The sequence below is a fragment of the Pezoporus flaviventris genome, unplaced genomic scaffold (assembly GCF_033815535.1).
Source record: "Pezoporus flaviventris isolate CSIRO_AGI_PZ_B2104156 unplaced genomic scaffold, CSIRO_AGI_Pfla_v1 ptg000002l, whole genome shotgun sequence".
Lineage (NCBI taxonomy): Eukaryota > Metazoa > Chordata > Aves > Psittaciformes > Psittacidae > Pezoporus > Pezoporus flaviventris.
The window spans coordinates 73360077-73432165 of record NW_026892550.1 but is presented as its reverse complement, the minus strand read 5'-3'; the positions used below and the strand labels follow the sequence as shown (position 1 = coordinate 73432165).

The following is a 72089-nucleotide window of genomic DNA, read 5'->3' as shown; positions in this document are numbered from 1 at the left end:
ACATGAGAAGCATACACATACTTAGTAAAACACCATCCCCCAATCTCAAGCCCAACAGTCATCAATATACAAGGCTTCATCTGTAAGTTTTTCCTGATAAACAAGCTGCTTTCATTGGTAAAGAGGTACAAGTCACTTTGGAATTGTTCTGCCAATTCGTTTTGGGATTGTTTCTGGTAATAAAACAGCCCAGACTTTTACACAAAAAACTGGTGTGTCAGGAGTGAGGTTTTCTGAGAGTAAATTTAAGCCTGCTAATAGATTGCAATTTATAAAAAAACAACACTGAAGTGGCAGGATCTGAGGACAACTCTAGCAGTTAATCTCAGATTCAGGCAGTTTTTCTATTAATGTGCTTGTTTAACACACTAGTAATTTAGCTCATATGTTTAATAAGAGTCGAAATATCATAATGAATACCTTATTTAGATGTTTAGAAACAATGTCAGCTTGGTCTAGTGTTAACCCACATCATCACAAACACATTGCCTTTTTTCTGTATCAGCAAAAACAACAGTAATGATGTGTTCATGAATTAGCTGTCCTAGGAACAGAAACTGTACAAGGTAACAGGGTATGTACAACCCTGTGCCCCATGTCTTACGGGAAGGAATCTTTTTTGTAAGCCACTGTGCTGTTCACTTTGTGGATTGTAGTAGTGAAGGAACGAAGACGAACCTCTTCTGAATTGGCTATGAATTGTGGTCCTGACTCTTCCCACTTTTCGGGCACTGCCAAATCTTTATCTGTATATATCAGCAAGTCAAAGGCACCTGTAAATAAGTGGGAACAAATTAACTCTCATGCATAAGAAGATGGAACATCTAGAGTTGAGACGTGTACCAAGGTTTGCAGAAATTACACTGATACTAATTCTGGGAAAAGGAATAGTTGAAACATGAAAAATTAAGTCCTGGTTATATTCGTATGTAGCCATTTTAGTTTTCTCAAGTGTGATGCAAGGTTTTGTTTTTTTTTAAATGTTAAAATGTTGTGGAGCACTTCATATGAATTCAAGAGTTACTTAAACAAGCGTGTCCACAGCTAGCCACAAAATAATTATTTATGAAAGCTTACATTCCTCAGAGTACATATACTAGTTTAACTTAGTTAAGCTACTCTTGAGTTCTGTCCTCGTCTCAGTCTAACAAAATGTGGTCCCAGAAATGTGGTGGTATATGACATGTAATATCTAAAAAGCCTCAAAGTTAGCAGAAAATATTTTCTAAAGTAGGAAGGTTGAGGTTTCTAAAAGAAGTAACCGATTTCTTTAGTGAAGTCAATACTCACAAGCAGCTTCCAACAGTGGCAGAAAAGTTACTGTGGCAGTGATTTGTCTGATAACAGATCGAATTTCATCCTGAATAACTTTCTGAGATTTTTCTCGCAGTTCACTGGAAAAATAGGAAAACTCTGCTAAGAAAGAAAGTTTCTACCATCCTGACAGTTTTCTTCAAATATAATTCTCCTAGTTCAGCCCTGTTGGTCTGTTTGTTACAGAATTTTTATAGTAGTGACTAAGGCCTAGGATAAGTAGGCTTAGAAAAGTTAAGTGATGGTTTACTGTTGTGAAGCTTAACAGTATTTGTAAGGAACTGTGACATTTATTCTCAGTCCAGAATGGATAAAAACATTTTGATGTAACAACAGCAAAGTAGTAGTACTTAAGGGCATATATACCCGGTACAGGATTTTATATACTTTGTTGAAGATTAAAAATCAAGTTCTGATCTGATGCTTTACAGAAGAAAAAAAAAAAAAAAATCACATGTGAGAATTATGTTTGCTTCATGTAGTTTACACTTTATAAGGTGTGATCATAAGGATGAGCAGTAAGAAGTAAGGAAGGCTTTGTAAGGTTTGAAGACACACCTCCCATGCTCAGTGAGCAATAGCTATCTCAAGTGCTCTGAGCCAGAGCAGCACAGATGCACATGGCATGTATCATCTTATATCTGCATAGCTACTAGATATAGGGAAGAGCAGATAGAGGAACACCATTACTCACTTATCATCTTTTGCAGTTTTGTCACACTCGATATCAAACTGCCACCTCTCCAGAACCTCATTGTTTTCAATACTCGAGATCACCACCACCAGGCGCTGCACAATGCACTTGTACAACCACTCTGAAAGAACATACAGCAGTTACTTGCAGCGTGCAAAAGATGAGAAGCACTGGCTGAAACACGTAAGAAGGGCAGAGCAGCCTTCCGCCAGCAGTACTAGCTTGGCAGCCTGAAGAACCCCCCTCAGCTCCCCGGCCCGGCCGAAGCCTCCGGCACCTTTCATCTGCTCCACCACGTTGTTAAGGTAGTTCTTCAGCTCGGGGTCGGTGGTGATGAGGAGAGTGAGCCCATACTTCTGGACGCGGGTGAAAGTCTCGGGGGGGTAGATGCCCCGCTGATAAAGGATGCTGTTGATTCCATAGGCTGCAACAAGGAGAAGGAGAAGGTAAAGGGTGTGTGTGCGAGGCAGCCACAGTCCCCCTTCCCTGCCGGAAGCCATGTCACCCCACAAGAGGCTTATTTGCCGCGTCCATTCTTTTTCCCAGACTGGTCCTGGAGCCCCCTTCCAGTCCCTTCTGGCAGCCCCTTACAGAAAAACTCGGCGACGATCTCGGCGCTGCCCCGCAAGGTGATGCCCTGCTGGTCCCGACCCACTTGCTTAGCCATGGCAGCTGAGCGGATGCTGCTTCCCCGCCGTGCCGTTCAAACCGCGCCGCGCCCCGCCCCACCCCGCCTCTTTCCGGCTTCTCAGGCGGCCTAAGCGCACGCGCAAACCCGCACCTCCCTCCTCCCAGCTTGCGCACGGCCGTTGGGGAGCGGGCTCTTAAGGCTTGGGCGCATGCGCGGATGGTGCTATGAGCGAGAGCGGCGCGAGGCGGCGTGAAGGGACGTGAGGGAAAGTTCTTAAACGTTTTGGGGTGTGGGGCTGTGGCGCTGTGGCGCTGTTGGGCGCTGTTTCGGCAGCGATCTGTTAGGGAAATAAGGGTCTTCTGGTGTTAAACTTTGCATCAGGTCGTGGTGTTGTTGTGTAGAGCTGCGTTCGTCCCTGTGAAGGCACTTCGGAACTTAAAAAATGGTACTCCCAGGTACAAATGAAATTAAGCGAGTACCTCTTTTAAGGGTGATTTTTGGTAGCACTCAGTGTGTAAACTGGGCAGTAGCTATCGAAAATAGAAGTGCTCTGTTCTGCGAATGCTGTCAAAAGGCAGGCAGAAAGAACCTCGGAAAGCCGGATGGAACACACTTTTCCTTCCCTTAAATCTGTAGGTTAGCAGGTAACATGAAAAGAAAGGGTTTAAGAGGCATTTGGAAATGCAGGGAACCCACAAGCTCATTACTCAGTGCACATCCGACCTTGTGGTGAGGCTGCCACAGGGCCGTTGCTGGTTGTTAAAAGCACCTCAATCGTGTTATTACAGGGACAGCAAGGAAGACACTGCAGCTAGCCTTAACTATCACACGGAGGAGACTGTCGGAGGTTAGCAGGTAAGAGACAGAGTAAAACAGCAAGTACATGTGAAATGTTGAAATATTTAAATAGAATCACGAAGAGGGGAAGCTGTAATGTGCTGGGATACTAAGTATGTATCAATCAATAGGCAAATAAGTGAAAAATGAATGGATTTGTTGGGAAGGGAAGAGCTGCAAATGAAATCCTTCAGTGAATACAATTTTCTGAAGGTTCTGGAATGAGTAGACATTATCATCTGCGACATATCTGTATTAGATGGCCTTATTGACCTCAAAGCAAAGGCATCAGAACAGGCTTCAAATGAAAATGACATTCAAAACTGATACTTAAGCCTAGGATAAAAACTGCATGGTCATTACATAGTTCAGTAGACCAGCTGCTAAAGACTGAGTCAGTGCCACAGTTGTTTATTTTGTCATAATAAATGGTAAAAACAAACCAAAAAGGTTTTTTTTTTTTTTGTCTCTAAGAGGAATTACAGTTTGTTTCAGTGTTCGCTGTGCTGTTATTAAAACCAGTAGTATATCCTGAAATCATGCTGAAGTCTGAATAATTTAGTTTGGTAACCTAGAGGACCTTTATCCTGGGTCTTGATCATTAGTGGTTGTGTTATATGTTAGTCTTCTGAATAAAATATTTTGATTGTTGTATTTCAAAGCCTTATGGTAGTAAAAGCATTTTTCATCTGAGTCCCAGCTTTTAGAAGCTAGATATAGCTGTATCAGCTGTTTTGCTTCAGACCTTATGTACTAGCATACTACTCTTCATCTGTTCCAAAATGGTCTCATCCTTCCACCCCCGCTTTTTTTTTCTTTTTTTTTTTTCCCCCACACTTGAATTTTCATTCATTTTGCTTCCTCTTGAGTGTTTTGGAGAGTGCTCATTTTTGATTAATTATCGCACATTTCTCATCTAGCTGTTTTACTGTTAAAACCAAATGGAAGAAAAAAGTCAAAATACTTCTTGATTTACTAGATGTATTTTGCCACATCTCAGTGTAGATGGCTTAAAGATCTGTTGTTGATGTGACTGTGTAAGGAAGTCTTACTTTGGCCAACAGAGTCTTAGTGCTTCTCTTTTTCTGGTAGATCTCAAGCTCTTCTGAGTAATTTCTTTCTACATTTTAGGAGGCGACTCTGTGCCTTTAAGCCCATAGAAGTAGCTAGCCCTTTTGCCTTCTTCCCTATTTTCTGTGCATCACTTTAATTCTCCTTACTCTGTAAGAATGCTGTCTATCCCTGTTCTTGCCAGCACTCAAAAATCAGAGTGGGTGTTGAGTTCATTCTTTTTTCTGCAGGTTGGATGCTCTGCTCCCTTGCTTCCTCAGCCCAGCTTGTGAAGTTTGTAGGTCATATACTGGGTGCCGCAGTTGTCAGTTTGCAGAACTGCCATGATTTTTTTGTCAAACATATTTTTCTCTATTAGCTGTTTAGGTTCGGTGCTATACAGGTTTTGACATTTGGGTGGTTTGCAGGAAAAGCTTTACCTGAGCATAGGGTAGGCCACCAGCACAGCCAAGTACCATCACTGTTCCTTTATGTTGATTCGGAGAAAACTCCAGGAACAAACTCACCAACAGAGTTTCAAGTTGACAAGCAGGTATTCTTTATTGCGGCGCCGGGAGACGCGGGGGATAGCTCCTCCTAACGTGTGTCCCCGAATTGCTATACAGGTCATCCTTATATGGTTACTGAGCATATTACATCATTTTCCAAAAGGTTTCTGGCATGCATACAAAAATGTGGTGGTCTTTAAGGGTCCTTTACTTTTCCCAACAAGCTTAATTAACATTACAGGCATAGCATCATCCTGGCCTTCTACTTATCAGTTAGTTTAACTGCTCTCATCCTGGACATCTGCTAGTCTGGGATACTCCCCATCCCAGGTCCTGTCCTTCTATTCTGCTTTTCTCACACCTTTTGTATTGAGGTCCTGAAAGTATGTCAACTACCTCCAAGCACTGCAGGTATTTTCCATTACAAAGCCATCAAACTTAACATTACTTAGAACTGATTACATTTTGTACTTTTGTGCCTCCTTGTCTCAATGTAAGAGTTATTTTTAAATCTTCCAAGTCTTTAAATCACTTACCTATCTTTAAACCACTTTGCTGTGCATGAGCTTCTTTACTGCCTTCCACTGCATCTTCACAGCTCTCATCCAAACATTCTTTTGGTGATTTATTATTATCTGGAATTAATTCTAGAATGAATGTAAAATACTGCACTTTTTGGTAGGCATTGTATTACAAAACTAATTTCTTTGTCGTTGTTGTTGTTGTTCAAATTTGTTTCCAACAGTCAGTAGTATTGAAGTTTGCAGGGTAGGTACAGGTACTTTGTGTCAACTGTCAAAATAACTATAACATTTCAAGTTGGCTGGTGCTATTTTTTAAAACATGAGCCATGGAATATTATTACAAATAGCATACTGAATTCTTTCACCAACAGCAGCTTTTGAGCGGTGCAACTAGGAAGGCTTGTCTTGAATTTTAAGTCTTAATTCAAAGAATTTTTTTTTTAAGTAAGTGTGGGCTAATAAGCTGCACTATAACTTCTAATACGATGAGTAGACTTCGCAAAGCGACCTGACGTATTTCTAAAGTGTATGTATGAAAAAAGGTTTAGCAAGGTATTTGTGATGGTTTTACCTCTAAACTACCGGGAGATGGCACCAAACACGTTATCTGTACCCTTTCAGTCTGGTCTTGAACTAGAGTGAATTCATTTTACTGTTGCATGCTTTAGTTTAGACAAATTTATTTAGATGCATTTATTTTTGCTAGTTCTAAAAGCATTGTTCTAGAATGAAGGAAATAACGTGATGCCAGGTTTTGATGTTTACCTTGGTAAACATTTAATGCAACCTTGCCGTTGCACTAAAGACAATTTAACTGTTGAACACTTATTTTTCATACGTGTTCATTTTCAAATGAAGACAGCAATCCTATTTCAGAATCAGAAAGAGCAGATACTGATGAGTTTTTCAAGCCTTGAGAACTGTGTAGGGCTGGATGATGTCATGTTACAGTGTTAACAGCTAAGAATCCAGCTCTTTATGACTTAATCTCCAATCTGAAGGATGATAATTTTAAAAGACAAATATTAACCCAGTTCATTAACTCCTGTCACAGCTGAAGTTTTTCTGTTAATAAGTTAATGGAAAACTTAGGAGTTCTCACATAGTTTAGACTTACTAAGCCAGTATACCACCCTTTAGCTTTAAATTCAGAATGGGTTTTCTAAAGAACAGTTGAACAGATTTATCAGTGGAGACTTAGACTGTCAACAGGTCATCAGGTACTGGGAAGCAAAAGGGTCCAGAAGATTGATAGCATAGTAAATATATTTAGATAAGGATTATTGATTGTTGCACAATCACAACGTGTTAGATGACAATTGTTATTTCATGATTGCTTTCTAATCATGTCAGTTCTGATATATAACCATGATGGACTTGTTCAGTTAATTGTGTTGCAAGGAATACAGTACAGCTTACATAATGCCTAAGACGTATAATGGCTGAAGAGGTAAATATATTGTGACAAGTATATTATTAGCATTAGAAATATTTTAAGCAAAATATGAAGAATTCCTTAATTTCATCTTGAAAATTAGAGTGTTTATAAATATTTCTCAACAGTTAGTTCACCAGGCAAGTTAGGTGCCCTGTTGTCAGAATGATACTCATTACTGAAAGCAGGCATGCCAAATATTCAGATTCTTTCTCCCAAGTATTGGACAGCTTAAAATGGTGAAGGATGACTTTGTAAATAAGGTATCTATTCCCATATGGAAGAAGGAATTCTTCAAAGAACGCAATTTATTTCAAGAAAAACATCCTTTTTCATGTGTTTTGAGAGATTTGTGCATGCCTTTCTTCAAAAAAAAAGGAAGACCGAATGGCCACCAATGTGTCATGACAATTTGATGAGCTAAAATATTGTATGAGGCACCCAGGCCACCTCAGGACTATGCCATGAGCCATTCCTCCCCTCTCCTCTGCACTACCTGCACTTCTCACTACACACTGCTGCTTTAGGAAGTCCAGTCCTGTAGCATAGAGACAAATGCCTGACTTCTGAACTTTCTGTGATGTCTTCATCAGAACTCCTCTGCTCTACTGGTTAACAGCAGAAGAAACATGCACAGTCTAGGAGTAGCATGCATTGTTAAAAATTGAGAGCTTTAAAGCAATTAAGATGCCTGCACAAGAACAGCATTGAGCTAGGCATGGGATGTATCGGGTACAAAACCAAGCTTATAGAATTCCACTATAAATGTAAAGAAGCTCCTCTCAATCCGTCATATAGATCACATGTAAGGTGAAAAGTCCTACTTAATTATTTTTTATATCACTCATCAAATAAGTACCTAAGTGTTTCTTAGAGTTTAGTAATTGTTTCAGCCACATAAGAAACCAGGGAAAACTATTTTGTGTTCCATTGGCCTTTAAAAAATCGCTTATGGGCAGACAGTAGGAACATCTGCAAAATAGCTAGGAAAACAAGTGAAGAAAGGATTTGTTAGTACAATTTAAATAAAATCCCTTTATTTTCTGTGTCATTATTGAGCCCAGAAGGACTGCTTGTTGTGTTAGGCAGCACTGGCTGTTTTTTTTTAGGAGAAAAATTAGAGAAGAGCAGAACAATACTTGAAAGCTCATGCCAGTTATCTGTATCTCCTGCACGATGGATGGCCTCATCCAAAACTCATGATCTGATGTTGCTTGGTGCATAAAAATGTAAACCAGATGGCTTGGTAATTGGAATAGCAGCTTGATGCTAATTATTCCTTACAGTCTCCCTTTCTTGAAATCTGATTTGAGGGAAAACACGGCTTTATTGCTCAAGCTAAGCTACTCCTTGGTTGTAATCTGTCAGCTGGTGGACAGGTAGACCAGGAATAGATAATTAAAGGTTAATGGCACTCTTGCCACCAAGGAAAATTCACTGAGCTAAATAAAGCACATCTTTGATCTGATTATGTTCATTTAAGCCTTTGAAGATGTTAGTGAAGAAGTCCATAGACTTACATGTAATGAAGCAGCAACCTAAGCAATTATCTACCATTGTCTGAGAAAATAAAAGAAAAATATAATAAATATAGACTCATAGAATGGTTAGGGTTGGAAAGGACCCTAAGATCATCTAGTTCCAACCCCCTGGCATGGGCAGGGATGCCTCGCACTAGCCCATGTTGTTGGACGGACCAGGGTTCTGTCCAATGTGGCCTTGAACACTGCCAGGGATAGACCATTTACCACTGCTTTGGGCAACCTGTTCCAGTGCTTCTTCACCCTCCCAGTAAAGAACTTCTTCCTCATGTCTAACCTGAACTTCCCTTGTTTAGGTTTAAACCCATCACCTCTTGTCCTATTACTATAATTGCTGATGAAGCGTCCTTCTCCATCATCCTTGTAGGCCCCCCTTCATATACTATAAGGCTGCTATGAGGTCTACACACACCTTCTGTTCTCCAGGCTGAACAGCCTCAACTTGCTCAGCCTGACTTTGTACAGGAGGTGGTCCAGCCCCTTATAATTCCGGTGGCCTCCTCTGGATCTGCTCCAGCAGCTCCATGTCCTTCTTAGTTTAAGGTCAGCAGAACTGCACGCAGTACTCCAAGTGGGGTCTCACGAGAACAGAGTGTAGATAGGTACTTTTTGTTAAATGCAGCATTACTGCAGTTTTTGCAGAAATGCAATATAATCCATTAAAACAGGAGAGAAAGGTGGAGAGAAAGACCTGCTGCATGGGAAGAAGTCACTGGGTGGTAACTGATTACATGGTTACTTTGAGGGATCCTGTCATTGGCTTGCTGTGCATTTTGCTTAAGCTACATGTTGGCCCAGGGTTTCTTTTTTTTGTTACAAGCTTGCTGCAGGCACCATGCAGGGTGACTGTGAGATGTTTTGCAAGGTGATCCTGTTTCTTGTGGCTACTGGACTTGGGAGTTGGCCCTGTTTCATTTCCATCCTTGCTTGCCAGGGACTTTGTATTAAATTGGGCTAATCAGCTTGGATCTAAGTTTCCAACAAAGGATTTGTAAGTCCTTCAGCTTAGGTACATTGTATTTCTGCAACTTCTACCTTGGAGATGGCTTGCTCACTGGCATCCTTTTATTTTAAAGAACAGGGAGCTTTTACTTTTCTTTTTCTAGAGATGTGATGGTGATGATGCCCACACTCACTTATTTAATACTGTGATATGAGAACAGTCATCTAGCATTGAAAAAATTGAGGTTCAGTAACTTCTGCGTCCAGAAGACACCCAAAACCTTTTCTCCCATGCCCAGAGAAGTCTTCTACTCATCAAGCTTTAGGCTAATTTGGCTGGGCAACATTCTTTAGCCCATCTGTTGAAACTGTGCCACAGAACAAAAAGGAATTGAAAATGCATTTGAAGACAGAAGGGAAAGGAAGAGTTTGAGTTAATGGTCAGATCAGAGTGTCCCAGAATTACAGTCCAGCTGTCAAATTATTTTGTGTTTCACATACTTTATTTTCTGTATAATTTCACTTTGCATAAACTTTTCGGTAGTGGTAAAATTTAAACTTACTGAGATCTCCTGCTCTGAATTAAACTTGTAATAGAAAAGTCCTTTTAATACTTCTTTTTAATGAGTGATGCATTTGTTTATATGACCTTTTCATTGTAAGCAATGTCAAAACCCCCACAAAACAATATTTGTGGGAAACAATAATAGAGACATGCTCCCCTAGTGATCACAGTAAACTGCAGGCGTACCTGTCCCCTGTTGTTATTACCTAAATAATCTTGTAAAATGCTGCAGGATGATTCATCGTAACTGCTTGCTGCCTGTGCTAATTTGCCAGGTAAAATGCCCTGCAACTTTCTGTGTTCACTTCAACATGCCCAGAGTTGCGTGTAGCTCTTTTCCACTGAACAGCAAGACCAGATTGCTGAACTCTGCCAAAAGTTTTATCTCACTGTGAATGGCTGTCTCCAATTACTGCCACACATGCGTTTTGCATTATACCAGTGATACTTAGATTTAATCTCTGTAGCAGCCTTAACCTTGCTCTGTCCTTAGGCACATTTTGGCCAACCAGGTTGCACATGAATTTAGAAGTGGTAGTAATCTGTGCTGACCTGCAGGCTTTTACACATTACCCTGGCTGATTTTGCATTACATTTACCAAGAAAATGGCACTGTTATTTATAAAGAGGGGAAAAAGAATCTGCCAAAGTTCTCTGCAGACAGTAGAGGACATGTACATGATTACTCCCTCTCCAGTGACAGCTGTGCTGATATGTTGTGGAAAATATATATAAAAAAAAAAAACACAAAAACACCAAAACAAAAAACCACTGATAGTAACAAAACTGGACCTACATTAAATCAAAAACTTGGAGGAAAGTATCAGTATCAGACATGTTACACAGATATTCTCCAACATTACAGAATCACAGAATCCTAAGGGTTGGAAGGGACCTCAAATATCATCTAGTCCAACCCTCCTGCAAGAGCAGGGTAACCTAGAGTACATCACACAGGAACTTATCCAGGCGGGCCTTGAATATCTCCAACGCAGGAAACTCCACAACCCCCCTGGGCAACCTGTTCCAGTGATCTGTCACTCTCACAGTAAAGAAATTTTTCCTGATGTTCACATGGAACCTCCTATGCTCCAGTTTACACCCCTTGTCCTATCACTGGACATCACTGAAAAAAACCTAGCTCCATCATCCTGACACTCACCCTTTACATATTTGTAAACATTGATGAGGTCACCCCTCAGTCTCCTCTTCTCCAAGCTAAAGAGTCCCAGCTCCCTCAGCCTCTCCTCTTAAAAGAGATGTTCCATTCCCTTAATCATCTTTGTAGCTCTGCGCTGGACTCTTTCAAGCAATTCCCTGTCCTTCTTGAACTGTGGGGCCCAAAACTGGACACAATATTCCAGATGTGGCCTCACCAAGGCAGAGTAGAGGGGGAGGAGAACCTCTCTTGACCTACTAACCACACCCTTTCTAATGCACCCTAGGATGCCATTGGCCTTCTTGGCCACAAGGGCACATTGCTGGCTCATGGTCATCCTCCTATCCACCAGGACCCCCAGGTCCCTTTCCCCCTTCACTACTGTCCAGCAGGTCAGCCCCCAACCTGTACTGGTACTTGGGGTTGTTCTTCCCCAGATGCAAGACTCTACACTTGTTGAATTTCATCAAGTTCCTCTCCACCCAACTCTCCAGCCTGTCCAGGTCTCGCTGAATGGCAACACAGCCCTCTGGTGTGTCAGCCACTCCTCCCAGTTTAGTATCATCAGCAAACTTGCTGAGGGTACATTCAGTTCCCTCATCCAGATCGTTGATGAAAATATTAAACAACACTGGTCCCAGCACCGACCCCTGAGAGACTCCACTAGTCACAGACCTCCAGCTAGATTCTGCCCCATTGACCACAACTCTCTGCCTTCTTCCTTCCAACCGGTTCTTGATCCACCTCACTACCTGATCATCAAGCCCACACTTCCTTAGCTTATCTATGAGGACGCTGTGGGAGACAGTATCAAATGCCTTACTGAAATCAAGAAAAAACACATCTACCGCACTACCGTCATCCATCCACCTAGTTACTTGCTCATAGAAGGCTATAAGGTTGGTCAAACATGACATCCCCTTGGTAAAGCCATGTTGGCTGCTCTTAATGACCCCCTCATCCTTGATATGTCTAGAGAAACATTAAACAGGATGCTGTAGAGTCAAAGGACATGCCTAACTGTGTAAGCATTGTAAACAGCTTTGTATAACACTTTAAAACATGAAGTTAACAAAAATAGTTTGGCAGAGATGACCTCTATATGGATGCATTCTTAGGAGTAAGCAAGAACTAGAGCTCAGGAAGGACAGGATTTACTTTCATGTTTTCATTTGCCCATGACTTGCTGTGTCATGTTGCCTCTTTTTTACCCCTGATTCCATTCTTCAATTTCACATACTTCAAGATGAGGTTGCAGTAGTCATGGTACTATAGATAATGTAGATTTGTAAACGATTCCATGATGTTTGTATGGGCACCACTCATCAGCCATCTCTGCTTGAGAGAGTTGTTCTGATATGTGTTGTTAGTATAAACTGAACTTTACAGCTGCTGGGGATAGCCTGAACTGGAAAATGATTTGGTCTAAACTTGTATAGAAACATCACAAATGAGAGACTCCTGGCTGCACAGTATTTTGAGACTTACTGAAAATGTAGGCAAACAATTTAGAGGGCCCCATTTCCTGAGATGATTAATTAAGATGGTGAATCATCCTTATTAAGGATTCACCTTATTAAGGTGAATCATCCTTATTAAGGATGATTTAGCCAACTTTCGGTATATTAAAAGCTCATAAAAATCATCTGTACCTATTTACAGAGTAGCTCAAGTCAGAGCTGTTGTGACAAGGGAATAGCTTGTGTTTGTGTGCAGATGACAGAGCAGACCTTCTGAGAAGGTATTGACACACTTCTCAAATTTAAAATTCAATTCTTGGGATTTTAGAAGCATTTTGGAAAACTTAAGTTCTAATTCACAAACAGCTCCTGACCCATGTAGTAGTGAATAATGACCAAAAGTTATAAGCTACCGTGTATTGGTCTGAAAAAAAATACTGACTTATCTACTGTGAATTCAGCTTTTCTTTACGCAGAGTATTTCTGTTGTGTTAAATGACTCTTGGTGTTCCTTAAAACAGGCAGTATCAGTCTCCACTCAACCCTGTCATGACCTTTTTTTAACCCCCTTTCTTTTTCTTGTTCTTTCTCATTGAGTGGAGGAGAAGGACATGGTCTGCGAATGTGGCATTAGAACTGCATGTCTCTCTTATTTCCTCTTGAGATTTGTAGTGTGAAATTGCCAGTATCTCTAATGGCATTAAGGTGAGATTTTATAGATCTAGTCTTTTCTTGTGTTGGGTAAAAGTGCTGCTACTTACTTATATGCTTGAGAATGTATTTTCTTGTATTTGGTTTATTGTATTATTAAGTGGAAAACTAGAAACCATGCTTATGTTGGAAGAGGGCTGCCTTCTATAACTGGACTCTGTTTTGTGAAGCAAAATAATTGCTCCTAGAAAAACATACTCCTTCCCCATCAATCCTCCATTCTATTTGACACACTGGCTGTTCATTCTCTGTGAATCTAAAAATAATTTTTAGTGATTTATGGGCTACTTTTGGTAATATTTCAGTGATTCTGTTAGAAGTTTTTCCTCCGTGCCCAGTTTTTGTGTTTTAAAAAAGCAAACTGTCAATTAAACTAAAACCAGGTCTAAATCATGTATATAGTGAAATTGGCAACAGCTTGCTGTCAGAATTTATAAATCATCTGAATCTGTCTATATCTGAGGAAAGTGAAAAATAAAGTTTTGAATAATGTGAGGAACCAGGGAAGGTGTAAATTTACATGGTGTGTGGCAGTGAAATATTCACAAGTAAGTCAAGTTTCAGATATTCCTCATTTGTATTTACTGTGTTTTATGCTTTTGTATTACTCTATCTCAAACATGGTTTTATATATGTATACTTGCTCTTGTGGATTTGGTTTTCTTTTCTGTAATTATTTTTTTCAGGTAATAGAAGTGAAAAGCTGATACATGCAATTCAACATGTAATGATTCATAACACATGTTATTTCTAGCACTTTGAAGGAGATACAGAACCACAGAATGGTTGAGTTTGTAAGGGAGGTCATCTTGTACAATCCCCTGCTTGGTTGGAGAGGTCATCTTGTCCAGCTCCTCTGCCCAAGCAGGATCACCTAGAGCAAATTTCCTAGGACTACGTCCAGATGACTTTTGAATATCTCCAAGTATAGAGATCTTCTCTGGGCTGAACAGTCCCAAGTCTTTCAGCCTTTCCTCATAAGAGGATTCAGTCCCTTCATAATCTCAGTGACCTTTCTCTGAACTCTTTCCAGTAGCTCCGTGTTTCTGTTGCTGGGGAGCTTGGAACTGGTCCCTGCACTCCAGGCGCAGCCTCATTAGTGCCAAGTAGAGGTAAAAGATCATCTCCCTCAGCTTGCTGTAACACTCCTAGTGCAGCCCGGGATACTGTTAGCCTTCTTTGTGTCAAGGACACATTGCTGCCTCATGTTCAACCTGGTGTCCAGATCATTTTGCAAGCTGCTTTCTAGCTAGATGGCCAACCCCACATCAAAATACCTTTAAGAATGATGCTTAGTAACTCATTTGTGCCCTATGGGAATGTTCAGCAAGGCAAGCTCAGTTAAACAATGAAACCAGTATAGTTACACCTTCTTTATATTCATGAAAATGGGAACAGGCTTTGGCACAATACCTATGAAGCCAGATGTCTCTCAGTAACTCACAAGAAGCAACAAGAATACAGGATATGTGTAACATGATACTTCTCTTACTTTTTAATGTTACCCACACTGGATGCCTCAGTAAATTTATTTATTTTTCATTAAATCATTCTGGTGCTCGTGTAAAAGTTTCTGTTTACAAATGATTGAAACAGCAGCTTTTTTTCAGTAATCAACCTTAGCACATAAGCCTGCTTTTTTACAGTGAATGCTATAAAAGCTGTATTCAGTATTTCCTGCAGATATTTTTCTTGTCCCTTTATGTTCATCTTATCTCAGTGCATTTTATCCTAGAGGGCTAGAGGGGATAGGCTCATTGGTAAATCTATTAAACTGTTAGTGCTGAAAGGCGGAACAAGAATAGAGGCATTCAGGTAGGAAGAGCCTCAAGCTTAGTTTTTAAAAGACCACAGTCTTTTGGGCTGTTTTTATTGAAGAAGGGGAAAAAAGGAGGTAAACCTTTACATTCAGCTTATTGTTCAGTGTTAAAATTAGTTAGAAGTCTTTGCTGCCCTTGCAGAGCCTATTACTGTCGTAGCATGGTACAAAGCCTCTGCTAAAGTGGGGTAAATGAAGGAGTCCAAGTGCAAGGTATCTGTAGTGCCAGGTAGTCCCAGCTCAGCACTACTCTTGTTCTGTGGAGTCCTACTTCCTGCCAGTGTTACTCTAGTCTTATTCTTAGCCCCATCCTAGATGCCCAAAGTATGCACAGCTTCTTTTCCCTGAATGTCAATAGCTGGTTTACAAACCAACAGATACTTGTCCTAAAACAGACATAGGGATCTGGTCTGGATCAAAGTGCTGTATTGTTTGGAAACTAGTTCTGTCATTTAGTTGGTGACTGCTATGTAATTTCTGCCCCTTCTAGTTCAGTTGTTGAGTTAATCTTCTGAATTATGTGTATTTGTCTTTGGAGGGAGGCTGTTGCTGGTCCTTTGCTGTGGGTGTGCTTCAGGAGGGCATTGTAACAAGGGTCTTTTTCACACATGTTATGAAGCAGTGTACTCCACAAAGGTGGTCTCCTTTCCCTGTGTGAATGATTTTTTTGTTAAATGTTAGCAAGTTCTGTAGTTATGTTGTGTCCATGTGTTCAGTATATCTTTCTTACGCTGTTTGTTTAATCCCCTGTGCCTTTGCAAGTTTTACACAAGGTATAAGTTTGCTTGAAGAAAATTGAATTTCAGCAAGTTGGGATTCTTTCACTGTTTACTCACTTTTAATGTCCATTTTGTTGTTTTGCTATGAGAAACTGAATTCTAATAGTAACCATATAAAACAAATCTGAATTACAATCAGTTGAATTCCTGTTAACTCTGACTGGCTTTTTTAACTCAGTATGAAAACCAGATTAAAGTACTCCTTTTGACAAAAAGGCTATCCCAGGGGACTCTTGATAGACCTCCCTGTTGAGCTTTCTTACAGATTCCTGCATTCAGAAATGTAGTAGATGATTGGTGTAAAGCCACACCATTTGTTGCTGTGATACTTCCCTTAAATGTGTTTTCATAACAATGCCACCAAATGAGTCATGCACTCAAGTCTAGAGTATAGTTTGGACCACAGGAGGAATACAGAATTAGTATTTCTGGTACAGTTCACAAGATACAGCAAACAGTCAAGAACATCTTCCCTTTCCAACCCTGATACTCAAGCCATTGTTTTTCCATTACTTACTGTACCTCAGTCATGCAGCTGGTACCAGTGAAATCTTCTGCATGTTATTTGTGTTCTCTTATTTGGCGTGAAACAAAGCAGAAACGTGCAGATGATACTGCTCAGCACTTCTTTACAAACAGATTGTTTGCATCATTTCTTTTTCAGTTTCAGTAATAGAGATAATTTTTAGTTGGATGCATCTTAACTCTCTTGAATCTGCGTCTGTTCACTTTTGTAGAGATGAATGTTTTGTTTCCCATGGAAGATTTTTCTATAAGTAAACACAATGTATTTGTTTACATGGGGGATAGACTATATGATTCTAATGCTTTTTGTATCTTAAGAAGACAAAAATGTCAGATTTTATGTATTTTCTTATGTATGTTTTTCTTCTGATTCCTTCTTTTTGTCCTGTGAAAGGCTGTGTTTCAGTAGAAAGCTATTTGAAAAATATAGGTAAAAGAAAATTGATCTTAAACTAATCCTTTGAGTCAATTAAATAATACTGATCTCAGTAGAACATCTATTAGTGTACATGTGATGTTACTACTGATACAGCATGAATTTATTACAGCCAGGGGTAGCCCAATAAATTCCAGATGAATTCACAATAGCTGGATTCTTAAAATGCTACCAGATTTACTTCAGGTTTTCTGTTTCCGTGTGTATGTAATTAATGCCAGAACACAGCACTGCTACCTGCTCCCGTTTGAAAAAAAAAATAAAAAGAGAATAATCATGTATGAAATCAAATTGGAAACTTGAAAAGGTGTACCTGACTCTTGGTGTTGTTAATCTCAAATAACAGTTTTGGAGTACCTGAAGACACTGATTTTACAGAATCAAAAGTCGTTATTTGTGTATCTCCTTCAGCACAAATCCAAACAGCCCAAATACTCCATAAACTATTTTACTGTAACTAGCCAGATTAGTAGCTTACTTGAAAAAATGATTCATATCATATTTAGAGATACTTATGTGTAAAAGTGGCTACAAAGTTATGCTTCAAGGATATCTGTGAAAATGTATTTTCAAAGATTTGTTTGTCAGACAAGCTAATCCCACATAGAAACCTAGCAGCTTCTCTTCATAATAGTGGCAAAATCCATTTGAATTGATACTTCTTGTAAAAAGATGCTGGAAACTTGCACAGTTTCACACTGTTGGTTGGTAAGTTAGTGGGTTTTTTTTTTTTTTTTTTTTTTTTTTGAGTGTCAGATGATTGGCTGAAGCTTTACCTAATGAAGTTCAGCATTTCATTTGGAATGTTGTTTCACACTGGAATCTTCTGTTATGTTTAGCCCTATGTAACATCACATATTTTTAATTACATTATTCCAGCTTGGTACTGGCAATTACCAGAATCAGACCCCCAACTTTGGCAAATGTATTTAGGTTTGAAGATTTCACTGGTCTCTTTTTTTCATCAGCCCTTACCATATATAATGTTTCCATAGCTTAATAGACCAAATGTGTTTTGTGCACACTTTGTTAGTAATAGGTGAAATTGTGTGTTGAAACAATAATACAAAGAGAAAAGATGATTATATTTGAAAATCTGTTAATCAGTAGAGGGTTTCTTTTGTATTAAGAACAAGTTGAAATTCTGCTATTGTGTATCTTAGTTACTTTATAACTAAATATTACAATGGTAGCTATAATGATAAGCAATTAACATAGCCATATATGGGGAAGGGTATATGGGTGGATCCAGGGGAGTATTGTGAAACTACCGAAGCAGAACTCACAAAGGTACCAGGAGTAGTCAAGTGAAAATAAGAGAATGCTGGCGTCCACATAATGACTGGGACATGTCCAAGGAACAGAAAAGTGAACAGGATGACCTGAGGAAGACTTCTTACTTCATCCGAGGAAGACTCCTTACTTCATCAGGACGACCACCAGAGGGGGGGCTGCGCAAGCGCAGAAGAGGCTGATGTCGTAATAGTCTGATATGGCAATCCTTGATGCATATGTATTAGTCAATGATGTAATCTGTGTTGAGTATGTATTAGTGACGACATTTTTAGCGTATAAATTGCGAGTGCAATGTAACGGGGTTGAAGCCAGATTTGGGTGTGTGCCCCTGGTTTCCCAGCGCTGCAATAAAGCACCTCATATAACCATTCCGGTGGTTATGTGTCAGTTCTTACGCTAACAACTTCATCCAAAAGCAGTGCACCAAGGACTCCAGTAACTGCTTAATGTATTAGTTACATGATGGTGTAAATCAAATCATGGACCCATGAGGCTGTTTCTTTTTTTATAATGTAGAGGACATGCACTATGAGACAAGGAGGCACAAAAGCACTAAATAGAATATAAACTTTTGTAAATAAGTGGAATCAGTTTTAAGTAACGTTAAGTTTGATGGGTAACAGTACCAATGGGAAATAACTGAGGTGCATGAAGATAAACCCTTGTAGTTGACATAGTTTTAGGTCCTTATGACCTTAGTACAAAAAGTGTAAGAAAAACAGGATAGAAAAACAGGACCTAGGGATGGGGAGTATCTGGGACTAGCAGATGTCCAGGATGGGCACAGTTAAACTAACTGATAAGTAGAAGAATGGGATTATTGCTGTGTCTGTAGTGTTAACAAACCCATTAAGCCGGTGGAAACATCTACTGGGGAGTATCTGGGACTAGCAGAAGTCCAGGATGGGAGCAGTTAAACTAACTGATAAGTAGAAGGACAGGATGATTGCTATGTCTGTAATGTTAATTAAGCTGATGTGAACATCTACTGGGAGTGCTTCAAAGGCTGCCAGAAGTGATGGAGATCGTTGGAAGAAGTAAAGGACCGTCAGAGACCACCACCACATTTTTGTATGCATGCAGGAAACTTTCTGGAAAATGATGTAATTCATATACAGCCTCATGAATATTCATATATGCCCAGTGACTATATAAAGGACAGCTTGTGTAACAATACGAGGACACTTGTTAAGAGGAGCTATCCCCTGTGACTGCCGGCGCCGCAATAAAGAGTACCTGCTTGTTAACTTTGTTGGCGAGTTTGTTCCTCGAGTTTTCTCCGAATCAACTGATAATGGAGAGTGCCAGAGCAAGTTAGGACAGTTTTTTTGTTGCTCTCTGTATATGTTAGGAGAAGGATACTTGTAATCTTAGTTGTGAAACTAGCCATTTTTTACTTCCAGCTCTCATTCCAATACTTCAGAGCGCTGTAGCACTAAAGTCAGATGTCTGTTCACAACAGTACTGTGTTTTCAAAGTATGCTTAAGTCTGACAGTGAGAAAAATTTACCAAGGTCCCCCCAGCTTTGAGATTCATAGTCTGATGACAGCTTAGGGAAGGAAATGACAAAGATGTATGTAAGTTATCAACAGATTGACAACAGTCCCTGTTATAAAAACCTAATATCTCCAATCTGTTTTAATTGATTTTTATTATAATTAATATCGAGAGGCAATAAACAAGCAGCGCTGGGTGCGCCAGGGAGCCTCTGCTCTGCCCGAGACGCATGAGGGGAACTTCTGGGGATAGTCTCTTATACTTTTCAATCTTGGGTTTCAGCCAATCCTGTTGTCTTCTTTTCCCAGGCTTCTTGGGTTTCAGCCAATCCTGTTGTCTTCTTTTCCCAGGCTTCTCCTCCTGTTGCTGGGGTCTTGTCTCCGGGTGAAGAAATATCTTAGGTTTACTAAACGTCTTGGTAATGCATTAACAGGAAGATGTCTATCACAAGTCTGACCGCCATCTTAGCCCCCATAAATTCCACTCCTTATACGTTTATTTGTGAGCACAGATTTCACAATGTTCTATAACAGGACATATCTCTAAGTTACCTACCCCACCCCCCCCCACCCCCCCCACCCCTTTTAAGAACATTCATGCAATTAAACAAAGAACAAAACATTTCCTTGCACAATATTGCGGTTGACCCAGGGGAATTATTCCCTTGTTTCTTCTTCCTCCTCACTGTGATATTGACAGGGACACATATCATACCCTTTACACAGAGCACAATGATCACAAGGGATTCCATCTCCACACAAAGTGAAATGATCACTAGGATCCCTGAGTTGCTGACACGAATCACTCTGATGTAGCTCACAGTCCCGCACTGCTGAATAAGAGCACATTTGCCACAAACATTTAACAGTTTGCAACTCACAAGTAGGGGAAGCACAACACACTTTTTCCTTACGCAACCATAGTGTGACAAGAAAGGGCACATCAAGGTATGTGAAATAGTGCTGACTGACAAAGATTTTGTATTAGCATTTGTATCTCTGGGAATTCCAAATGTGCATGAAAACAGAGGTCTTAGCTTTTCCTCCACTCTTGGTTAGATTCAACCACCTCCTGTGTGAAAGCTCAGGACAGAGCTGGGTGAGAGGCTGATACAGGGCTTTCAAACATAAAGAACATTGCACTAGGATGTGATGCTCACAGGCCCCTGTCTGTAACCATGGTGTTCTGTTACTTTCTCTCTTGAGAAAAAGGCAATGCATTGACAGGTTTAGAAGAAATTTTTGTGACTGTGTTTTGGTGCAGACAGAACAGATATTCCATCATATTCTCCCATGGGGCCATGCACTTTATACCTTCTTCATCAAGAGTGCTATGGTCTCCGCTTTCAGAGCCAAAGGACCTTTTCAGACTGGTAAAGCAGTAAACTCTTTTTTAAAAGAAAAAAAAAATCAACAAAACCACCTGAAACCTTTTCTAGATACAGTCTGGTTTCTTTCAAAGTATGGTGTTCATCATGGGGTTCGGTCCTACATTTCTGGTTTTAACATGCTTAAAATAATCTTTGAAGGGGCAATGAAGAAGGACTGAGTGAAGATAGAAACGCAAAAAAATGTAAAAGGAGAGCATGAAGGAGGCAAAGAGAGAAGTGAATGAAGATGGGAGATGAAATTAAAAAAGAGAATCCACACAACTACTTCAAAAGGCAAGACTGAAATTAGGTTTTTATACATTCAGATTTTACATGTGGTTGCTGAAACTTAGACCTGATATTACTGGAAGTAAGTCCAATTGGACTAGTGCATTTGTACCTCATTACAACAGGGCAAAAAAAAAGTAGCGCTTTTTTTTTTTTTTCTTTAGACAAAATGCTCAGTGATTTATGAGCTAGTCTGTTTTCAGAAAGGAGTTGGGAGTATCAGGGTTTCACTGAGACTTTGGTTCCTGAGTGACTATAGCATTTTAAGAATTAAGCTTAGGCTAAGTTTTAGAGGTGTTTGTCAATGAGGAGCTCAAGTTCAGTGAAACATATGAACATTAATGCTTTTGAGAACAGTATCCATTAAATTTTCTAGGGACAGTGAAACAACCAGAAAGAATAATAATTGTTGGCTTGAACAAGAGGAACTTTTGCTTACCACGCCTGGCTGGGATGCTGTAGATGGAGAATGTATCCACATTTTTGTTTAGTACCACTATTTAGCAAGGTCATTCTTATTCTACAGATTTGTAAGGATGTTCTTTGCTGTGTTCTGCAAAGAATAATTTCATCACCTTTACAATAGCAGTACAGTTGGAAGGGATCTTACTAAGCTGTCTCATTCAGGACAGTATATACAGGTCTTCTATAAAAGGCCTCATGAATAATTTAATGTAAAAGACTACACAATATCTTTTCCTCAAGATAAAGCAGTCTGACAGTGCTCCTCCTGTAAAGGAGTTTGTGGCTTTCTCTGTATAGGTGTTCCAGAGTGTCCATTTGCAAGAAAAGAAAAACATTCATAGTTTCAGGCTGCCCAACATATTCCTTCACAATACTGTTAAAAATGTTTCTCATTTTAATGTATAGCCCCCTCAGAATTAACTACTGAATGTATCACTTGAAAATGTGGGCTCATGACATTCTGGGTTGGGAGTTTTTCAGTCAAAACCACATGCATATTAAATTTTTGTGTCAATGTTGGGCTGCAGAGAGGATTAAACACTCAACAAAAATCGCTCCAGCAAACATGAAGATAGAAGAAAGCAAAGGCATCTAGGTTTCGTGCCTTTAATCTGTCATGCTGGAGGAATGAGCTACAGCCTGTTGATTTAATTGTGCTAAGCCCTGTGGGCCTTTAGCTATGTTAATCATGCTCAGCTGTTCTGTGCAGAGCAGCTGCATGATGCTGGGCACGCCGGCTGTGAAGCAAGCCCTGCTGGATCCTCCTCCTGCTTCTGGGGCTGTGGGGGTCAAGCTAGAGGGCATTTCAAAGCAGAGACCTTTGTTGCCTAAGAAAACGGCCTTATTTTCTTTAATTTTATACCTGCTGTAAAATCAGTTCCAAATAATAGGATCTAACCTATTATTGACACTTTATCCTGTGGGTAATAGCTGGTTTTGACTATTACAACCAACCACTGATTTTCCCCTGGCCCTTTGGGCCTTCTGTTTCCACTGAGGCAAATGTTGCTGATAAACACCTCCTTCAAAGTGACTTTTCCAGCTGAATTGGAGGGATACCAGTCACCCATTTGATGGAGCTTTAACCAGAAACGTGTTGAACAAATTAAATATGGGTTAGCCTCTTGCTCTGGACTGTATCAAAGGCCTATAAATGCAAAATGTTTGAGTCGCAGAAAATCGTGCTTAGTAATTAACTATTGTAACTCTCTTTGCAAATCAAAAGCAGCTTAACCTGTGGAGTTCAGGATGTCAGGACACGGGCACTGAAATGGTTTAGAGAAGGAAGAGGAAACAATAGGAGGGGGAAAGGTAAACAAGATTTTCCATACATGTATATTACTGTTAGCTAATATCAGGAACCTTGAACTTCTCACCTTGTAATGGACAGCAAACAGCTAAAGTGCTTCAATGTGTGGACTCACATTTGAGTTCATATATAATTTTTCTCACTGGGAAAAAAATAAAGATCTTCAGACTTCCGCACTTGGAAAATAATGATGATCTGGAAATGTTGTGCAAACTAGATACACTGATGTTTCTTTCCTTTGGGCTGCTCCTGGAATATTTTCAATTTAGTTGAAAATAGATAGTCAGAGGGCCGTGTGACAAGTTCAAAATGGCAAGGCTGATGTCAGCAAGTATGACAGGGTAAAATAGGCAGAGGTTGACTCTTTTCAGATTTCAGTGCAGAAGGAAAGATTTTTTTGTTGTGGACATCAAGTGGCTTTTTTTCTGTCTTTAGTCAGGAGGTTAATGTTTCGAAACATGGGCTCTTAAGTGATATAAAGAGAGAAAAATGATTTGATGAACAAATACTGAATCTTACGCTTTTATCTGGGTCAAAATATCATTTTATTCCAAGTACAACAAAATATTAATAAACATGTTTATTGAAGAACTTCTGTCAAGTTCCGTCTCAACATTAATTGTAAATGTGCTATAATTCTCCATGCCTCTTACCAGCCATCTTCTGGCAAACATTTGATGTTGATCTTAAGTAAATCTTAAATCTTCAGTTGTCACCAGGTTTCCTGGAAAACTTGTGAAAATGCAGTTTTCAGTGGTGCTCATGCATGCGTATTTCATCAGCAATCAGTATGAAAGAAATAAGACTTAAATTCAAGCTGATATGTTATGATACTGTTTGTGCAGAAAAAGCTGTTTACCAAAGATGATACCTCTTTGCTTATCTGTCTTAATTTTCAAATACAAGTAGCAGTCAAAATAGTACAAAGATAATCTTTTTGCATAAATATGCTTTGTAAGCTAACTTCTACGTCCTTCATTAGAATATCTATGACAACATTGTATTGTGTCCAGTAAGAAATTAAGAACTGCTTGATTACTTCTGGTTCATACATAGTTATATTTCTAAATAGAATAAATAATTTTTGTCTCTCTCACTTTGGTGTAGTGGTTATATCAGATACTCGTCTGTGATTGCGTAAGACCTTGTATAATGTGGTGGTTCATGACTGGAGCTCCAAAATGTGATTACCTTATCAAGAGCAATAATATCTTTACCATTTCTATCATGTGGTCTATTAGTCTTAAGACCTTTTCACTTCCTAAACAAAGTTTAGGTTTATGATTTTTCATTTGGGAATACATCTAGAAGTGATAAATATAAAGCCAGGCTGGTTTTACCTAAGCTGGGTTGCAAGGCAGAACTTCATCTGAAAACACTATTGTCAGCTCCCTACCCTCATGGTTTTTAGACGTTATCTTTGTCAGCATCGGTATCTTCAGTGAACAGAGCTGGGAGAGCTGAGGAAAGACAATTACTGTGGCAGACTTACCTGAATCTTTCTAAATCTTCATGGAAAGAGACTGGGACCTTGATAATAGATTGTGTATTGTACTGGTAGCTCTTGGAGGGCAGGGAGCAATGAAGTCCTATGTTCTTCCATCTGCCCTCTTCACATCATAAGCTCACAGCTAATTAATCAGTTGTAATTTCCAGATGGCCTTTCAGATCAGCCTAAGGCAATGCAGGCTTCATCAAGGAAGCATGACAGAGCTCCATTATCAAAGTTTCTGGTGAAAGAAACACAATATAGTGTTTTCTACTGTATTTAGAAGGCTGAAAAACTAGGAGCTAGAGAGAACACATTGTTCAAACTTAAGTAAGCCAAGGCTTTCAGCAGTGATACTTGGAATGAAACACCATTTACTGTGATATGCATGCTTTCATAAATAAGCTCTTCTAAAAGACTTGGAACAGAGGAAAAGGAACTTTCAATTTCATAATCATACTGGAAACTTTTCATCTATATTTTTATTTCCCTACACTGTGCCATACTATGGATAATTTTGAAAGAGCAAGCTACTCATAGTTCCCAGATTACCTTGGTAATCAATTACTTCGTTTGGATCATGAGTGTGATAGATTGTTGCTAACAAGTAAAAATGCTAAACCCTAAGCTTCGGTAGTTACAATTAACTGAAAACTGATCCTTAGCACCTATAAACTTTGGCTTCATTCAAGTATTTGAAGATTATCTACTGCTGTAAGAAAACCTGTCAAATGTGTCAGAGTACCAGTGGATGGACATTGCAGATAAATTTGGTTTAATGTAAATTGTCCAGAAACAAGAATTTGTTCATGGAAACAAAGGATTTTTGAACATTCTGTTGTGTTTTACAATAACTATGCTATTTGATGTTACACATAGAAGACACTAGTGTGAACAGTGTTTGTTTTTTTTTAATCCTTTGCAAAAGGATGGGTTTATATGCTGGAATCACTCAGATAATCTTCGTGTTATCTTTTTTTTAGAACTGTTGTCATGCAGAGTATCGTAAGACACCAAATTCTGTGCCTCTCAGTGCAGGTGAAAAAAGGATTCTTTCTCAGAAACCTTTTAACAAGTCTTGTCTAAATAATGGTGCTAAATCCAGCTTTTATTAAACTCAGCACCATGAAAAATTTAGGTGAGATGTAGCTGAGAATGTTTATAATAAGAATAAGGATTTGTGTGAGTTTGTTTCTGAAAATTAGATGTGCAGGATGCAAGCTCCCACAGATACAAAATTAAACAGAATGTTTGCACAAGCTCTTTGTAAAGGAAAGCCACCAAGTCTGAACAGCTCTGTTGTAGCCTGAATATTTCTATGATCTTCCTATGTTTGCTATTTTATTCATGCCAGGACAGTTAGGGGCCTTCATTCCTTGCATAATATAACTATGAGAAGACAGGAAACTGGAGAGGTTCTGGAAAATAGCTTTTTCTTCATCCATGACCTCGTGAGTGGAAATAAGCATTTTAAATTGAATTTTATCTGGTTGGAAACCCAAAACTCTTTATAAAGTCTTGCTTTTCAGAGCAAAAGTACCCAGCACTTCTGAAATTATTTTTTTAAGGCGTTTGAAGTCATACATAATAAAACTGAGCTTCTCTAAACCATTTTTAAACATTTTAAATCTGTAATGTTAAACAAGCACAGCAGCGTCATTCAGGGAAGTGAGCATTTAGGCTCACTTAATATATAATATTATGTGATCTTTTTGGTCTTTATATAGTAACAAGGATTTACCACATTAATAAGTGTCAATACTGACATGGATCCCTAAAGAAGCATATTTGTGCTGATGCTTTAATTGTGGCATAGTGGTAAAAGTTGAAGGAAAAATAGAGGACCTATCTTTGTGTCCTAGATTTTACGTTAGGAAATCAGTGCATGATTGATAGATAATGTGAAATTGCAGAGTTGATGACGCTTTATAACCTATTGCAGTAACACATAGGGATCTCACAAAACTAAATTGGCAAAAAGTGGCAGAAAATTCTTAGTGTAAATTACTGGAAGATTATGCATCTAGAAAGAAGTAAATTGTACTTAGATAATCCTGGATTCAGAACTGGAGGTTATAATTCAGAAACGAGAGATCTTTCCATCATTGGCAGCTCCACTAAACCATTGGTTTAATGTGCTGTGGCAACAGAACCAATCAGCAATGTGTCAGGTGTCCCTGAGAGAATATTGATGACAAGACAAAAGATGTGATCGTGTTACTGTACAAATGGGCCCACATCTTCACACAAAGGCACACAGATAACCACACAGTTGATATATCGGATGGATTTGCTGCCATTCAGAGGGACCTTGACAGGTTGGAGAATGAGGCAGAGAGAAATCTTGTGGAGTTCAACAAAGGGAAGTACAAAGAAATCATCCCAGACACTGGTACAAGCTGCAGGCCAGCTGGTTGGAAAGCAGGTCTGCAGAGAAGGGCCTGGGCATTCTGGTGGACAGTAAACTTCACAGCAAAGAAGGTGAACAGCCTCCTGGGCTGTGTTAGGCAGAGTATTCTCAGCCGGTGAGGTCCCTTGTATTCAGTGCTGGTGAAACACATGTGGAGTGCTAGGTCCTGTTCTGGGTTCCCCAGTTTATGTGTCTATGTGGACTTGCTGGAGCAAGTCCAGTGGAGGGCTACAAAGATTAAAGGGCTGGAGCCTTTCTCAAATACAGAGAGGATGAGAGATCTGCAACTCTTTAGCCTGGAGAAGAAAAGGATCAGGGGTCTTAAAACCTCGCCAGGTTTACCTGCTGTCTTGTTCAGGTTAGCATATTGGACAGTGTGGGCCCTTTGCTCTGAGTCAGTACGGCAGTCCTTATATCCTTCTGTGGATTCCATACATTGAAACCCACCTTGTTTTTTGCATTTTGTGCTGAATTTCAGTTCTGATCTGTTTCTGCTGTTATGTATCTCTGTGCCACATCGAGCCTTGTTTCCTTTTGTCTTCCCCTGGACTCTGCTTATCCATAAGCCATTTTCTCCATCTGGCATAAATTGCCCTTTAGTCTTACAAACTGTCATTATTGTATGATTTCTGAAGTACTGTAGAGCAAGATGAAATCTGGCCTGTGGCAACGAGCACCAGCAGCATGAAGGGTATGAAGATTTACGTTTGTTTACTGTTGCTCAGCTTTTATCCAAGTCTGAACTTTCTCCCCCTATGGACTGGTAAGTAGACTTTGCCTAACTGGAACAACTTTGCTCACTTTGAGTTAATCTTCTGCTTGGTAAGAATGCCATGTTGTGAAGTCACTCAGAACTAGACACTCATCTGGTGAAGTCAGCTGACTAGTTTAATTTCACAAATTAAATTGGTAAATTGATTTACTTCATTTGCACTGGGCCTATGTGTCTTTTAACAGTTGTTTCCTTTTAGGACAAGATGCCCAGAATTAACTCTCTGGGCTACTCTACAAAACCATTTAATTTAATAGAGAAATTTACTTTTTCCTTATGGTATATGGTTTCTGAAATAGCTGTCTATTTTGGAACTAAATAACATGTTTCATGAAAGCTTTTGAGGAAGAAAAGTTTTGTTCCTTATAGTCTTGCAGCTGTCTAAGGAACTATTACAGATTATGAACTGTTTATGCATTTTGTGACAGCTGGCAACATTGCTCCTTGCTCAACTGTGTATGGAAAAATAGACATTAAAAAAAACCCAAAAAAAGTACGTTTTCCATGAGAATGCCGGGTGTGGTAACGCTGCACAAAACTGCCCTTGGATGCAGTGTGAGTGAAGGGGTTTGACGTGGAAGCAGAATTTTTTGTTGCTTGTTCTTCTATGAGTAGAAAACAACAGAATTTGAATGTCTTTATCTCCCTACTCTTTGTTCAGTAACTCATAGCTCAACATAACTGAGATAGGAAGAATGTAAGTATAGAGCAGTGAAACATACAGTGAGATTTGCCTATCCTAAAGAATCAGAACAATGTAGTGAATATATAATCACCCAGGATATTTAGTATGCATAATGAGAGAACATTACTGTTACCATTTATAAAATGTTGTAACATCTTTCTAAGTTCTTCATATATGGATGGATTTGATGTATGGCTGAGAATGAAATGTTTTAGGAATGAAACTTCCCCATTGGGTTTCTTCCCCCGCCCCGTTACTGATAACTGTTCTCTTTTATTTTTTTTTACAAATAATATATGTACAGTAATTTCTAGAAGGAAGGATAGCAACTACCAAGGAAGCAGCCTGATTAAGAGACTAAGGAAATATTTTGGGCCTAAGGAAATATTTTGGGCCATGACATGAAGAATAAACATGACAAATCAAATCTGTGGTAAATAGTTAACTCTGATCTGCAGAAAAGGAAGGAAGAAAACAATGTCTGGCTTGCTCATGGATTTACCTGTGGCACAAGCAGTGGTGTGAACACCTGTTTATTTCCAGGCATCAGTGCTTGGCTGGAGTGAAAAAAAATTACTAAACTATGTTCAAAGATTTTTTGTTTAACCCATGTTTCTTTTGCAAGCCAGGGTCCTACTGTTCAACCATAAAGTTGTTCAGTACTCAGTCCTTATATCCAAGAACAACAAGAAAAATGGATGATTTTCCTGTACAGTTGATTTTGTTCCAGTGAGTTCCAGTAAATAAATATGGTGCTTATGTGACCCAAGTCTTTGCTAGTGGTTATGCAGCTGCCTCATAACTTATCATGACTGAAGCTCTGTTCAGAGTTAGCCACGTCTCTGATCAGTGTCCCTGCTTATCCCCTTTGACCCATCCAACTGCATTTGCTTGCTTGAGGTCATGTCTGCTCTGGCTGCTGTGCCTCTGTCTTCTCCTGATTTCTCTTCTACCTCCCTATTTATTCCTCTCCAGCTCCTTCCTCCTTTTCTGTGAGGGTTTTGTGCCTCTGATTTCTTCCTCTTGTGTGTTTTTCTAACTTGTTCTCGATGTTTAGAAGGATCTCCACGTAAGTTAGCAAAGGCACTTCAGAACTCTTCTTCAGCCTCTGGTACTTCTATTTTGGCAGGAAGTCTACAGAAATATTGAAAGCAAGTAAGTATACGGATAATGTGCTGAAATGATTGATCATATTATTGACTAATCATCTTAGTTTTTGGTTTGGTTTTAGTATTATCTATTTGTCCATATTTGGGGGTAGCAACTGTATACTTTGCTTGGTTAGCAACTGGAGTCCCTCATTTTAGACCATGTCCTAAGTAATACAAATAATTATTAATAATATTTTTTTTATATTATGATGTTGATTAAAGGCAACGGTAGTCACAAATCCTAGGGTATCACATAAATTATATAGAATGGAGAGATTTATTTTCACCCATGCAGAAATTCAGTACATGCTGAACTCTTTCTGTATTCCACATGACTTTATGCTTTTATTTATGTTATCTCTCATTGGATACTCTGCTTTTCCTCCACCCTTGTACTCTGTACAGTTGGTGGATACTCTTGGGGGGCTCACAGTGTATTGCTTTCAGGTTTTTTACTATGGCTTTCTCTTGCCTTTCAAGTGTTTTAATTCAGTGGCTTAAATCTACCTTTGTTTTTCCTTCAGCTTCTTAACAAAATGTCTGCACTAGTCTTATTAAATTTGTCAGCCAGTTGGAGAATGAACTTTGCCAGATCTTCCTAACTGATTTATAGAACTGAAGTCTCCCCATTCTCTAGGGCATACACTCTGATTTTTTTATGTAGAATAACCTTATTTACATTGTTCTTTCTTCTGGCCAAGGAATCCTCTTATTCTCCCAAATGGAGCACTATGAATGCTAGAGCACAGTGTATCTTTTTCAGTTGGCTGGCCTTTTTGAGATCGAGGTGTTCCTAATCACAAGGGTTTTATGAATGATTAACAAACAACACATCTGTCCTTTGGACTCCTTTGACTTACAAAGAGCTGCTTTACTAAATGCATCTGTGTTTCTTCTATCTGCACAAGATTATTCCCATTGAAGTTTCTGTATTTTTCTCATCAACTTCATTTCAGCAAAAATGGAATGTGAAAAGAGGTGAAATTTGGACTAAATTTACATTAGCCTAACAACTCTGTTGTTAGAAATGACATAATAGAGAGCAGTATTCTTCAAGGAAGAAAAGTAAGTTTTGATCCAGAAACATGGGCTATTGAAGACAGGCGCAGCAGTGGTGCGCAAAGGAGAAGCTGTAACTGAATGAGAAAAGCATTTTTTGAGTAAATTCAGTCTGGTGGACTACTGAGTTCCTACTTTATTAAACCTGAACACAGGCAGGCTCTTTGTGGGCTTTAGTGGTCTTTAAATCTCCTTTGTCCCATTCTCTCTTTTGTAAAGGGATAATGATCATAAAATCACTTTATTCCAGAAGAAAAGATTTGCCACAAAAATCCTAAGCCTTTTTTACCTGTGAAATTGAGATTTTGGCACTGTATCTACCTCGAGTACCAGTGGAAAGAGAGAAAAAAGAAGAAATAGGGTAAAAGGAAGTGTTGGCAAGGTGGAGAAGAGCAGTGAAAGAAGACAGAGATGCTGAGTGCAGAGAAGTAGCGGGCCAAGTTTTATGTTAGTGGTTATTTTCACTGGTTAAGAAATGCAGTGTGCAGTGCCACTACTGTTTATATTTCTGCAGAATGCTGTTGCTTGAGCTGAAACCTGTTTAAGTATCATACCTGTACTAGGTATGAGAAGAAACAGAAAAAGTGTCTTACCACAAATCCCCCAACACATCAATCTCACATGTGGAAACAGTCCATGTTTCCATGGTTGCATGTGAGGCTATTACTCTTAATGAAGAGGAAGTAGCTTAAAGACTGATAGACTTCGCAAATCTCAGCATAGTGTCACAGAAAAATAAACTGCATCTTGAATCTGCCTCTTCCAATAAGAGAAAAGAGGCTCCTGAGTAGATGCCACAAGGTGGTCTTTGAAGGACTCAGCTCCAGAGCCCGAGAGAGCCTCCCAAGGGAAGGGTAAATCTCTAGATAGCTTGTTTTTTCTGCTACTTAGCTAGCTGGTCCTCAGGCTTCCCATCCTAAATTTTGGCATTCCTTTTTACGGGTAACAAGAGCACTGTGAGATACAACTGATGAAGGATACCTCATGCATGTGAACAATTACATAGGACTGAAAGTTATCATCTGAAATGATGGCAAAATAATTGTGAAATGTAATGTCAGACACAGTGAAAAAGATGCGGCCAAACATGACTGCCACAGAATGCTGCAGAATATAATTATGTCAAACAATGATGTGATTTTTTTTTCTTTCTGTGGAAAAATGTACAATAACAATGAATAAAATCAAAATCATCAACACATAACTGGGAAACTGTAACAACCATTTCTATGCTGGGGCATAGATGATTAAAAGAAAAAATAACATAGCTAGAAGGTGACATTAAAACTGCACCTGGCATTAGATGCAAAGGTTGTCTAAAAGAATCATAGAATCCTAGAACAGTTAGGGTTGGAAAGGACCTTAAGATCATATAGTTCCAACCCTCCTGCCATGGGCAGGGACACCTCCCACTAAACCGTGTCACCCAAGGCCTTGAACACCGCCAGGCATGGAGCATTCACAAGTTCTTGGGCAACCCATTCCAGTGCCTCACCACCTTCACAGTAAAGAACTTCTTCTTTATATCTAATCTAAACTTCCCCTGTTTAAGTTTGAACCCATTACCCCGTGTCCTACCACTACAGTCCCTAGTGAATGGTCCATGGAGGATTTTACATTTTCCAAGTTTCCTTTGCTCCAGTGCAGTCTTTTTAGAGAAGTAATACTCATCAGCTGTGTATGGCTACAAAAAGAGTGTGTAATCCATTCTTGAAATCTAAAAGATATGTTAACACATCTTATGTCCGTGTATCTGTAGACCTTGAAAGTTGAATTGCTGAAATTGAGCCCTTGCTAATGAGGAACACTAGGCTAGTGCTCAAAACTGTGCCCTGTCATACCACATCATCAGGTATGGATGAAAAAAGCAGCTAAGATTCAAACTGCTGATTAGAATAGCTACCTGTGCTATGCTAATGAGAAAGTTAAACCAAGAAACCCAAGTGAAATAAATAATTAATGCAGTCTTCCATGCATACTTCCCTCATCCTTCTAAATCCCTTGATCTTCTAATTTGGCTTTGAGGAATTTTAGACAACTCTTCTAATTCTTTTCAGTCTGCTTATTTCTAGCTTTTCAGTAAACGACAAGTATTTTCACTTGTCTCCTTTGCAAAGCAGAACCCAGAATTGCAACATGTATGTGCATGTTTTTCGTACAGGTGTACTCTTAAGGTTTCTTACATGGAATAAGAAATCATCCTTCATTCTTAATATGCTGTCAGCTAAAGACACTGACAATTTAGGAGAACAGGGCATATGGTGTCCTCACAAACTTACTAGAGGTAAGATTTACCCAATCTGCATATGATCAATGACCTCTGAATATTCAATAGCAAAAATTCAACAGCAAAAATTCAAGTGTATATAAGTAATAATAGGGAAGGCTGAGTTGTATATAAAATATAATGAAGAGGTCCTATGCTTCAACACTGAAAAAGACAAACAGAAAACTATCGAATATTAAATAGATTTAATATTCGGTCCACATAAACATTCACAAATATATTCTAATCTTCCATTGTTTGTAGGGACATTCACTTGTACTGGTTACAAGTTTATTGCTGTTTTATCATGAGGATTAGCATAATCATGCATCTAAGCCTAAAATTTCTGATAAATAGCAGAAAGCTTATTTGCAACTCGGCAACAGGCATTTTGGGCTAAGACTCAAGCTGTTTGGACTTAGCAAACAACAAGGGAAATCTTGAATTTCAGCAATTATAGTTCTGGATGCTCATGGCTGTAGAATATGTAGGGTGCATGGTGATTGGTCAGATTGATACATAACACAGCAATACCTGCCTCAAAACCAGCTGGTGGGTGAAGGACTGGGATAGAGTAGTTCATGGTGTACAGCACTGGGATCACAGGTACAGAACTTCCAATGTTGTGCTTTTTTGCAGAAATTCAGAAAATGGGTTGTCACTGGAATATAAATTAATGTGAAATTACATCTGATCAACTATAAGGACAGTATGATACTATGTTTCATGCTTTAGGGGGTTTATCTTCTTATATGAAGTTCTCATAACCTACCTGGGTATCAGTCCTGTCCAGGTTTCAGGAGCTGCTTTGTTTCTCCCCTTATAAAGGAGCAAAAAATATGGTCTTTCGTCTTCATATTGCAATTCCCTTATTAACATCCTCAATAATTTTATGGCAAGAGTTTTAAGGAGTTGCTTAAGATATCATATACTGAATTTGCTCTTCAGTCGAATATTCCACCTTTACTGATAAAAGGATACCTTGATACTGTTTTATTGACCGTTTCTCCTTGCATTTGGTTAGGTGGTGAATCTGTGTACTTTGTGGTTGTACATCTGGGACAGTGTTTATGATGAGAAAGCCATAAATTTTCCTTTTTATTAGTTGCCCCTGGTTACAAACAGATTCTCATCTGAAGATCTAACCTGCCTGGCTTAGAGACACATAAATATTTTGGCAGGATTTGCTATCTCACTTTACTCCCAGTTTTCAGTCTTCCTCCTCTCCCATCCGTATATTTGAGGCATTCCAAACTTCCATCTTCTTTTACTGTATGTGCCCCAGTAGGCCCACTGTAATTTGCTTACAGGGCATGGACTTCCTCTCTCCATTTTTTGCTGTTAGTATTGGCCATGCTATCTGGTACAGAACTTACTACATAAGGTACTGAGTTACCACAAACTCCTAAATTCGATACCAAAGAATGCATTTTGGTTGCTTACTGAAGAATGCAAATTTGGGATCACAAATTCCGGTCATTTTGTCAGGCCTAGCTTGCTGCCAGTGCTGAAATGTGTGGCATGATACTTTATCCAAACAATTCTTCCACTGAGTTAGAAAATATAATAAACTTTTTATGAAAACACAGATCAGGGTTCATGATGTTTCAGACCAACATGGGTAAAGCCTTTAAATTCTTAAACCAATAAAATTACAAAAGAAATCAGTGTCTTACACTAAGGACTGTGTCACTGGCAGCCCATGCTGCTTGCTTTCATTCAAGATTAACTTTTCTTCAGCCAATAACTGCCATGTTCCTCATGGGTATTCTCATGCCATTAATCTGTTAGGAACAGGAACAAACCCAAACACCTTTACTCACGAGGGGAGGTATTGGACCAGTATGTCCCATCACACCTTTTTCCTAGCTCAGAATTCCCAGAGTAGTATCATGCTAAAACTGATGGTAGGATTGAAGTATAATTCTTTCTAGGTACATGTAAGTGCCAAAACATGTGTGCTCCTTCCATTATCTTACTGTGTATGTGGTGGTAACACTGCTTTCAAATTTTAAATGTCTATATCATATTTTAAAAATCTAGTTTTTATCTAGTCCAAGTAGTAGATAGTGTCCTGGGAATTTATTGGAAGCCTGTAATTTAGTTCATACCTGGCTCAGATAACTAGATGGTTTGAAGTGAAAGTTAAAAATATGAATAGAGAATTCTAATGTTTCTATTGGTGTTTCTAGTGAAGCTATGTAACATGAAGTGTACAATCTAAAAAGATCTCTCATGTCAAAAGTACTACATTAGTAGTCCCAAGTGCATTAATTCGGAGAAGAATGTCTGAAATTTATATCACTGAAATGTGTATCACTGCAATCCACCCTGAGAATCATTTCATTAATGAAAAAGGAATCACAATTTTCTTGACTCTGTAATCCACTGGGAGTATTACTGGAAGTGTAAATTGCACATCCCAGCAAAAAGGCCATTTTGTTGTCATAGCGAGGTGAAAAACAAAGATTGAGTCCAAGTTCCGATCTGTTGTGGCTAGGTATGGAGCCATTGACTTTACTCCAGAACTTACTAGTTTATATTCACCGAGGAGCTGAGTCTGTGTGGTGCTCCAGAAAGTGATTTCAGACAGTGTGACCCAAAGAAGCTATGAAAATTGTGAGAGGCACGATGACCTGGTATCAGAGGTGGTGTCTTTCCATGTGTTACTGCTGTGGTTTGACCCTAGCTGGCAACTAAACACCACACAGCCACTCATTCACTGCTCCCACCTAGTGGGATAGGGGTGAGAATTGGAAGAGTAAAATTGAGATAACTCATGGGTTGAGATAAAGACAGTTTAATGGAACAGAAAACAAAGACAATGACAATAATAGAGTACACAAAGCAAATGATGCACAATGCAATTGCTCACTACTCACCAACTGATGCCCAGCCAGTTCCCGAGCAGTGGCCTGCTGCCAGTTTTCCACCCAGTTTTGTGTGCTGAGCATGATGTCATATGGTATGCAATATCCCTTTGGACATATGGGATCAGCTGTTCTGGCTGCGTTCCCTTCCAGCTTCTTGTGCCCCTCCAACCTCCTCACTGGCATGGCATGAGAAGCTGGGAAGTCCTTGACTTAAGTTTAGAAACAGCTGAAAACATCAGTGTATTATCAACATTATTCTCATACTAAATCCAAAACACAGCAGTGCACCAGCTAGTAGGAAGAAAATTAATTCTATCCCAGCTGAACCCAGGGCCGTTATACAGACTCACTGGGGAAGAGGCTTGAGCCATTGCTTTTTGTTTTAAGTCAGTAGGGTTAGTGGAAGAGCTTTGTTCCTCCTCTTTTGATTTCATTTGACTGTCTCCAGTACAGCTTAAACCCTTTCACTTTCTGGCCATGGTTCAATGATGTCCAGCTGTATGGCTGTATGGAGATATCTGAAGGGTATGAGGGCACAGTCAAGAGAGCAGTTTAGAAAGCAGAAATATATTAACTTGTATATTTCCTTGAGTTTGGGGTTTTGTTTTTTGTTTGTTTTTTTTTTGGTTTTTTTTTTTGTTTTTTGTTTTTTTTGTTTGTTTGTTTATTTGTTTTCTTTTTTTAAAATGTTTATTACTTTTCTGACTTTATTGAGTTTTTATTCAGTTGTTCCAAATTTAAGGTTCTGGAATTTGGTTTTGTTATGGTTTTGTATCTGCTAGTCCAAAAATAATGAATGCTTCACAAGAGACACAACTGTAACTTTGTTCTTTTACCACTACTAGGTTTAGCTAAGCATCTACAGTACAGTCATGGATAGCTTCCAGCCATCTGAGAAATGCTTACCTGTCAGAGCTTTTGCAACTGCACGGGCTTTTGCCAAGTTGCATCCACTAACACCAGGATTGAATTTGTGCTACACTGATGTTTATAAATTTGGAAGCTTCCGGAAAAACAGTTGGATATGATGTTTGGAACCAAATTTGGAATGGTTATGGGCATGACTGGGTTAGAGCTTCTGATTTTGCATCTCTGAACAGTAGTATTACCTAGGGCCTATAGAGAACATGCAGATAATTTGGCTTTCAAAATTTCTGTTGAAACTGAAGCTTAAAATATTTCTCTACCTTTGTATAGGACTCAAGAATGTTTTGGCATGTGTCCTCAGGTGTGACTGACCTCTCCATGTTGGTGCACATTCTCCATGGGGCAGTGAACTGACATTCTGAGAGGTTAGGAATGGTTTGTTCTAGTCTGGCTGTGTCATCAAGGACACTTCTGGAAAAAAAGCTTGATTTTTAACAGTTTTAGTTGAAGTCTTTTGGAAGTTTCACAGTGAACTTCCCCAGAATTGTTTTGGTTGTGTGTGGCTAAGAGGTCAGCAGCATTAGAGTAAATTGGGTATCAGTATCCTTAATGATAAGGCCTCAAATGAGATACAATGTGTGCACAAGTCAGTCATTTCAGGTACACAGAAATGCACCTTGGTCACCACAGACCACTGCATGTTGACATAAAATAATTCATTCTGTCAAGTAAAATGTTACTGTGATTGACTCTCCTTGTAGAGTTTTAGTATTTCTTACAGTCATCAAAATACTAGTGTTAGAATTGCTTTGCAACACTGTGGGCAGGTATCATGTATGTGTTGACAATTTTTGCTTTAATTTGATCTCAGCCTGATTATGAAGATGCTATTGCAGCATGCAAGATGTCTTGAAAACTTTCAAGAGTTTTCTCTTGCTGAAGACTCTGGGATGCAGTGAAACAGTTCTGCTAGTTGTGACCATATTTCAGTGTCTTAGGAAGAGCCCACTAGCCACTGTAGTAGTATGAGTTTTGCCTTTCCTCTCTACAGCGTTCTTAGTGATAGTCTAAGTGCTTGATATTTCATTCTTCTCAAAACCCCAAATCTGTTCAGTGCTTTCTCCAGAGAAGAATGTTTGTAGGTGTGATGACAGTTGCAGGTGGTACTTTGTAAGTACACAAGCTTGAGGGTTTTAACAGATTTGGTATTACTAGATTTGAGGATATTGCATCTTGCTTTGTGTTGTTTTGAAGATATTGTAAACTCAGATTTCTGTATTAACATCATCATCTGAGGCAGAATTTATGATTACCACATTTTTTCCAAATGCTGGTTTTAATTTATTTTTTTTTCCAGTTTCTTTTTGCATTAACTAATTAAGTGAAACAACTTTGGTCTGTTAGTCTAATCTACACCTTTGAACACCTATAAATCCAGCCACAGGGAATACGGCCATTATTTTATGACCCTTTGGTGGGGTTTTGGTATGACAGACTAGAAGAGCAGAGCTCAGTAGAAGAGGTCACCTTACTATCTTCTTTGGTCTGTCAGGATCTTAATTCTGGTGATTTCCATTCTGAAGCATAGATGGAGATTATATCCTCCATCTGTTCATAGTGATTACTAGATGGTACAGTGCTAGCTCTCTGGCTGATTGTCTCAATTTTATAGGATATGGTCTATAAACCCTAAACACCTCGCTGATCAATATGACTTTTCTTTCCTTTTCCCCACTGTGTTGGTTCCCCACATTCCCACTGATGTCAAGAGCCGAAGCAGTAAATGTCCCATTTCTGAAAAACTGGAAACGTGGCCAGTATGGCTTGAGAGACTAACAGAGATAGACATAATCTGAGTTAGACTATACTTGAGTTTCAATTAGATTTTAGTCCATAGAAAGGGAGAACAGTATTCAGTGACTCAGTGGAGTTACTATGATAAAAAAGAAGTGAGATCAGTAATCAATTGGGAATTCAACCAGTCGTGATATGTGTACATAGGCACTAGTTAAAATAATTTATTTATTCTTTCCTGTAAAGCACTTTAATAACAAACTTCTATGAAGTGACATTTATGCGTTATGGCCAGTAATTTCCACAGGTAGATGCTTAGCTGTTTCTTAAGCTTGGAGATTTGGAGTGTATTAACTTCATGAACTTTAAGGAAAAATTATTGCTTTTTAGAAGGATTATTCAGTTACCCACTTCAGGCAAAACGCAATAAATCTTACGTTACACTAAAGCCAAGCATTAATCAGCAGACCGTGCAAGCATGAAGGCCCTGTTCTTCTGAATGTCCAGCAGTCTTAAGACAATTCCTTGTCTTCATTTTATTGCTGAAAGGTACAGGTGATCAATTCTTACTGTTCTGCAGCATTTTTTGCTTCTTAACCTCTGACTTGATTTTCTAAATTTGTTGTAACCCTTAGTTGTCTTTATGCATTCTGATAGTAGTTAAAATTCTGTTCCCCTTTTAAGCAAGTTCTGTATAAATATACAGAGAAAGGCAAAATATTTCCTATTTTTCCCCTTAACTCCTGTACTTTGAAAATTTTTAGGAGCCATTTTCAGTATTTTTTTTTAAATATTTTTAGTACAAATATTGTTCTCTGTTTGAATACTCTTGTTTTCACTAGTGGCAAAAATTTATGAAACTCAACTTTGGTCCAGTAACCATAAAAACGCATAAAAAGCTGCCATTTGTTAAGTATTTATTTCAACATATTTTCAACTTAAATGTCAACTTACCATTTATGATTTGCTAGTTAATGCATGGGGAATGTGTTCTGCCTGGAAAGGGAGAATGGCTATCTAGAAAAACAAGAATAAGAAAGCTGTTTTCTAAACTAAGTCTTCGTGTGAGGATTTTATTTTTTTTGTTCATATTTTAATGCATTTTGCACAGCCAAAAAAACTCCTGGCAGTTACACTGAAATGGCTTGTTCCTCCTCAGTGTTTGTATGGTGAAGAACTGCTTGCAAAGTCAGTGCAAGCAACTTTTTGTTTATTTGTACTGGTAATCTTACAGACTGGAAGGATCCCATTACATTATATCACTGCAGTCTGATGAATGTCAACAGTAATGAGAAGCTAAGAAAATATTTTTCAAGGATGTAAATTAAAGCCTTCTTGGTGAGGATAAAATAGAAATATTCACACTGCAAGAAGAAATTAGGGCATATTTCGTTGGTTAACATGTCTTTTCTTGGTCTTGCAGTCAAGGTACTTTTACTCACTTTTCAGTAGATGGTGCCAGAGTCAAAGTAACCTCTCTTCACTCTGAAAGACTATTTTATGTTTGCTAGTTGTGTTAAAATGTAATTAAAAATGCTGTTAGTGGACATACACAAGGAAGAGGTTTTGTGTCAGAAACCTCTTTTGGTGAATATCATGGTACTTGATTTAATCTTTAAACCCTTGATATAAGCTTAGAAAGCAAAGAGCTGATATGTAACAATTTTGAAATAAGCTGCTACTGAATCTGCTTTGCCTGATAACTCCAGATTTTGCATGACAGAGCAGACCTGCTGGAAACAGAAGGAAATAGAAATCATAAAGCATGAAACTGATTGTGAAACAAAACACCACACAGAGATAACACTCCCAAAGCCCCCTTAGCTTTGAACGTCTCATAGTATTCTTGTGGCAACTATTAACATTTATTTTTTCTACCATTCACACATCTTTGCCCTTGTTTGTTGAAACATTTCTGTGCCTTGGAAGAGGAAAGGCAGATTAGCAGCTCTGTTTCTTGAGGTAAAAACTGAAAGTCCCCTAATTAGCAAAAAAAGAGCTGAGGTTTTTGTATTTGATGTTTCCATTTTACTCAACAACACGTTAGCTATTATACTTGCAAAACAATGGAATATTTTATTTCCTGGTTCACAAAAATATGTGAGATTTGGAATGATGCTTTTGAAAATAGTATGTGAGGGTTAAAAAGAGTACGAAAGATAGAAATCTCAAGATAACAGGAGATTTGAGAAAAGCAACATAACAGGCTTCAGAGGCTTAAGGTGAGAATTGAGAACAATTAATAGCATTAGTCAAAATCATGTTCCCTGAAGTATTGCTATGGATTTCCAAAATAAATTTTTCAACTAATTTGGTGATGTGTAACTGAAGGGAAAAAAAGCCAAAAAGATTAAAAAAATTATTTTTGTCAGGAATATGGCAATATAAGATGTAGGAGACTTTTAAACATGGCATTTCTTTATCTAAGTTTGTCTCCCAGTCTTCTCAACAGATGCTGGTTCCTGTGGGTTCTGGAGCTGCCCAGATCTATCTCAAGGCAGATCTTTTAAACTCATCTACTAGTTTGTATCTGGCTTTGCTTGGCTTTTGGGACATCCGAGGTCCTCAGGATGAGTCCTGCGGTTGAGAACCCCTGAAATGGCATCCCTAAGGATGGAGCCAGACCCACTTTCTCCAGAGGAAATAAATACCCAGCTTTGAGAAATTTCACTTACTATTGTCCCTGAAGTCTCTCAGAGATATCCTCTGGCATGGTTTCTAACCAGCTCTCATTGGAAACATTCCTACAAATATCGTCTACTATTCTGAACCTCTTGCTTTTCATCCGTATGTTGTCTTTGCTCCTGGTCTAATTTTGGAATTTCTTTTGCTGTTTATTTGCAATGAATCCCTAGATGACATTCAGCTCAGCACTCCAGCTCATTCTGTATTAGGGTGACAATCCCAACCAAAATATAGGTCTGGATGCAGTGGTACAGATAGACCAGTTCTCACTGATTTTGTCATGCTGCATCCAGATGATGATCATCCATTTGCTTTAGTAAAAGGAAGTTTCAACTTGTTTGTTTGCTAGTTATGTTAAGGCAAAAGGATTTTTTAAACTGTAACACCAATTGAGGTAAGATCAGGTAGCTACCTAGAGTTTTTTTTTTCTACATTAAAAGATCAGTACTTTTGTGGAGGAGTGTAAACATTAACCTTTCTTAGCGCTCAGTTGCCTGACAGGCTTTTCTCAGAGGGAGAGAATACAGTGTGATGGCTAGGTCAGCAACATCACATCATCATGTTGGCTTTCTGCTGTGCTTGTGATTACAGAATGTTTATTTGTATAAGCTTGGTTGGCATCTGTAAGCCTGCAGACTTAAGCTTTCCAGTATTTGGGCTGGACAAGGCAGGACAAGCAGTGGAAGACCATCAAACTTGCTACAGCTTCAGCCCTGTTCAGGCTCAGCTGTGCTACCAAATAGTGTTTCAGTGTAGTAGCCACAAGTCCAATGATGTTTGCTCTACAGTATCTCATCTGTCACCTCTGTAGTAATGATCATTTCAGAAACTCTGAAATCTTGCCATATTCTGGTGCTATATACTGCCTTCAGGATGGGAGAAAGGATACAGATTGCTGGCTATGGTCCAGTTTTTATCTAGACCAGACAACACTATTTTGTTCTCCACTTTGAAATGCAGTTAACTGACAGGCCTAGTTTATTGTACATTGCAATGGAAATTTCAGTCTGGGAGTTGACTAACAAAATGTGTGACTAAGTCAATATGCTGACAGCAGGCAACTATGCGAACCATTTTCAGCGTAACTTGTATATATTGTGTTGTGTGTGATTCCCACTAAAAGTATTACTCAAATAGCCAGTCAGGAGCTTCCTCCTGCCTTCACAGCTGCTTGATCAAGTGAATTGAAGCTGTATGCATTACTGCATGTAGAACCTGTATGTCCATGTAAGGATTTAGAGAGGTGTATACAACTAGTAATGTTTTGGGATCTTTCTAGTCAGCCTCTAACACACTAAGACAATTCATTCATCACAGTATCACAGTATCACAGTATGCTAGAGATTGGAAGGGACCTCGAAAGATCATCTAGTCCAATCCCCCTGCCGGAGCAGGAACACCTAGATAATGTTACACAGGAATGTGTCCAGGCGGGTTTTGAATGTCTCCAGGGAAGGAGACTCCACAACCTCCCTGGGCAGCCTGTTCCAGTGTTCCGTCACCCTCACTGAGAAGAAGTTTCTTCTCAAGTTTAAGTGGAACCTCTTGTGTTCCAGTTTGTACCCATTACCCCTTGTCCTATCATGTCCTCCAGGCATGTATGTAGCTGCCTAGAAAAAATTAACACTTTTTGTTAACTTTGCTAAGTGTGGCCACAGTTACATAACATTAGTTGGTGACAGGTAGAACCAGCTTTGTCCAATAAAACACTTTCTGATTGATCACAGCAGCACATTTTTAAACCTTCCTTCAGTTTAGTAGAGTGTGAAGAGTATGCTTTAATAATAATGACTTTTTATGTACAGCTTCCTACCCTTAAATAACTCCACACTTTGAAAACAGAAATAGTAACATGAGGAGGAAAGTGATTAATCCAAGACTTTTGCTCACCAGCTAAGCAGCAGTTCCTGGACTAGAACTCCCTCTCCCAAACTAAATCCCTTTTAGTTACCCACAAGGCAGTTGCTGCTCCAGCCGTAACCGGGTAGATGTATAAGAATTTATAAATAGAGTATCTGTATGCTAATGGATCTGAACCATTAGATCATTTCCCTGTCTGAAGTGATTTGGATACAGGACTCTCTGTGATTTCTTCACATCTCTACATTCAGGCTGTGTTTCCATTCTTGCAGAACATTCAGAAGAAAGGGAGAAAGATGCCCTCAGCATATGTGTAAAGCGTTGTACAAAGTAATACCAAGATAATGAAACAAATCATGCAAATACTGTATTGCAGGCTTCAGAGTCAATGACAGTCCAAATTATACAGAAAGGTAATCTCTTTACAGTACACTGTAAGTTGCAGTAATGAAGTAATATGGCTACTTAAGCACATTGAGTTCAGTGACGGATTAGCATAGTCAGTTCCTGAGAGCCCAGAAAAGCCTCTAACTGGAAAGGACCACCCAGTTCACCGGCTGCAGTCTCTTCAATCAACGGCAACCACTCAGGAGCTGAAGTATTTGTAACATCCTCAAGCAAAATTTAAACTGTAGTGAAAGGTCAGCAGCCAAACCTATTCTCATTCCTAGCAGGAAACAGAGCAACACAGATGACTCTGTGCATTTCATCTTGAACTGTGTCATGTGACATGGAATTTTCTTCGTTGTTTTGTGGATAAAATTGGTTGGGCTAGATAAAAGTGACTGAAGAGCCATAATCACCTAAAACCCTTTTAGTCTCCTAGGCCTGGAACCTTTGTAGCTGTAATAGTCTAATGGAAAATATTTGAGGACTGGTTAATTTTGTGGCTATTGTAGAGTGAAGATGAAAGAAGTTTTTAATAATATATTCCTGCTGTTGTCCAACACATTGCTGCCTCCATGAATGCATGTGGAGTACTCTCTGTAGACAGTGGAGGTAACTTAGTGCAATGGGATGGGAAAGAGGGTGTCACTGGTTATAATTCAATTGTCACAGAATGCCTGAGGTTATTCTAGCAGACACTTTGTACAGCTTCAAGATCTGAAAGCACTTTGGTGATGCAAATTGCTAAATGCTGGATTTGATTTGTTTGTTGGAAGCTCAGAATAAAAAGGATAACTTTAAAAGGGGTGTTAATTCTTTAGCTAGAAACAGTTGCCATCTCACCAGAGGCACATGTGTGTAGGATTAGCTCCTCTCCTAAGGCTTTGAAGCTGATCTGTAATATAAAAGAAAAATTTTGTAATATGCAGGGTCTCTGCTGACCTCCCGTATGAGGGGTAAGATTGGCAGTGACCATGTGGGTGGTAGAGTGGAAATTTCAATAAAGTATGGGTGGGAGCTCCTCTGATAATTTACATTTATACTGTGGCATTTCACAACATGAACTCAAGTTGATGCAGAGACTCAAATCCTCGTTTATTACCACCAAACCCTTTTTATCCCTGTTTGCTACTTTCCCAACCTGCACATACATACAACGTTCAACCTCACTGGCCACTGTGAAACTCTCCAGGTAAATAGTCCAATCACAATGTTGCAGACCCTCTCACAACCTCCACATCCTCTGGCCTACAGCTGAGATTCCCATCACAACTACATCCTGGCCCATCCTCCTGAGTGTGAAATACGAACTCACTCCTCTAAATGAGATAACAAGGTTTTATTGAGGTGCAAAGTCAATAAAGCAAAAGCAACAGTGCTGGGCGCGTGACCGTAGCCAGAGGCGCAAGTGATTAGCATTTGTTACAGGTTTATATACTTTCACTATTACATTAGTTACATACATATTCATAATTCCCACATATAGGCAGGGGATATTGTAACTAGCTTCAAGAATTTATTATCATAAGTCTCCTCCTCTTGGTGTCTGGCACGCTGCTCTATGGTGATTGTGGGCAGGAGTCTTGAGGATGAAGTAAACAGTCTTCCTCTTGTGAGTAGGGGTCTTCAAGATGAAGTAAGCAGTCTTCCTCACAGTGTACTTTTCACCTTTGGCACAGTTCGACCCCCCAGTAATCACACAACCAGCTATATCTGTAATTATTCTGATAACTATCAAAGATTTAAAACAGTGTGACCTTCCTCCAAAATTTATTGCAGGATGGGCAGACAAGGAGTATCTCAAGCTAGCAGATGCTTGGGAGGTTCTGTCGCTAAACTAACTGGTAAGTAGGATGGTGTGAAATAACTCATTCATGTTTAGTGGGGCCACTAAATCTGTTATCTCACCACAGACTTACAACACAAACATTGCTCTTTAAAGCTACTTTAGAAGACTAGTGTGAAACAATTAACTCACGTTTAGTGGGGCCACTACATTCCAGATTTACAGTATAAACATTATTCTCTTTCTGCAACCTAAGTTAAGCTAAAAAGTACTTTAACTTTGTTTTCCAGGCACTAGCTTTCCTTATATCAAGCTTCACCCCCCCTTTCTTTTACCTTTACGAATTCTTTTGCTATGTGACTCCGTTTTGATCGAGATCTGAACCTTTTTAACTTGTTGTCTAGTCTTGTGTCTTTAGCGTGTTTTGTTTCTGTTATTGTAAACTCATACAGTTATATCCACATAACTGTTATAGAAGGTGGCGTTTTTACAATAAAATAATCATATAAAATAGTAAAATGATTATATTTGAGAAATTTATAAATCAATAGTGAGGCTTTGTATATTAGAAGACGTTGTAACTTTGCCGTTTTGTATCATAGTTACTCTGTAACTAAATGTTACAATGGTAGTCTTGGTAGCAAGAGCTAATGTAACTGTATATGGTGAATGGAGTATGGGTGTATGTATTGTAAAACTCTACCCGAGCAGAACCTAAGTTTAAGATAGCCAAAAAGGGCATACCAGAAGCATCCTGGTGAAGGTAAGAGAATGCTAACGTCCGGAAGACGACTGGGACCTAGCCAAGTAGAGGAAAGGTGAAAAGGACAACCTGAGGAAGACTTCTTACTTCATCTGAGGAAGACTCCTTACTTCATCAGGGCGACCACCAGAGGGGGCTGCGCAAGCGCAAAGGAGGCTTATGTCAATAGACTGATGTAGCAATCCTTGATGCATATGTATTAGTCAATGATGTAATCTGTGTTGAATATGTATTAGTTACGAAATTTTTAGTGTGTAAATTGCGAACGCGATGTGACGGGAGTCGGAACCAGATTTGGGTGCGTACCCCTGGTTCCCGGCGCCTCAATAAAGCACCTCATATAACCATCCCGCTGGTTATGTGTTTGTCTCGACGCTAACATAACCACACCTATGATTTGCAAAAGCCAATACATTTATGTGTTTATTGATTCGGAGAAAACTCCAGGAACAAACTCGCCAACAGAGTTTCAAGTTGACAAGCAGGTATTCTTTATTGCGGCGCTGGGAGACACGGGGGATAGCTCCTCCCCAAATTGCTATACAGGTCATCCTTATATGGTCACTGAGCATGTTACATCATTTTCCAAAAAGTTTCTGGCATGCATACAAAAATGTGGTGGTCTTTAAGGGTCGTTTATTTTCCCAACAAGCTTAATTAACATTACAGACATAGCATTCATCCTGGCCTTCTACTTACCAGTTAGTTTAACTGCTCTCATCCTGGACATCTGCTAGTCCTGGATACTCCCTAATAGGTGCTTATACCAGCTTAATGGGTTTATTAACACCCCAAACATAACAATCATCCTGTCCTTTTACTTATCAGTTAGTTTATCTGTGCCTACCCTGGACATCTGCTAGTCCCAGATACTCCCCATCCCCAGCTCCTGTCCTTCTATTCTGCTTTTCTCACACCTTTTGTACTGAGGTCACAGTATCACAGTATCACAGTATGTTAGAGATTGGAAGGGACCTCAAAAGATCATCTAGGGAGCAGGAACACCTAGATAATGTTACACAGGAATGCGTCCAGGCGGGTTTTGAATGTCTCCAGGGAAGGAGACTCCACAACCTCCCTGGGCAGCCTGTTCCAGTGTTCCGTCACCCTCACTGAGAAGAAGTTTCTTCTCAAGTTTAAGTGGAACCTCTTGTGTTCCAGTTTGTACCCATTACCCCTTGTCCTATCATTGTTTGCCACTGAGTAGAGCCTGGCTCCATCCTCGTGACACTCCCCCTTTATATATTTATAGACACTTATAAGGTCCCCCCTCAGTCTCCTCTTCTCCAAGCTATAGAGACCCAGCTCCCTCAGTCTTTCCTCATAAGGGAGATGTTCCACTCCCTTAATCATCTTCGTTGCCCTGCGCTGGACTCTCTCCAGCAGCTCCCTGTCCTTCTTGAACTGAGGGGCCCAGAACTGGACACAATACTCCAGATGGGGTCTCACCAGGGCGGAGTAGAGGGGAAGGAGGACCTCTCTCGACCTACTAACCACCGCCCTTCTAATACACCCCAGGATGCCATTGGCCTTCTTAGCCACAAGGGCACAGTGTTGGCTCATGGTCATCCTGTTGTCCACTAGGACCCCCAGGTCCCTCTCCCCTACACTGCTCTCTAACAGGTCGTTCCCCAACCTATACTGGAACCTGGGGTTGTTCCTGCCCAGATGCAGGACTCTACACTTTCCCTTGTTATATTTCATCAAGTTACTCCCTGCCCAACTCTCCAGCCTGTCCAGGTCTCGCTGGATGGCAGCACAGCCTTCTGGCGTGTCAGCCACTCCTCCCAGCTTAGTGTCATCAGCAAACTTGCTGATAGTACACTCAATTCCCTCATCTAAATCATTGATGTATATATTAACTAATACTGGTCCCAGTACTGACCCTTGAGGCACTCCACTAGTTACAGGCCTCCAACTAGACTCACCCCATAGACTACAACTCTCTGGCTTCTCTCCTTCAGCCAGTTCGCAGTCCACCTCACTACCTGATCATCCAGTCCACACTTCCTCATTTTAGCCGTGAGGATGCTGTGGGAGACTGTGTCAAATGCTTTGCTGAGGTCAAGGTAGACCACATCCACCGCTCTGCCATCATCCATCCACCGTGTTATTTCCTCATAAAAGGCTAAGAGATTGGTCAAACATGATTTCCCCCTGGTGAAGCCATGTTGACTGCCCCTCATAACCTTCTTATCCTTGATATGCCTTAAGATGGTACCAAGGATAAGGTGTTCCATCACTTTCCCAGGGATGGAGGTGAGGCTGACCGGTCTGTAGTTAGCCGGGTCCTCCTTCTTGCCCTTTTTGAAGACTGGAGTGACATTTGCTTTCCTCCAGTCCTCAGGCACCTCTCCCGTTTCCCAAGACTTGGTAAAGATGATGGAGAGTGGTCTAGCAATGACTTCCGCCAGTTCCCTCAGCACCCGCGGGTGCATCCCATCTGGACCCATGGATTTATGGATGTCTAGATTGCTCAACTGGTCTCTAACCCATTCCTCATCGACTAAGGCAAACCGCTCCGTCGACCTGACTTCATCTAAGGTCTCAGGGGTACAGGGCTCTTCAGGACTGCCCGCAGCAGAGTAGACAGAGACAAAGAAGGCATTCAGTAACTCTGCCATCTCTTTATCTTCTGTCACCAGGGCACCCATCTCGTTCATCAGTGGGCCTACATTGCCTCTGGTGTTAGTTTTGTCTGCCATGTATTTGAAAAAGCTCTTTTTGCTGTCCTTGACCCTTCTCACCAGGTTTAATTCTAAGGATGCCTTAGTCCTCCTAGCTGCCTTCCTACATCCTCTAGCAGCAGCCTTATATTCCTCCCAAGTGGCCAGCCCCTCCTTCCATGACCTGTAAACTCTCCTCTTCCACTTGAGCATACCCAGCAATTCCCTATTTAGCCACGCAGGTCTCTTGGCCCTCTTCCTTGTCTTCCTACGTGTCAGGATGCTCCGATCTTGAGCACGGAAAAAGCAGTCCTTGAATGTCAACCAACTATCTTGGGCCCCTTTACCTTCAAGCAGCCCTGCCCATGGGATTTCCCCTAGCAATTGCTTGAAAAGGCCAAAGTTTGCCCTGCTAAAGTCCAGGGTTGCAATTCTACTTGGTATTCTACTAGTCCTGCCACACAAGATCCTGAACTCCACCATCTCGTGGTCGCTGCAACCAAGGCAGCCCTCAACCCTTACTGCTTTGACCAGATCCTCCTTATTAGTGAGGATGAGATCCAGCAGCGCTCCTCTCCTGGTCGGCTCATCCACCATTTGCAGGAGGAAGTTATCATCCATACACTGGAGGAACCTCCTGGACTGCGGCTGGGTTGCCGAGTGGTCCTTCCAGCAAACATCAGGGAAGTTAAAATCCCCCACGACGACCACGGCCTGTGACTGTGAGGCTGCTCTCAGCTGCCTGTAGAAGGCCTCGTAAACTTCCTCACCCTGATCTGGTGGTCTGTAACAGACACCCACAACAGTATCCCCCCTGCCAGTCTGCCCCTTAATTCTCACCCACAGACTCTCAACTCGCTCATCATCTGTCCCTGGACAGAACTCGGTGCATTGTAGTTCCTCCTGCATATAAAGAGCAGCCCCACCACCCCGCCTGGCTGGCCTGTCTTTCCTCAATAGGACATAGCCTTCCATGACTATATTCCAGTCATGTGAGCTGTCCCACCACGTCTCTGTAATTGCCACCAGATCATAATCTCCTGACTTAACACAGGTCCTTAAACTATGTCAACTACCTTCAAGCACCGCAGTTATTTTCCATTACAAAGCCATCAAACTTAACATTACTTAGAACTGATTACATTTTGTACTTTTGTGCCTCCTTGTCTCATTATCACACTGAGGTTTGCTTGTTTACCTTCCCTGTGCTTCAACATTCCAACTCATCGCCCCAGTGCTTGCCAAGCACCAAGGCCTCAGAGCTCATTCCCAAACTCTTTTTCATGCAAGTCTTATCACCTTCACTCCTGGTATCTCCCCCTTCTTTGTTTTGTATATTCACTATCAACACCTGCTTAAGTGCTCAATTAATAAGAAACTGTATAAGCTAATAAAAACTAACAAAACAAACCCTCTTAATACAGTTTTTTCACTCATGTTCCTAGCCTAGCAAATAAACAGTTAAAAGAGCAGTTAACATTCTGCACTAACAATTGGTTTCAAACTATATCATGAAAATACAGATACATATCCATTTTTACAGATCTTAACAAATCAATTTCTTCTGGCTGTGTTGTTATACCCCCCAGCCATCCCACCTGTCCACAGGATTCGAGGCTGCCATTGCTTCCAACAGCAGTCTGAAAGGACTTGTAGGTGTGGCAACCAACCGGCACAGGGTGTCTTGTCTTGTTGCATTGGCTATAGATGTTCTCTTTTGGCTGGGCAGGAAACCGCAGTAGGGTCAGTCCTCTTGTAATGAAGAGACAGAAGACGAGGCAGGATGAACCCATCGTGCAGGGACCCAACGCGGTCCTTTATCTCTGGAAACACAAGCATACCCTTGTCCCCAGGTTATTAAAGGGAAAAGACCTTCCCATTCATGAGTTTCAAGATAACGTTCTTTAACATGAGTTTTCCCCGATTCAAAATTCTTAGAACCCCTGAAATGGTGCTGTATAGGAGGTCCATCCTCCATCCAGCGATTTAAAGATTCAAAACATAACAAACTTTCATTATACGTTCTTGTGGAGTTGTCCTGGGTTCAGCAGTAGCAGTCATGTTTTTCCTTTGTGTTAGCTGGTGCAGTGCTGTGTTTTGATTTCCAGCCTGAGAACAGTGTTGGTGAAGCCGATGTTTTCGGTTGTTGCTAAGTGATGTTTACCCTGACCAAGGACTTTGTGAGGCTCATGCTCTGCCAGGGAGGAGGGGAAGCTGTGAGGAAGCAGAGATGGGGCGCCTGACCCGGGCTAGCCAGGGAGGTATTCCATACCACAGCACGTCATGCCCGGGGTGGGGGGTAACTGGGAGTTACCCGGAAGGACACGGGCTTCTGGGTGGGACTTATTTCTTGGCCGGTGGTATGGTATTCTCTTCCCTTGTTATTTTCCCTTATCATTGTTGAAGTTGATAGTAGCGGTGGTGATTTGTGTACATTGGTTGCTGGACTGTTCTTGTCTCAACCCGTAGGAGTTGCACCCTTTCAATCCTCCTCCCCGTTCCTCCGGGAGCGGGGAAGCGGAGAGCCCTGGTGGGGGGGGGGGACACGGACCTTGATTGTTGTCAGCTCGGCACCACTCACTGGGAGTGAGTGAACAAGTTACCTGACTGGGTTTAAACCCCGACGGTTCTTTTTGGCGCCCAACGTGGGGCACGAGGGGTTGAGATAAGAACAGATCTGACAGGATTGATAGTCACTCCTCACAATGCTGATTTATTGGCTCTCAGAGTTGTTCCTCTTGATCTCACAGTTTCAGTATATTGTATCTTACTTCCATCCGGTATTTGCTGTATTAGTGTTTTTCAAGTGTGGGGCTTGGGCTAAGGATTTTGTCCCATTGTACTTTATGGTAATGACTTGTAATACAATAGAATCATTGATCACGAAACTGATCTGGCTTATGTTCCCAGTGTGGTCACCACCTTTATACTTTGGGAGGTATATGATGGAGGTGCTTAGCAATTACACATCTTTTTTCTCCTTCTCAGGTGCTCAACCTGTGAAGGAGACATCCTTTTACCCTCCCAGTCGTCCCCCCAGACCATTTACATTTGAGAGTTTTGAATTTTTTGAATGGCCTTTTAATGCTGTTGAGACTTGTTTGTTGATGGTGATGGGAATCACCATGCTAACACGCATACAGAGTGTGTTTTGCCCACTACTGATTTCAAGAGTTAAGCAGAGTCAGGTTTGCGTCTTGTCTGGGGTCAAACGACGATGTAGGAGGACCAAGAGATTTTCCCTGAGGCTGGACAGCCATGAGTGGCAGGGTGTGTGGGATAGTATGGGCAAGTATCTAGGTCGGTGGGCCCCTCCAGTACTTTCGAATTTCACTACTGAACAACTGCAAAATCCAGAAGAATTAGTAAAACGGAGTAAGGTCAAGGGACCTGCACAGGAGATTCAATTTTTGGGAATAAAATGGCAAGATGGACATTGCGAGATCCCCACAGATGTGATCAAGATAACAGCAATGTCTCCACCAACTAATAAGAAAGAAACGCAAGCTTTCTTGGGTGCAGTGGGGTTCTGGAGAATGCACATCCCAAATTACAGTTCGATTGTAAGCCCTCTCTATCATGTGACCCGGAAGAAGAATGATTTTAAATGGGGCCCTGAGCAGCAACAAGCCTTTGAGCAAATTAAACGCGAGATAGGTCATGCAGTAGCCCTTGGACCGGTCCGGACCGGTCCAGATGTAAAAAATGTACTGTACACTGCAGCTGGGGAGAACGGTCCTACCTGGAGCCTCTGGCAGAAAGCTCCAGGGGAGACTCGAGGTCGACCCCTCGGCTTTTGGAGTCGGGGATATAAAGGATCTGAGGCCAGCTATACCCCAACTGAGAAAGAGATACTGGCAGCCTATGAAGGGGTTCGAGCTGCTTCGGAAGTGATTGGCACTGAAGCACAGCTCCTCCTGGCACCCCGGTTGCCCGTGCTGGGCTGGATGTTCAAAGGCAGGGTCTCCTCTACACATCATGCAACTGATGCTACATGGAGTAAATGGGCTGCACTAATTGCACAACAAACTCGAATAGGAAATCTCAGTCGTCCAGGCATTCTCGAAGTCATCGTGGACTGGCCAGAGGGCAAAGATTTTGGAATGTCACCAAAGGAGAAGGTGGTGCACGCTGAAGAGGTCCCACCATATAATAAACTGTCAGAAAGTGAAAATCAGTATGCCTTCTTTACTGATGGGTCTTGCCGTATTGTGGGAAACCATCGGAGATGGAAGGCAGCTGTATGAAGTCCTGGACGACAAGTTGCAGAAACTGCTGAAGGAGAGGGTGAATCAAGTCAGCTTGCCGAGGTGAAAGCCATCCAGCTGGCCCTAGACATTGCTGAACGAGAAAAGTGGCCAGTACTTTATACTGACTCATGGATAGTGGCAAATGCCCTATGGGGGTGGTTGAAGCAATGGAAGCAGAGCAACTGGCAACGCAGAGGTAAACCCATCTGGGCTGCTGCACTGTGGAAAGATATTGCTGCCCAGGTACAGAACCTGGTGGTGAAGGTACGTCATGTAGATGCCCATGTACCCAAGAGTCGGGCCACTGAGGAACACCAGAACAACCAACAAGTGGATAAAGCGGCTAAGATTGAAGTGGCTCAGATGGACTTAGATTGGCAACATAAAGGTGAATTATTTTTGGGCCAGTGGGCCCATGACACTTCAGGCCATCAGGGCAGAGATGCAACATATAGATGGGCCCGTGATCGAGGGGTGGACTTAACAATGGACACTATTGCCCAGGTTATTCATGAGTGTGAAACATGTGCTGCAATTAAAGAAGCCAAGCTGTTAAAGCCTCTTTGGTATGGAGGACGATGGTTGAAGTATAAATATGGGGAGGCCTGGCAGATTGACTATATCACACTGCCACCAGCCCGCCAAGGCAAGCGCCATGTGCTTACCATGGTGGAAGCAACCACCGGGAGGCTGGAAACATACGCTGTGCCCCATGCCACTGCCCGGAACACTATCCTGGGCCTTGAGAAACAGATTTTGTGGCGACACAGCATCCCAGAGAGAATTGAGTCAGACAATGGGACTCATTTCTGGAATAACCTTATAGATATTTGGGCCAAAGAGCATGGCATTGAGTGGGTATATCACATCCCCTACCATGCACCAGCCTCTGGGAAAATCGAACGGTACAATGGGCTGTTAAAAACTACACTGAGAGCAATGGGTGGGGGAACTTTCAAGCATTGGGATACACACTTATCAAAGGCCACCTGGTTGGTCAACACCAGAGGATCTGCCAACAGGGCTGGCCCAGCTCAGTCAGAACTTTTACATATTGTAGAGGGGGACAAAGTTCCCGTGGTGCATATGAAGAATTTGCTGGGGAAGACAGTCTGGGTTATTCCTGCTTCAGGTAAAGGCAAACCCACTCGTGGGATTGCTTTTGCTCAGGGACCTGGATATACTTGGTGGGTAATGCGGGAAGATGGGGAAAGTGCGATGTATACCTCAAGGGGATTTGATTTTAGGGGAAAACAGCCAGTGAACTCAATTGTATGCTGTTGTCTGCTGTGTAATGCTTTTATAGCCCATCAACTAGATGTCTCCAGGTCACCAGCGACTGGCCCTGACTTCCCTCCAGCTGTCATCCCAACAGAGAATGAACTTTGAACATCATGGGCCGAATGGACTCGGCAGCATTATAGGGATTGGTCCATGCACTAAGAAAATGATCTTTTCCTCTTGGTCTGTATGTATATGGATGTATATATGTGGGAGAGCGATGGTGTATTGAAAATGTGGGATCTGAGCGCGAGGTGAATGGTATGGAATAAGGGGTGGATAATGTCCTGGGTTCAGCAGTAGCAGTCATTTTTTCCTTTGTGTTAGCTGGTGCAGTGCTGTGTTTTGACTTCCAGCCTGGGAACAGTGTTGGTGAAGCCGATGTTTTCGGTTGTCGCTAAGTGATGTTTACCCTGACTTTGTGAGGCTCATGCTCTGCCAGGGAGGAGGGGAAGCTGTGAGGAAGCAGAGATGGGGCGCCTGACCCGGGCTAGCCAGGGAGGTATTCCATACCACAGCACGTCATGCCTGGGGTGGGGGTTAACTGGGAGTTACCCGGAAGGACATGGGCTTCCGGGTGGGACTTATTTCTTGGCCGGTGGTATCGTATTCTCTTCCCTTGTTATTTTCTCTTATCATTGTTGTAGTTGATAGTAGCGGTGGTGATTTGTTTACATTGGTTGCTGGACTGTTCTTGTCTCATCCCATAGGAGTTGCACCCTTTCGATCCTCCTCCCCGTTCCTCCGGGAGTGGGGAAGCGGAGAGCCCTGGTGGGGGGGGGGACACGGACCTCGATTGTTGTCAGCTCGGTACCACTCACTGGGAGTGAGTGAACAAGTTACCTGACTGGGTTTAAACCACGACAGGAGTTAACCCTGAACTCCCCCTTTTTTATTTTATGTATCTACTGTCAATACCTGCTTTATAACACTACCATTGTATTAGAATCTTTCTAGCTTTTGCTTTAGCATTTTCTAGCAGCTGCTGCAAATTTGCATGCTCTAACATCTCTTTTACAAGTGACAAATCCGTACAATTCTTATTAGCAACTGGCTAGTAAATACAGGTGGTTTATACACAAAACCACAGCCTCTAATAGCTATGTTACAAGCACACATATTCAAGTTGTTACTTTTCAGTTGCCCAAGTAATGTTTTGCAATCATTCGTTTTTCTCTTCCTCTTTCTTATTCTGCTCGGGGTATGCATGGTCAGCTCCTGTAGTTTTTCCACTCGTCTGTCCAGCTCATGGTAAGGCTTGACAAGCTTTGCAGGCAGCTGCCATGGACCTGTAGGTAGGAGGACACAAATATAACCCCTTCCCCAGGTTATCAGTTCTTGAGAATACAGGTTAGTGTTCCTTAAAGCAGAGGCATTCTGGTGCAGAAGGAATGTGAAGCAGCTGCAGAAGTAAACTGCAAAGTGTTAACAATCAAGGAGTTTGCTGTGTCATTACCCTTGGTTAAAGGGCCAGGCAGGTTGGAAACACAGGAGCTGCACTGGCTCCTTCCTTTTTCAGGTCTGCCTCTTCTTGGGTTTTTTTTCTTCTTCTTCTGCCACCCTGATGCTGCTTCGGTGGTAGCTGATAAAGCTTGTGGTTGGGCTACCCCTCTTGCTTTTTCAGTTAGCAGTTCTTGTTTCAACCAGTCTTTTCCTCCAAGTCCTGGATTCACCGCCAGGTTACCTTAAACACACTAAGCAGGGCTCCTCCCACGCACACAGCATGTTGCAGGCTATCTTTAGGCTTTGTTTGTAGTGTTTCTACAAACTGCCCCAATACTTCAATAGATTGAAAGGGTGGTTGTTTTTTTTTCTTCACTCCAGGGCTCCTGTGTGCATCCTGGCCGCTCCACTGGTGGAGCGCTGGGAGCCAAATCGGAGGGCAGCTTCTTTTGAACATGGTTATCAAATAACTAAAGGGGCCTCACTGCCTTTTTAACATGCCCCCATTAAAAACTTTTATGCGAACCCGACAACAAAAAATACACAGAACACCATCTGCTCTCAACACACACGAACACAAGGGATCCTACAAGCACACTTCACACAATTACAATATTTGAAACACAAAATTCAGACACATCAGTATCACAGAGAGACTGTATCAAATGAGTTGTATATGGGGCTCCAAGTCCATGGTCCGTCACCGTTCGCCTGATAATCTTTGGTAAGAGCATAGGAGAGACCTTCCCACCGCGTGTCTTGATCGGCAGATGCACCACAGGGAAAGCACACAATCATCTATCTGCATCCCCCGCCCGTCTCGCTTCTCCCTTTACAGCTGCACATTTGTCATAAGGATCCGGGGTATATAAATCAGGCGCTTTTTCCTGATCCACAGGCCACAGGTCAAAAGGATCATACAGGTCAGCATCAGAATTATCAGGCGGGAGAACTACAGGAGCAACAACAGCAGACTGACTTTTTGATCTCACAGCAGAGTTCAACAAAGAGGGCAATGGTGAGGGAGCTGAAGGTGCCTCTTCTGCTCCCTATGATTGTGAGCCGGCATGAACTTTCAAAGTTTCAAAAATAACTCGCCACGAGCTCAATAAAGTGGCAGCAATTTAATCATTTTTTGTAACACAGTCCCACAGATTAACACCAAATTTATCCCAAATCTCCGGGGTATAAATATTAGTGGAATCAATAGAAGGATCGACTTTTGATGCCCAGAGAAGGATACTTTTCAATTCTTCCTTGTCAACTTTTTTCCTATACTGCTTAAGAATCATAGCAAAAACTTCTAGAACATTTCCCTGCTCTTTTGTTAAAGCAGACCCCGTAATTCTCAGCCGCTTACCCCCATCCTGCGAGACGCAATCCGTACTGTTTGAATTTGCTTCCTTTCAGCGTACACCTTTGCTTACATTCAGCAAGCAGTTCGGCTGAGCTACGCCACCGGATCAACAGCTAGTCGGTTTTCATGCTCCACATGGTGGGCGCCATTTGTGGCATTTCACAACACAGACTCAAGATGATGCAGAGACTCAAATCCTCGTTTATTACCACTGATGCAGAGGGTTGACCAATGTACAGGGGGGTGGTACAGGGGGGTTGTACAAGGGGGTTGTGCAGGGGGGTTGTACAAGGGGGTTAGAGGAATTGGCTTGCTTAAACAAAAGTATTGTCTGTTGTAAATGCCTGCTAAGCAGAACAAAGACACCTGGTCCTATTGATAAGGAAAAGCAGACACCTGGTCCTATTGATAAGGAAAAGCAGACACTTGGTTCTATTGATAAGCAGCTATTGATAAGGAAAAGCAGGCGCCTGAATCTACTGATAAGGGGGAGAAGCAGAGGGTTTATGGCTGGGATACCGACCAAACCCTGAGGCCATACTGAAGACTAAAAGGTGAAAAGTTCAAGAAGAGGAAGACTCATTTACTTCATCTTGAGGACCCCTACCCACAGGAGGAAGACTCATTTGCTTCATCTTGAGACCCCTGCCCATGACCAGAGGGGGCACTGCGCAGGCGCAAAGGACCTTCTGGCTCATTATAATATGAAGCGGGGATAGGACATGAATATGTATAGGCGTGTTGTGCAACCTTATGAATATATACAACTTTAGAGAATAAATGTAGAGGGAAACAACACTGAGGCATGCATGACTTTGAGGAATTATCCCCGTGCGTCTCAGCGCTGAATAAAAAGCATACCTACTTTACAACTTTTAATGAGTCGTGGAGTTTATCTGTGCATCAATTTGGCGAGCCAGGCAGGAGATCTCTGTCAACTGCAAGACCGGCTGGGAGACGGATATCCTGGGCACCCCAGGCCACTTGCCTGGAGGAGCTCCACTTCTCGTCCGCTCACTGCAGGGACAGACAACAACCTGTGCCAGCTGCGGAAAAACGGTATGCTTGAAATTTATTTTAGTAATTTTTTGGGGTCTATAAGTCGTACGCTTGACCCAGGGCTTCTGGTAAGGCGCGCAGAGACATCTGGCGCACAGCGTAGCTCCCCTTGGTAGGTAGGGCTTGCAAGCAGGGGACTTGCCGACCGATAGAGCGAGAGTGGGTCGGGTGAGTTCAGGAACTTGCCAGCCGGGGGCGGCCTTAAACCAGGCGAGTTCCGGCTTTTCGCTGCATCTCAGATTTGGGGTGCCAGGATGAACCCGTTAATGACCATCATGGAAGCAGGAGAAGGATAAGCGAAACCGATGTGTGAATGTGTGGGCCCCCGTGAGTGCTCTTGTGTGACTGAGACATAGCATAGCTACAAAGGAAGTGCAGAGTCCTAATCTGCGGTTCTGTATTCTCCACGAGGGGAGCGGCCGGAGATGGACGAAGTGTTTGTTTTCTGTCTTTTGTCTTGTATGTCTTGTTTGTAACTAAAGGCAGTTTAAGAATTTGGGGAGGGGACAACTACCCCTCCCACAGTGGCTAGCCTTACGCCAGACACCAAGAAAAGATTCTAAGTGTGCCTTGTGGGAGTAACTGTATGTGACGGTGGCATTGTGGATATTGTGGCTGTGTGCCTTGTGGGGGTGTAACTGTATGTGACGGTGGCATTGTGGATATTGTGCCTTGTGGGAGTGTAACTGTATGTGACGGCATTATATTTTACACGAATATTGTGACAGTGTGTCCACTGCAAAGTTTATTTTTGTCATTCAGAATTCTGGTGGGCCAGATATTGTTCAGGAGAAAATATAAAAAATGAAAATAATCGGAAATTTCTGGCTGGCCATTTCTTGGGGCCAAGAGAAAAGACTAGGTGGATTAATCTGTGGACAGAGCCACAGAGTCCTGGGGATTTCTCGGGAAGTTAGGAAAAACTGAGAGTTTGTAAAAAGTATCAAAGAGATTTGAGGAGAAAGTAAAATGGGAATAAACCAAAGTAAAGAAATATTAAGAAAGAGCCCCTTAGGGTGTATATTGGTACATTGGAAAGAAATTACAGGACCTGGGGGCTCAGAAAATAAGAGAACCCTGATTAAGTACTGTAATCAGTGGTGGCCTCTCTATAAATTAGAAGATGGGGCTAAGTGGCCACTTAATGGGACACTGGATTTATAATACTGTGTTACAATTAATGTTATTTTTAAGGAGGGAAGGGAAGTGGGATGAAGTATCATATGCAGGTATGTTCTTCACTCTCCAAAACCACCCGGAATGGCAGAGAGCCTGTGGAATAATACCACCTCAGGATCCCTTAGTATTATCCCTTGAAAGGGATAATAAAGAAAACAAAATTAAGCCTAAACGATGCTGCTCATCATGTGTTATAGGTCAGAGATGTACTAAACAGGATAAAATTTACTATGATGCAAACCAGGAATTAATAGATGTGTTTAAGCCTCCACCAAAGAGACAGGTGGACACGGACTCGGAAGACATCATTACTCCCCTGGGGAGTCCGGTCTCCTCATGAACCGGACAGAACCAGCAAAAACATGTCCTGCAAGCACCTCTGCAGGAAGCAGTAGGACCTGAAGGAGTTCCAATGCTGATTGAAGTACCTTTCTCCACCTTGGATTTGGAAGTATGGAAAAAGGTGGCAAAGGATTATCGTAATGATCCTGTAAGCACTATGAAACATTTGCAGTTCATTATAAAGCAACATAATCTGGATTGGAGAGATACGCAGTTACTGTTAGAAGCAATGACAGAAACAGAAAAACAACTGATATTAAAAACAGCAGGAGATCTAGCTGAGGACTATTATAAAGTAAAACAAGAAGATGTAAGGGACTTTTTTCCACTTCAGGATCCAAAGTGGGATCCAAACTGTTCAGCAGAGTTAGAAAAATTACAAGCTTACCAAGAGTGGATTGTAAAAGGAGTCAAGAGAGCAATACCAAAAACCATAAACTGCTCAACACTATATGCGGTGAAACAAGGCCCTTCAGAATCACCATCAGAATTCTTAGATCGATTAAGGGATACTATGTGCCGTAGTATGCCATTAGACCCGGGATCAGAGGTAGGAATACAGCAGTTAGTATCTTTATTTTTAGGACAATCTACTGGGGACATTAGGAGGAAACTTCAAAAGTTACGACCAACAGAAGGAAGAAATTTAGAAATTTTGCTGGATGAAGCATGGCGAGTATTCAGTAACCAGGAAGACGGTTATAAGCAAGGAATGCGGAGATTGGTTGCTGTAGTGGAAGAAGGGGGAAGAAGAAAACAAAGACAACAACCCCACCTAAGTAAAGATCAGTATGCATTGTGTAAAAAGCTTGGACATTGGAAGAATGAATGTCCGGAAAACAAAAAGAACCGCTGTCCAAACAGGGCCACTAAAGGAAGGACGGTCACGCATGTGAAGGAAGAATGACGAGGACCAGAGGAATCTTCCCTAGCGGATCCACTGGTTATGATGAAGCTAGGGGACGAGGAGAAGGAAGTGGAATTTTTGATCGATATGGGTGCAACATACTCTGTTTTAAATAAAGCCTTAATGCCCTTAGGGGGTGACTATTATGGTAAAAGGGGCAACTGGCCAAAGTGAGAAGGCGTATTTTTGTAAACCATTGAAATAATCAATTGGGAAAGCAATGGGGCCTTCATAAATTTTTATATATGCCTAATCCCCCAAAAGCTCTCCTAGGGAGAGACTTACTGGAACATTTGGGAGCAATTATTACTTTCAAAGGAGGCGAGATCACTTTAGAAGTAAATGATCAGCAATATATAAATATGTTAAGTTTGGTTTTAATTGCCAATCATGTGGTGGAAGAAGTCAGGGAAGATGTATTGGATCAGGTATTCCCAGGGGTATGGGCTACAAACATACCTGAGAGGGCCAAAAATGCACCCCCGATACTGATTAAGCTCAAGGAAGGAAAACAGCCAGTCAGGATTAAACAGTACCCTCTGAAAAAGAAAGATAGAGAAGGAATTTACTCAATAATTGAGAATTTTCTACAATTGGGACTGTTAAAGGAGTGCCAGTCTGATGTCAATACCCCTATTTTACCTGTTTAGAAACCTGATGGGTCATACCAAGTGGTACAGGACTTACGAGCTGTCAACAAAATAACTGAGGATCTTTACCCTGTAGTAGCAAAACCATACACTTTGCTAACATGCTTAACACCAGAGCTAACTTAGTTTGCTGTTCTAGATTTAAAGGATGCCTTCTTTTGCCTTCCTCTCCATGAAGCCAGCCAGAAAATCTTTGCATTTGAATGGGAAAGCCCTAAGAGTGGGCACAAAACCCAGCTCACATGGACGGTGTTGCCTCAAGGATTTAAGAACAGCCCCACTCTGTTTGGAGAGCAACTGTTAAAAGACTTAGAGTCCTGGCAGCAGGAGAAGGGAAGCTACTGCAGTACGCAGATGACATCTAGGACTTCCAGACGTGGGTAAACCATTCTTTTTATTTTCCCATGAGATACAAGGGATTGCCCTGGGAATACTAGCACAAGACTTGGGTCCATACCGACGAGCAGTTGCTTATTTTTCTAGGCAGTTAGATGTAGCGGCCAGAGGATGGCCTGGGTGCCTCAGAGCCGTCGCAGCAGTCGTGCTGAATATCCAAGAAGCATGCAAATTTACCTTGGGCCAGAAAATGACAGTGCTAGTGTCCCATACAGTGTCTGCAGTGTTGGAAATGAAAGGCGGGCACTGGCTTTCCCCTCAGAGGTTCCTGAAATACCAAGCCGTCATTGTGGAACAAGATGATATAGAGACAGTGGTAACTAACGTTGTCAGCCCAGCTTCTTTCCTTAGTGGAAATGAAGGAGAACCTGTACACCATGATTGCCTGACAAACCATTGAAGCCACATACTCCAATCGCAGAGACCTGAAGGATACCCCTTTGGACAACGCAGAAACCTGGTTTACTGATGGGAGCAGCTATAGCGCCACTGGATATGCAGTCACCACCTGCAGAGAAGTAATGGAATCTGGACATTTGCCACTAAACACCTCCACACAAAAGGCAGAACTGACCACACTGACTAGAGCTCTGGAACTAGCATAAGGGAAAAGGTTAAACAGACTCAAGATATGCATTCGGAGTTGTGCATGCACATGGAGCTATTTGGAAAGAAAGAGGACTGTTGAATTCACAAGGAAAAAAACATTAAACATGCACGAGAAATATTGAGACTGTTGGAAGCGGTCCAATTACCTGAGAAGGTGGCAATTATGCACATCAAGGCACACCAGAAGTTGAGCTCAGAATTAGAGGAAGGAAATGAGCTGGCGGACAGAGAGGCAAAAGAAGCGGCAAAGGGTGAGATAACGATTGAAGGAGCTTTAATTCCTGATGGGAAAATTTCTCTGGGAGGTAAACCAAACTATAATAAGGAAGATCAGAAATTGATTATAGATCAAGATGGAATATTTAATGAGGATGGGTGGACTAGTACACCACAGGGGAGGATAATTGTTCCCTCATCTTTGTTATGGGCCCTTATAAAAAATGAACATCAGAAAACACACTGGGGACTGGATGCCTTACCATCCAACAAGTAACTCAACAATGTGATCTTTGCCTTCAAACAAACCCCAAAATTACTCCCAAACTTAAATTAGGCCAAATTGGCAGAGGTAATGGACCAGGCCAACAATGGCAGATTGACTTTACGGAACTGCCAAGAAAAATGGGGTATAGACATTTGTTGGTACTAACAGACACTTTTTCAGGTTGGCCAGAAGCCTTTCCAACTAGAAGCGCACAAGCCCGGGAGGTAACAAAAATATTGTTACAGGAAATAACATCACGATATGGAGTTCCAGCCACTGTATTTTCAGACAGAGGACCACATTTTGTTTCAAAAGTGGTACAACAAATTAACAAACATTTAGGTATTGATTGGCAACTTCATACTCCCTACCACCCTCAATCAAGTAGTCAGGTGGAGAAAATGAACCATCTAATTAAACAACAAATTGTGAAATCGGGTCAGGAGGCCAGTCTACCTTGGCCCCAGACACTTCCATTAGCTCAATTGAGAATTCAAACTAAACCAAGAGCTCGAGAAGGGTTGAGTCCTTTTGAAATTCTGTATGGAAGACCATATGGGGTCCAACAGGGAACGTCTCTCCAAGTGGGAGAAGAGACTATGAATATAATAGAGTTAGGAAAACAACTCAAGAAAATTGAAAAATATGTGGCTGGAACTTGAAACAGAGGACTGGACAGTCTGGTACATAATATACAACCTGGAGATTATGTGTATATAAAATCTTTCAGACCCACAGGGGAAGAAGATCTTGAACCGAGGTGGAAAGGGCCGTTCCAAGTACTACTCACAACTTTCACAGCTATCAAAATTAGAGAACAAAATGTCTGGATTCATCATACTCAAGTCAAGAAAGCTCCAAAGGCACCCTGGAAAATCACATCAAGCGGTACTAACAGACTGAAATTAAAACTAACTCACGAAAGATAGAGTGATCCATGGGTGTCAATACAATGTTGCAATTGTAATCAGAATATAAATCCGGGTAACATTTGCTACCTACAAGGGTAGTGCAGTGCAAGTGCTGCACATATTGCATGAAGCTTGGCCCAATTGTAATAGACATATATAGTTAAGTAGAATAGTTAAACTGAAGCGATTATTGATATTAATCCTCTATATCTGTACCATGGTCCAAGCCATAGAAAAAGAAACTTCAATACTGGGTTCGAATACGAATGTCTGGCTCACATGGGCAAACAAGACTGGGATTACTGATTTTTGTCTGACCTTGGCACAGGTGGTAAATCCCTTTCAAATGTGCCTAATTGGTATACCATACTTGAACCCCTTTGATTTTCAGGGATGGGTAAGGAATGACTCGATTCTAAATCTTAGCACAGTGATCAAAATGGTCAAGAGAGGTCATGGGACCGATTGGACAGTTGCATCAGCCCAAATGGGTGTAATAATAAAAAACTTAAATTATTCTACTATCCCAGTGCAAGAACTCCAACCCCTGGGATCTGACAAAACTAAGAGCTGTATAACTTTTAATACATGGTCAAGCAAAGTCCCTGAGACCAAGGTAACTAGTGGGAAGACATGGTGTCATAATATAACCGCTTACTGCTCAGGATCATCTCCAAAGTTACGATACAATGATAAAATACCTAAAGCTCTACCCCCAGGACATTTCTTGATATGTGGAGACCATGCATGGCCAGGAACTCCTTCCAAACCCTTTGGAGGACCATGTTATCTAGGTAAATTGTCCCTGTTTGCAGCCTCCAAAAGGCATTTAGTCCAGGGCATGAAGGACAGCCTCCGCAGAAACAAACGATCCATTGGGCAATTAGGCCCGAATTGCGATAACACTTTAAGAATCTGGAATCACACAGCAAGATATTTGGCGGCATTATTTGTACCAAGTATAGCTGCAGGGAAAGCATTGGCAGATATACATCATTTGGCATGTTGGGCGGCTAAGCAATTAAATATAACTTCAGATGTGATATCCTCACTTGCCACAGACACAGATAGTGTAAGACATGCATCTTTACAAAACTGAGCAGCAACTGACTTTTTATTATTGGCCCATGGACATGGTTGTGAGGATTTCGAAGGCATGTGCTGCATGAACTTATCTGACCATTCTGAATCAATTCATGCTAAGCTGCGAAAATTGCAGGAAAATATGCAAGAGCTTAGAATTGTTGGAGGAGGATTGGATGAATGGTTAAATAACCTAGGAGTTACTGGATGGTTCAGGGACATGCTGAAACAAGGCCTTTTATCTATAGGACTACGCATTTTGATGATTGTAGATTGTATAATACAATGTATATCGAAATCACTTCATAAATCGATAGAAGGGACATGAATAGCTCTGTCATAAATAATATAGTAAAAGAATTTACTAACTTTATAGAAAAAAGGGGGGATTGATGCAGAGGGTTGACCAATGTACAGGGGGGTGGTACAGGGGGGTTGTACAAGGGGGTTGTACAGGGGGGTTGTACAAGGGGGTTAGAGGAATTGGCTTGCTTAAACAAAAGTATTGTCTGTTGTAAATGCCTGCTAAGTAGAACAAAGACACCTGGTCCTATTGATAAGGAAAAGCAGACACCTGGTCCTATTGATAAGGAAAAGCAGACACTTGGTTCTATTGATAAGCAGCTATTGATAAGGAAAAGCAGGCGCCTGAATCTACTGATAAGGGGGAGAAGCAGAGGGTTTATGGCTGGGACACCGACCAAACCCTGAGGCCATACTGAAGACTAAAAGGTGAAAAGTTCAAGAAGAGGAAGACTCATTTACTTCATCTTGAGGACCCCTACCCACAGGAGGAAGACTCATTTGCTTCATCTTGAGACCCCTGCCCATGACCAGAGGGGGCACTGCGCAGGCGCAAAGGACCTTCTGGCTCATTATAATATGAAGCGGGGATAGGACATGAATATGTATAGGTGTGTTGTGTAACCTTATGAATAGTATAACTTTAGAGAATAAATGTAGAGGAAAACAACACTGAGGCACGTATGACTTTGAGGAATTATCCCTGTGCGTCTCAGCACTGAATAAAAAGCATACCTACTTTACAACTTTTAATGAGTTGTGGAGTTTATCTGCACATCACCACCAACCCTTTTTATTCCCCTGTTCGGTACTTTCCCAACCTGCACATACATACAACATTCAATCTCACTGGCCACTGTGAAACTCTCCAGGTAAATAGTCCAATCACAATGTTGCAGACCCTCTCACAACCCCCCCAATCTCTGGCCTACAACTGAGATTCCTGCCACGAGTACATCCTGGCCCATCCTCCTGAGGTTTGCTTGTTTACCTTCCCTGTCCTTCAACATTCCAACTCATCACCCCAGTGCTTCCCAAACACCAAAGCCTCAGAGCTCATTCGCAAACTCTTTTTCATGCAAATCTTACAGCCTTCACTGCCCACATTATACTGGTTCCAGTTGCAGAAGGTTGGCTTATTGGCAAGGTCGATGCACAATGCATGACTTGTTCCTGCTTGTTTGTTTGTGTAACCTTATTTTGGGCATCTAAAAATAACAGCCCTTCTTAATAGAGTGTGACTTCAAGTAAAGCTGGTATGAAGCAGACTGGGATGGAAGTGTACTATATACTAATCTTACTATCAGTGTCACTGCCATGGTCATTCACTTCGTAGCCCTAGCTGCTTTTGGAAACATGGAACCAATATTTAGGCCATGTTAGAGATGGCAGTGTAGCACATGCTTATCAGGATGTGTACACACCATGGTGGAACAAAGGTTCATCTATGAAATACTGAGAACAGGTTCACAGTGCTGACAAACAAATGAAAAGAAGTCCAGGTATCCTGTGTGTACATTGCTGCTTCAAAAACCAGCGTTCCTTAGCTGTCATTACGAAATCTTACTGGGGGAGCACTGCTTTGAAAGATGCAACCCACAGATGTTCAATGTGTGCTCAATATTCCACACATCACAATAAAGTTACAGATGGAGTATTTCCGTTTGTTATTATCCATGGAGAAAATGGGGGAGGAAAAAAAAAAATCTTTAGAAGTATCTTTATATGAGATTAAAAAAAAAAGTTTACTTTCCTTTGTCTTATTCAGGCTTCCATGTCCTCAAGTATATATACAGGCATGGTCAAACCTACTCTAACTTTGAACCTGTTTGACTATTATAAGTGTGAAATTGTGACTGCACAAGTTATATTAGCATTTTGCACAGGAGATTCATGTGAGAGAGAAAAATCAGGTGCATATATGGTGTGAAAATGGAACCAGTTGAAAAAGATTGGAAAGAAATGAGGGAGGCAGAATAACAAAATAATATTCTGTGTGTAGCAAAACACAAAAGTTCAGTTATCTAGACCATCTTCTAGTCTAGCATTTGTGAATACATCACAAAATAGCTCAAAAAAGCTATTTAAAAGATAAGTGAATTACTCTTAGTAGAAATATCACAGTGAAGGCTTTTAATGTAGAGTCAGCAAAATGATGGTAAACTTGAGCTAGACTGAGAAACATACAAATCAGACCTTAAGACTATCAAAACTATAGAAGAATCACAAGATTTTTCCAGTCTTGTTGCAATAGAGATTAAAAAACTTTGTATGTAAACCAAGAAAAAGCTGAATTTCACTATATTCTGAAGAATAGATCTATCTCCTTTTGTCCATCTATTTAAACATAAACACACTTTATGCAGAAGTTATATATGTAGGAAGAAGTATTTAAAATTTCAGATGACCTTTAGGTTGTTGGCTATCTTCATACTGTTTAATTTTGCAGGTCATGTCTATCTGGTTGTTTTTTTTTAAATTATTAAACTCATTGCATCTGAGAAAGGCTCCTATATACTCTTACAAATCCACATTTCCCACAATTTTTGCAACTTGGCTTTTGAATGGTTCTGGTACTAAATGCATTTTGAAATGCATCTGTTATCCAGAAACCTAAATCAATTGCTCTTTACTTTCTGCTCCTAAGAAGGTTCTTTGAAGATTAGCCTTGATCGTGGTTTAAACTACATTTTAATTATAGCATTGCTAGTACATGGTTGAGTGTTTCCACCCCCCCAGCATAGTTGCACTTAGGTTTCGCAAGCTGCCATGGAGCAAGGCTTTTGGAAGCCCTCAAAACCCTTATTGCTTTGTTCTGTAAAATTACTGAAAAAGGAAAAAGAGAATCAGTTAATGTTTAACAATGGGCAAAAATAAGACAATGCAAATGAATGGCTTATTTTTATTTCTTTTTTGTGTTTTTTTTTAATTTCTGAAGGAAATACCCAGTAGCCCTCAGACATAGACAAGGATGACCCTTGAGTATCTCACTTGCTTAGGGCATAGTTCTGAGACTTAGACAAGTCCAAGGTAGCCTTCTGTAGAGCCTGCTGCAAGCAGAAAAACTGTATTTTTAGCATAGTAACCACATTTTGCTGAAAAGTCCTGTCATTTCTAAGCTTTCCAAATACGGAATTGTAAGGAAAAGGGACAACATGCAGAAAAAACGGCTTCCAGGCAGAAGACAGGGATGTGACTAAAAATGTTTTTCTTTTTTCTTCTTCTCTCCAAAAGGTAGCATGAAGGGGGGGGGGGGAGGGGGCAGTGACTGTGATAAAGGCAAATGATAAATGAAAGAAGGGACACTTCAACATAGTCTAGATTAACAGGAAAATTTTAAATGGACAATTTAACATGAGAGTCTGCATGGAATTATTTTTCATTAAACAATCAAAGCCTGTGATAATGCAAATGAAATCCATTTTTAGCTGCAGGAAGTTTTGAGAATTTCAGAGGAATAAAAAATATAAGAATAATAATATCATGATGGTAATTCACAGTAATTATAGAAAAGCATAATTACACAACACAAGCACTAATCAAAGCTCGGAAGAGTACTTTGGCAATCATCAGGATTTCAGAGCTATTAGCATTTACCTTTGTCATTGGGCACCACACAACAAGCATTATTAATTTCATGTCAATCTGGAGCATAAATTCCTTTATCAAATATCAGTTGATAACAACTAGCCAGAAAGATTATCTTATCTGATATTGATTTTTGTGAAGTGTTTCAGAAAGCAAGCTTTACTGGTGATTGCTTTGGAAGTAGCAATGTTGTCCTTGATGTTAGTTTTATTTCTCAGGGTTTGGGGCTATCCTGTATGAGTACAAATTCCATCAATTTATTTGCATCTACTGGCCTAAAAAAAATTCAGAGCATTGTCCATGCTTTCCCTCTTGGTATTTTATACAGGTAATTTTCCGAGCTTCATACCTCTGTATTAATAAAGTGTTATTGAGCTACGCATACATTTTGTGCTGCTGTGGTACATACATATGTCATCATTTGCGCTCACTTTAACTTCTAATATAATGTATACCTAGTCCTAAATTAGTCTATGTATAGAACTTGTTTCATTTGTTCTTTTTGTGCTTCCCTGCTGAACAGGTGTGCTTTTATTGAGACCTGCTCTGACTGCCTAGCATGAGGAAGAGAACATTTTCAGTTCATATCGTACAGGGATGGAGGTGAAGGGAACATTTGAGCCATCCAAAGTTGAATTTAAGAAAGAAGAATATGGAGCTGGAAAAGTCATGGTGTGCTTGTGGAGAAGGGATGATCACTCATTACGAGAGAAGATGGTTTTCAAGAAAACTGGAGATAAGTAAAGGTACAAGTAAACAGTTGAAATCAGGAAGTTTGAAACTGGTTTGGAGAAAGGATATCCTCTAGTGAATAAAGCCATGAACAGCATAGTTTTTTCCCTAGTAAAGAATTGAAATTAACTAAAGCACAGACAACTACAGCATAATTATTTATGCTGGTATTAAATATAAATCTAAATACTTGGAATATGCATAATGTTCTCTTAAGTTCACTAGAAGAAAAGCTGCATCTTGTGCAAAAAAAGAAACAAATAAAAGCAGATCTTTAAACATGAAATATGACTGTATGGGCTTTCATGGTTCTTTTCATAACCCTCTTTATGCATTTTATTTTTTTTAATTAAATCTTTTACTGACGTTTACAGATGTAAAAAAAATCTATACCATATGTATAGCTTTTAAGGGGAAGGGTTGTCTATAGAAGATGATATTGGCTTATAAGTAAAAGTATATTAAAATTTGATGTTCAATAAAGCAAGATGCAACTTACCAACATGCGGGTGGGGTCATTTCATAGTGTCAGAAATACTGAGTATCTTTTCCTTTTCTCAACTGTCTCGTTGTCTCAGTGCTTTTCTGTGGCTTGTGGCAGGATTGTTTTTCTGTTCGCAACTTATTTTTTTAACACACCATTCTGACACCTTGACAGTTCATGTACTAAATCAAACTTTACTATTACTGGCAGGCAGTTATTAGATGTATTGCACTTAATTAACTTTGCACCTAATTATAAGCAGTGCTGGCCGATTACAAGGAGCATAAATATATTAGTACCCTAGCTGTCACGTCATGAAAATGGCTGTTTGAACAAGTCAAGCAAAAGCAATTACCACATTGTGTGCATGTAAAATAGCAGGGTGCAGGAAGAGCAATGGACTGTTTTACTGTTTGTGGGAATTTAATTTTGCACTTTGCATTTCAGGAGGCCCAGATGAGAAAAGAGTACAAGGAAAGATTTTCTTTTGTTTGTATAAACTCTTCAGGAGTGTTTCATATATGTGAAGGGAAAACGAGATGCGTGGTAAGAGCTGCTTGGGTTTTGTTAGCTATACACGCTGTGTATCTCTAGATGATAAACCATGAGGATTACAGAATTAAGGAAGAAAAGTGGTCTAATGTGAGGTGCATTCTAGAGATCATAAGCAAAACTTGTGATTCACAGTGACACTGTGCAACTGTTACTTATACTGTAGTTGCCAAAATAAGAAGGAAAGCAGAATTTGGTCTAGTCTGTAGAAGGATATGTCATAAAGAGGAAATGTTAGCACTCAGCTGGTGTTCTGTGGCAATCTGTCTTGTGTTAGCACAGGAAGGCGACATCTCTCCTGGAAAAGTAAGCAAGGCATTCAGAACAATATTTAAAATTTCAGAAGTGGCTTTGTAAACAGTCTATGTAAGAGAGATATTTCCTTCTGTATGAATTATCTGTTCTGACCACCAGATGTTCTCTTTTGTGTGAAAAAACATAGAGTGTTACAGGTGGTTTAACTACTTGTTGTTGTGCATATAGCCTTTGAGGGACGCTGTCTTCATCTTACAAGAATCCTGCCTGAGGAGAAAACCCAAGAACTGTTAAATATCAGAATTTTTTTCATTCCTTAAAGATTTCCTTTTTTCACCATAGCAGCAGAATAGTGCCTGAATTAGCAATGTTTTGCACCTTAACTAAACAAAATGTTTTCCTTTTCAAGAAAACTTAGTCCTACTTTTAAGTATTCAGCAATGTATAGACAAACCGACTTAAGCCCAGTCATAGGAATTTTATGGTCAACAAACTGTAATATTTGCTTTGTACAACATAGTTAGTGCTTTGTGCAAAACAGTACTGAGGTCACACAAACCAGTTCCATATGTATTGGCCAAAAAAAAGGTCACTAGAACTAGAACTTGACTTTGCTTGAGGCAAATGGAGAGGAAAAGAGGGAATCACAACATGGTGCTAAATTAGTGGCTGCAGGGCATGCAGGCTGTTATTTACAAGCTCTGAATAAAGAGAACTGTGAGGATGTATGTAAACCTTTCCCAGTCCAGAACAGCCATTCATTGTTACTGACTTTTAAATAGGCTACCTGTTTTGTTTCTGATAACTCATGGAAAAGGTAGGTGGCCTTCAACAAAAGTTTTGGATGCCTTCCCAGTTGTGCTTGCATGAAGAGGTCAGTTGACTTTTTTGTGTGGAACAGCATTAAATGGAAAGTGGGGAGATACTGTGTTTTCAAATACAACATTACATCGCTGCTGAAAACATTGCTAAACTTATTAAGACCTTGGGTGACCAGCAGTTTTTACCCTGTGTAAGATAAAAATTGCAGCAGAAAAATAAACCTGCGCAGGAATGTGTCCTGATGGAATGAGTCAGGGAGACAAACACTGTCATTCAAGTAGCCTCTGCAAGAGCACTTACGCCCTTTAGCCATTCCTTACTAGAAGAGTCAAGAGCTCAGCCCAAGAGAGATGTTAAATCAGTAAAGAGTTCATGTAAAGCTCTAATATTTCATTTTTCCAGGGCAAAATTTATGCTACTGAGCTTTTCACTGATGAGAAAATGCAGGGTGCAGGGAATTAATGTGAAATAATGTGGATTTGACTCTTCTAGCACATGGAGTGTGTTAAAATGTTACTTTCTTAATTAAGTGCAACTGGAACCAGCAAATAATCAGTAATATTGAAAAAATAACAGTAAATCTAAAGCTCCATGCATTTGAGAAAAATCAGGTAAAACAGCAATGAGAAATTATTCTATCAGAATATGTCTGTATCTTATGTGTTTGCTTTTTTTTTCTGGTGTGAATGGTCATAGAATAATAGAATTATTTAGGTTGGAAAAGACCCTTATG

At 40.6% G+C, this 72089-nt stretch overlaps 1 protein-coding gene and 1 long non-coding RNA gene across 2 annotated transcripts in view; one reads left to right on the top strand and one right to left on the bottom strand.

Moving 5' to 3' along the window:
• Nucleotides 1–2735, bottom strand: part of MAD2L1 (mitotic arrest deficient 2 like 1) — a 2807-nt gene extending 72 nt beyond the window's left edge. Inside the window, exons 1-5 of the mRNA XM_061443701.1 lie at nt 2600–2735; nt 2286–2432; nt 2009–2129; nt 1291–1394; nt 1–773 (exon numbers count right to left, since the gene is read on the bottom strand). The exon at nt 1–773 is cut by the window's left edge and continues 72 nt beyond it. Of these exons, the coding sequence (XP_061299685.1) occupies nt 601–773; nt 1291–1394; nt 2009–2129; nt 2286–2432; nt 2600–2675 (621 nt within the window). The 5' untranslated portion in view covers nt 2676–2735 and the 3' untranslated portion in view covers nt 1–600. The remainder of the gene's footprint in view (nt 774–1290; nt 1395–2008; nt 2130–2285; nt 2433–2599) is intronic.
• A 28969-nt stretch (nt 2736–31704) lies between these two features.
• LOC133275783 (uncharacterized) lies at nt 31705–69749 on the top strand. Its single transcript, XR_009745686.1, has 3 exons — nt 31705–32574; nt 32884–33006; nt 69035–69749. It is a non-coding gene; the product is annotated as an uncharacterized LOC133275783 (long non-coding RNA).
• The last annotated feature ends 2340 nt before the right edge of the window (nt 69750–72089 follow it).